The sequence below is a fragment of the Lithobates pipiens genome, unplaced genomic scaffold (genome assembly GCF_037356315.1).
Source record: "Lithobates pipiens isolate NorthernLeopardFrog02 unplaced genomic scaffold, aLitPip1_a1.2 Scaffold_27, whole genome shotgun sequence".
NCBI classification, from domain to species: domain Eukaryota; kingdom Metazoa; phylum Chordata; class Amphibia; order Anura; family Ranidae; genus Lithobates; species Lithobates pipiens.
Window position 1 is genome coordinate 21,797,724 of NW_027507788.1, and position 60,948 is coordinate 21,858,671.

The window sequence follows — 60,948 nt, forward strand, 5'->3', positions numbered from 1 at the left end:
CCATCGGGAGCGCGCCGCCGGTGGCGCGCTCCCGCGCTGGTCGGGACCCCCGTGAGTCCGGTCGCGGGAACCGCGGACTCGATCGCCACGGGCATCCCCGCGATCGTCTCACGGGACGGCTGAATGGAGGAAATGCCGTGTAAACAGCATTTCTCCATTATGCCTAGCAACTAGTGACGCTGATCTCTGCTCCATGTGATTGGAGCAGAAATCTGTGTTCACTAAATGAAAGCCCAACCCCCCCACAGTTAGTAACACACCCCTAGGAACACTTAACCCCTACACTGCCACCCAATGGTTAACCCCTTCACTACCAGTGTCATTTACACAGGAATCACTGCATTTATATAGCAGTGATTACTGTATAAATGACAATGGTCCCAAAAATGTGTCAAAAATGTCCGATGGGTCCCCCACAATGTTGCAGTCACAATAAAAATCGCTGATCGCCGCCATTACTAGTAAAAAAAAAAAATAATAAAAAATTATTAATAAAAATGCTATAAAACTATCCCTATTTTGTAAACGCTATAACTTTTGCGTAAACCAATCAATAATCGCTTATTGCGATTTTTTTTACCGAAAATATGTAGAAGAATACGTATCGGCCTAAACTGAGGGAAAAAAATGTTTTTTTATATATTTTTGGGGGATATTTATTATAACAAAAAGTAAAAAATAATGCGTTTTTTTCAAAATTGTCGCTCTATTTTTGTTTATAGCGCAAAAAATAAAAACTGCAGAGGTGATCAAATACCACCAAAAGAAAGCTCTATTTGTGGGAAAAAAAGGACGTCAATTTTGTTTGGGAGCCACGTCGCACGACCGCGCAATTGTCAGTTAAAGCGACACAGTGCCGAATCGCAAAAAATAGTCTGGTCTTTGACCAGCAAAATGGTCCGGTCTGAAAGGGGTTAATATAGTAAAAAGGTCCATCCAGGCAAACCTGATTTTTCAGTTTTTTGCTGAATGTTAAAACCACTTAAAAGATTTTATAGGATCTCCAATTCCAACATTTGCATATCTATCATAGCCATTAGTAGAAACCTAACTGCCCTGCTGGAGCATAGCCAGGAAACGAGACGAGAGCCAGGAAAAGAGAGGGAGATCTTGAAGGGTGAGTCTACAATATATATAAACAGCGCCTTGAAAAAGTATTCATACTCCTTGAAATTTTCCACATTTTGTCATGTTGCAGCCGAAAAAATTACATTTACTTTACTGGAATGTTATGTGCCAACATAAATGGGACGCATAATTTTGAAGTCGATGGAAAACGATAAATGGTTTTAAAAAATGTTCATAAATAAATATTTAAAAAGTGTGGCGTGCATTTTTACTTAGTCCCCTTTTCTCTGATACCCATAACTAAAATCTAGTGGAACCAATTGCCTTCAGAAGTCACCTAATGAGTAAACAGAGTCCGCCTGTGTATAATTGAATCTCAGTATAAATGTAGCTGTTCTCTGAAGCCCTCAGAGGTGTGTTAGAGATTGTTAGTAAACAAACAGCATCATGAAGGCCAAGGAACACACCAGACAGGTCAGGTATAAAGTTTTGGAGAAGTATAAAGCAGAGTTAGGTTATAAAAAATATATCTCAAGCTTAGAACATCTCACAGGGCACTGTTAAATCCATCATCTGCGTTTGGACACCTGCAAACCTACCAAGACATGGCCGTCCACCTAAACTGACAGGCCAGGCAAGGAGAGCATTAATCAGAGAAGCAGCCAAGAGGCCCATGGTAACTCTGGAGGAGCTGCAGAGATCCACAGCTCAGGGGGGAGAATCTGTCCACAGGACAACTATTATTTGCGCACTCCACAAATCTGACCTTTATGGAAGAGTGGCAAGAAGAAAGCCATTGTTTGACAGAAAGTCATAAGAAGTCCTGTTTGCAGTTTGTGAGAAGCCATGTGGGGGACACAGCAAACATGTGGAAGAAGGTGCTCTGGTCAAATGAGACCAAAATTCAACTTTTTAGCCTAAAAAAAAAAGCACACACTATGTGTGGAGGAAAACTAACACTACACATCACCCTGAACATAGTATCCCCACATCTTTTCTTCAGCAGTGACAGTGAAGCTGGTCAGAGTTGATGGAGCCAAATAAAAGGCAATATTAGAGTCTGCAAAAGACTTGAAATTGGGGAGGAGGTTGACCTTCCAGCAGGACAACGACCCTAAACATACAGTCAGAGCTATGGAATGGTTTAGATCAAAGCATATCCATGTGTTAGAATGGCCCAGTCAAAGTCCAGACCTAAATCCAATTGAGAATCTGTGGCAAGAATTGAAAACTGCTGTTCACAGATGCTTTCCATCCAAACTGACAGAGCTTGAGCTATTTTGCAAAAAAGGAATGAGCAAAAATGTCACTCTCTAGATGTGCAAAGCTGGTATTGACTCCGGTGGGCTGAATATAAATGCACACCACACTTTTCAGATATTTATTTGTAAAAAAAATTTGAAAAACATTTTCCTTCTACTTCACAATTCCGTGCCACTTTATGTTGGTCTATCACATAAAATCACAATAAAATAAATTAACTTTTTTGGTTGTAACATGGCAAAGTGTGGAAAATGTCAAGGAGTATGAATACTTTTTCACATCACCGTATAAGCCAGTGTGTGGCATAGCCCAATGTTTCTCAACTCCGGTCCTCAAGTACCCCCAACAGGTCATGCTTTCAGGATTTCCCTCAGATAAAACAGATGTGGTAATTGCCAAGGAACTGAACCTGATCAAATCACCTGTGCAAAATAATGGCAAGCCTGAAAACATTACCTGTTGAGGACTGGCGCTGAGAAACATTGGCTTAGCCCATCAGATTCCAGCTATATATAGCTATACAATTCCTCACATATTACATTTGGTTGCCTAGATATTTACAGCTCTGTTTCTGCTTCTGTACCTTGTCTTTCATTTGGCTTCACCACCCAATGGAGAGAAAAGCAATAAAATATACAAATCCATCGCACAACTTTGAATTTTGCAAGTGGCTCCACAACACTGGGACACTCATCTGGGAGGCCAGGAACTCTACAGCACTGACAGCAAGATGTCAGCATATCACGGACCACCCGAATACTCTAAACTTCTGTTATACTGGCTTCTGTTCCTGTACAACTTAGGTGAGATGCATGAAAAAATACCTGAGAACAGCCCTTCTCAACCTTTTTACCCTGGAGCCCTTGAAATCGCTTTTTGGATTTAGAGAACCCCAGCTAATGAGTCCATATCTACAGCTCACAGTACATTAGTGTGACGGTCACTGGGGAGAATGCTCCTTATAGTTGTGATCATTGGAAAGAATTCCTCCGTATACAGATAAAGAGATCATTGGTGTCAGTTGTTACTCAAATAAGAGGCAGAAGTTGCTCACTACATAAGGAACTAGGAACCTCTGGAGGACCCTAAGCCCTTGTACACACGGTTGGAGATTCCGACAACCAAATCCGTCGGAGTAACTCCGACGGATTAATTCCGGAAGAGGTCCGGAAGTGGTGTTGCATACACACGGTCGGACAAAGTTGTCGGAAAATCCGATTGTACATAACGTGATGACATTATTTCGTTACGACGGGACTAGGTTCAGGCTAGTAGCCAATAGCTTGTGGCCCCAGACGATGCCACATATGGCGAAACGTACGTAGGGTGGTCTTGACGTGCTTGACGCAAATCATTGACGTGCTTGACATTTGGGCGTTCGCTTTGCCGGCCGGCTTTTCTTAACGCTTATTTGACCTTTATGTTTGTGAGTATGTTTTTTATTATGGAATAAAAGATTTTGGTTTACGGTTTTACGCTATGAGAGTCTTTGCTTGCCTTTTATGAATGGTCCAACCACGTGAAAACGAGGTGATGTCCCTGTGTGATGACCCCTAAGATTTCTGATATCAAATGCCTTTCTGATTCTGGGATTTGGTAAGCGCGCATTTTTACCATTTATCAGCATGGCGTTGGTGAAGGAAATTCTCTCTCTTGCACAAGCATAGGATTTCTTGAGAAGAAACACTTATTGAACTGTTATGCCCACGATTACATCTTGATGAAGAACTGTTTTCTTATATATAATTTTTGAGCACTCTATTCATAATATTTCTGATTGTTCACAAAAATTCTGTGCACTTTACCACTGTATGCTCATTACTACGTCTTTATGAGGAACTGTTGCTTATATATAATTTTTGAGCACTTTATATATATATATATTTTTTGTACACTTGATTATTGTATGAGTTATAGAGTATATTTTTATTATTCACTTAGTTGGGTTTTTGTATTATAATTTTTGACTAGTTATAGTGTATACATATTATTCTGTTATAGGTTTTAGATATATTTTTTTAGATTTTTGTAATTGTGAGCGCGGTTGAAATTCCTGACTTATAGCCAATGGCTTTGGTCTAGGAATTTGATCTGAGCATGCGTGGCACTTTGTCCGGTCGGAGTAGGCTACACATGATCAGAGTATGTCCGATCGGAGCATTTTGTCGGAAAATTTTACCGGCAAGTTGGAAAAGTTGGTCCATCGGATATTCCGACGGAAACAGTCCGATGGAGAGCACACACAGTCGGAATATATGACAAAACGGTCCGATAGGACACATTCTGTCAGAATCTCCGACTGTGTGTACAAGGGCTTAGGGTTCCATGGAATCCTGGTTGAGAAAGGCTGTTTTAGAGCATATTATATGAGAGAATGTGCTTTGGATGCAGCAAAGACAGGAGCATAGAGTAGTACAATAATTTCAGCAAAACATAAATTAAGGGTTTGATTTGTGTTCTGAGTGATTTGTACAAAATGATCTATGTTTGCCTGGCTTAATAGTGTATGGTATTGTGTTAAGGTGGACCAGAATGGTTGCTGCATGGGTCCTATTTATTATGTTTTAAGTTTTATGTTTTGTTGTTTTATGTACAGTTCGAAGTTTGACATATGCTAAACCAAAGGCCCACTGGAGAGTGGAAAATTGCTGGCTTTATGAACATGTTCTCAGTTAATTTCAAACAATATGTTGGAAACTTTTTTCATAAATATCATTAAGGCTGAAAGAATTAGGACAACAATTTTCTGCAGTAGGAAATATTGGTGATATGATTTGGGGGTATGGTTAAAGTGGTTGTTAACCCACTAAAAAATACATTAAAAAAACCTGCAAGCCTAGCTCATTATGAATTACATACCTTAGATCGAAGCCCCCGCAGTGATCCTCGTACACTGCTCCAGTCGGCGACATCGCTCCCGGAGTTACTTCCAGGTATCGCGGGCTGTGATTGGCCGGAGTCGTGATGATGTCACTCCTGCTCCTGTGCACGGGAGCCGCCGGTAACGGCACACTAGCTGAAGCAATGGCACATACATGACATTGTTTCAGTGCGCATGTGCCGATGATGTCGGCACCTGCTGATACAGGGGATATCTCTTAACCGTGCAGGTTTAGGAGATATCTGGGGTAGCTACAGTTAAGCCTTATTATAGGCTTACCTGTAGTCAAAAGTGGTCTGTAATGCCGCGTACATACGACCGGACTTTTCAAGAGCAAAGGTCCAAGTGGAACAAATCTGTCGGACAATTCGATCATGTGTGGGCTTCATCGGACCTTTTCTGTCCAAAAATCTGATGGACTTTAGAAATAGAACATTTCAAATTTTTTCGCCGGACCCAGCTCCTATTGAAAAATCTGTTTGTGTGTATGCTAGTCTGACGGGCAAAAACTGACGCTAGGGCAGCTATTGGCTACTGGCTATGAAATGCCTTATTCTAGTCCGGTCGTACGTCATTACGTTCAAATCTGTCAGACTTTGGTGTGATTGTGTGTGGCCAAGTCCGTTCATTCGGAAAGTCTGTCGGAATTTCGCCAAAAGTCCGTTGGGAAGACCGTCAGACCTAGTTCGTCGAAAAGTCCAGTCGTGTATGTGGTATAAGGGTTTACAACCACATTAAGTAGAATCATAACCTATTCACAGCATACACTGCATACATTTGCTTCCATTCTTGTACCCACACAATACTGTAATTACTGTGCCACAAACACAAGTCTTACAGACACACATTAACCTCAGATAAAAATATCTATTTTAAAAATGTCCTACTACATATGCTTGCTCTGTCTGACTCTGTCCTTAAAGCGGAGGTCCACCCTAAAGTGGACCTTCCGCTCCTTGGAATCCTCCCCCCCTCCGGTGCCACAATTGGCACCTTTCAGGGGGGAGGGGGGTGCAGGTACCTGTACAGTACAGGTATCTGCACCCACTTCCGGCGTAGATTCTGCAGAAGGTACGCCCCTTTCCACAGAATCTACCCCCCCTTTCCGAAAGTCCCCCGCTGCCTGCTGGGAAACACACAGATCCCAGAGACAGCGGGGACCATCCTTATTGCGCAGCGCGACTCGCGCATGCGCAGTAGGGAACCGGGAAATGAAGCCGAAAGGCTCCACTTCCTGATTCCCATACCCAAGATGGCGGCGGCAGCACCCGAGAGACGATCGAGAGATCGGCTTCGGGTGCCGACATCGCGGGCGCGCTGGGCGGGTAAGTGTCACTATTTTAAAAGTCAGCAGCTGCAGTATTTGTAGCTGCTGGCTTTTAAAAAAAAAAACGGCGGACTCCCGGCGGACTCCCGCTTTAAGAAGAACTTTCTTCAATTATTTGGGGGCTATTTAACAACCAGGCACTAAATATTTTTTCAGTTGTTCTGTACATTACATACTTCTGGCCAGAGTGGACCAATCCATGCTATGCAATTTACTGCATACTGTGGTCCAGACTATGTAACTTATGAAAAACTATAAAGACTCCAGAGGTCCGGAGTATGTAACATACCAATGTATAGAGTGCAGCGGTTTTACATTTACATAATATAATATGTACATATACATATACATATTATACATAATATACATAATATAAATGTATGTATTTACACAACCTTCAGATCTCAGATCAGCCCCCCCTTCCCCGCGTACAATACATTCAAATTTAGAACAACCCCCTTTTCTACTTTCCCTTTTCACCCCACCACAACTCCTTCAGACCTCAGATAAGGATGGTACTACAAAGCACACTGAGGAAGTCTACCGCCACAACGGCCTAATAAATCCAAAAACAGAAATTTTATATTTTGCAGTTTACCAATCCGTAAATGTGGTGGATGCATTAGTTTTCTTCAGATTTTTTCCTTTATTTTTACCTACTGATTCGGCCAGTAACATGCTTCTTGTCTTAAAGCGGGAGTCCGCCGGGAGTGCGCGTTTTTTTTAAAGCCAGCAGCTACAAATACTGCAGCTGCTGACTTTTAAAATAGTGACACTTACCTGTCCAGCGCGCCCGCGATGTCGGCACCCGAAGCCGATCTCTCGGGTGCTGCCGCCGCCATCTTGGGTATGGGAATCAGGAAGTGGAGCCTTTCGGCATCATTTCCCGGTTCCCTACTGCGCATGCACGAGTCGCGCTGCGCAATGAGGATGGACCCGCTGCCTCTGGGATCTGTGTGTTTCCCAGTAGGCAGCGGGGGACTTTCAGAAAGGGGCGTAATCTACACCCCTTTCCGCAGAGAGCTATCCAGGAAGTGGGTGCAGATACCTGTACTGTACAGGTACCTGCACCCCCCTCCCCCCTGAAAGGTGCCAATTGTGGCGCCGGAGGGGGGGAGGATTCCAATGAGCGGAAGGTCCACTTTAGGGTGGACCTCCGCTTTAAAGTGTCTCCACAGTTTGGAGGAGCAATGGAGACACCCTGCGATAACAGCATTGTCATTCTATGGAGAGGGTGGTGTTAGATACACAAGCAGATTTAGCCCTTGTACACACGGTCAGACATTTTGACAACCAAATCCGTCGAATTTTGTCCGTCGGATTTTGGCCATCGGATCTTGTCCGAAACTGTTGCATACACACGGTCGGACAAAGTTGTCGAAAAATCCGATCTTTCAGAACGTGATGACGTTATTTCGTTACAATGGGACTACATTCAGGCTAGTAGCCAGTAGCTTTGATGTAGGAATTTGATCTGAGCATGTATGGCACTTTGTCCGATCGGAATTCTCTACACATGATCGGAGTATGTCCGATCGAACCAGTTTGTCGGAAAATATTTCCAGCAAGTTTGAAAATTTGGTCCGACGGATATTCCGACGGAAACAGTCCGATGCATACCACACACAGTCGGATTATCTGACAACACGGTCCGATAGGACACATTCCGACGGATTCTCCGACCGTGTGTACAAGGGCTTAGAGGAACTTGACTTACAAATTAAAGCTAAACTCAAGCTTACACTTACAGGAGTTTTTTTTTTTCTTTTCTTTTTGGGATAACAATTTTACACAAATAAATAAAAGCTGACTGTTGTGATCAACCCTATCAATGGTAAATAGGTTGACTCAACCTTCTAACTCCCACAATTGCTGGACAGATTGGTTAGTTAAATGAATCGGAAAAATAACATACTTACTACCTGGATCAGCAGGAGAAAGAAAAAAAGAAGAGAAAAGGTAGATTAAAAAAGAAAACGAATGCAGCCACCACATCTAATGCCCTGTACACGTGGTCATACTTTCCGACAGAAAATGTCCGATCGGACTGTGTTGTCGGGAAATTCCGATCGTGTGTGGGCTCCATCAGACTTTTTCCGCCGCAATTTCCGACACACAAAGTTTGAGATCTGGATCTAAAATTTTCTGACAACAAAAAACGATTGTTTAAATTCCGATCGTGTGTATACAATTCTGACTCACAAAGTGCCACGCATGCTCAGAATAAATTACGAGATATAAAGCGGGAGTCCGCCGGGAGTTCCGCCGTTTTTTTTTTTAAAAGCCAGCAGCTACAAATGCTGCAGCTGCTGACTTTTAAAATAAGGACACTTACCCACCCAGCGCGCCCGCGATGTCGGCACCCGAAGCCGATCTCTCGATCGTCTCTCGGGTGCTGCCGCCGCCATCTTGGGTATGGGAATCAGGAAGTGAAGCCTTTTGGCTTCATTTCCTGGTTCCCTACTGCGCATGCGCGAGTCGCGCTGCGCAATAAGGATGGTCCCCGCTGTCTCTGGGATCCGTGTGTTTCCCAGCAGACAGCGGGGGACTTTCGGAAAGGGGCGTAGATTCTGCGGAAAGGGGCGTTCCTTTCTGCAGAATCTACGCCGGAAGTGGGTGCAGATACCTGTTCTGTACAGGTACCTGCACCCCCCTCCCCCCTGAAAGGTGGCAATTGTGGCGCCGGAGGGGGGGAGGATTCCAATGAGCGGAAGGTCCACTTTAGGGTGGACCTCCGCTTTAAGAACACAGTGCTTGCATTTTTGATGCATTTCCACTGCATTTTTTGCTGGTTTCTCCCTCATTACAACAGACACCTCCCAAAAATGCAAAACACATAAAAAAACACATTAAAATTAATCAAAAATGTGTGTGAAAAACAGCAACTCGCATAGGTGTGAACCTAGCCTTAGCATCCAGCATTGTTCATATACATTTCTGTAAGAAGATGGCACTCAAACCATGGAAATAAAGATTTCTAGTTTATGAATATTGTAGACAAAAGTACCAAAGAAACTGATTCATGCAAAAACTCAGGGCATCAAGGTCCAGAGGAAGATGAATGTCTATATCGCTCAATAATGACAAATACAGATCCACTGTCTGCATGCACATCTCAACTTCATGATGGCGGTTAAATGTTCAAACCTCCTTTGCACCAGTACAATTTCATTCAAAGTATGTATAGAATTAGGATCAAAGTAGGCCTGTTAGATGCCCTCTATAGACTGCGTTCTGTGGTACCTAACAGTGGTAGTAATCTATGGCAATGATAAATTAAATCATGGAGCACTTCAATGTAAAGCATAGTGTGGCTATGCCTATTGAGCGTCCAATGTGACAGCACTGGCTCTAATGCAAATAATAAATAAAAAATAAATGCAAATTTTTTCTTTCAATAATGAAGGTGTATTTATATTTTTTTTTTCAAAAGGTGAACTATGCCATCTTTGTTTGTGCAGCCACGGTACTGTTGACCCAATGTCTTCAGGTCGGGGTGTAATGCTAAGGAGAGTGGCTCATCTCGGGTACATGTTTTAGACCTGCATTTCTGGATGTATAGCCTTGAATATCATAGGATAGTAAAAAGTTATTTGTATCTTTCATCCCCTGTTCTCATCCACAGCTCCGGGCTCTTCAGTGCTACTGACAGTGCTACTGACAAGTAATACCTCTGCGATGCTTTGGGAAAATACTGATTCTGTATCTCTACACTGCACAGCCATCGGGTCTGTTGTGAATTACACCTGGTACTTAAATGGACAGCCATTACCCCAGGATCCTCGATATTACATCACAATGAGTGATTCTCCTCCATTTTCCAATCTCATCATCAGCCCCATATCCAGGAGTGACAATGGACCCTTCACCTGTACGGCCTCTAACAAGCTGAAAAATGAGACCAGCAATGCTGTGAACTTAAGCTTGGCCTGTGAGTAAAGCCTGAAATAATAGAAATAGTTGTGCCACAAGATTGAAACATCAAATACATAGTATGGTACTGTACATAAGCCAGTTTTTTCTAAAGCCAATTTCAGTCATAGGTTTATGATAGTTCTCTTTAGACTGCAGATAGGACCATGGCAGTCTAGTACCTGGTTGAGGTTACGCTGAAGAGAAGGCTTCCTCTACTTCTCCAGCCCAATACCCCCTGGAAGTGGTAACAAGGAGTCCCAAGGCGAGGAGTGGCATAAGTGCCTGCAGTAAATCCACACACAGCAGTTGGTCAGAAAACAGTAAGGGGTCTGTGGAGATGCTGAGGATCCTCAGACTGGATCTAGCGCAAAAAAGTTGAAATGCAGGTTGGGCATTGGAACCCACAGATGCAGGAAGCTGAAACATAGCGAAGACAAGCAGAGGTCAACAACTGCCAAACAGCAGGGATACCGATTCAGCAGGGTGAGGTCAATACCAGAGAGGTAGCAAAGGTACAAAAACAGCACACAGAGGGTGAAGTCAAGATATAAGCCAAGGTCAGTAGTGGGAGGTCAGATTATAACAGTCAGAAGGCAAGCCAGGACAAACACAGAAGGTAAGACAGGTCACCAGTCACAGGAGCTGACAATTTATTTCCAGTGTGTAGGCAGGTGGCCTATTGTGTTACATTAGTAGTTAGCTTCTTGGCTGGTTAGGGGGAAGGGCTTAATGTTCCTTGCCACCTTCCTGGTCTTTTTCTGGGGTGCAGCCTCTCTCCTGTGTGCTATAAAAGGGAAGAGGTTTAGATCCCAGGGGGTCATCAGTTGGGGCTTAAGAGAGAACAGGACACATGTGAAGGCTTGCTGGGACCTATGGTCCACTTCAGAGTGCCGATCCATTGGGACAACCCAGGAACCTGGACTTCTCCATATGAGTCTTGCCAAGCATGCACTTTTCCTATAGAAACTTCACCTGTGCAGGTAACCTGGGGCAGTCACAGTTAGGGGTAGTTAGGAGAAAGACGTTTATACATGTTATATATATTCTACCACATTTACAGTAAAGTTGTGTCAACTACCATGAGCCCGGTCTAAAGTTATTCAAGGGATGCATGTCGGGTCTTGGCGTATTCCTAAGAACCTGGGTCTGTAACACCACTACAAAAGGATAACCTGCATGGCTAAGAAGAGTTGATAGTTACCATGAGTAACCGCAAGAAAGAACAGCTACAGCAACCAGTCTTGGCTTGGTACCTTTGTAGTTGACAGGTCCTCCAGTAGCAAGGGAGTTTGGCCTTCCCTAGCTGTTCATCTCCTCCAGTCACCAGGAGAAGACTAGAGTTACAGAGATCTAAGGCTTGATCACTAGGTACAGGGAAGCAAAAAGTTAACTCGTTTGGGATCCATGTCCAGAAGGGTTCCATTTGTTACTGGGAGTGAGGTAATGGCGGTACACTGGACTGGTGGACTGGGCAATGGCTCTACATATCCCTCTGAATGCAACACATATATCGGTGCAAGTGTGTAGTGGCATGGGACTAAACATCTTAGCCCTTGTACACACGGTCAGAGAATCAGTCGGAATGTGTCCTATCGGACCGTGTTGTCGGATAATCCAACTGTGTGTGGTATGCATCGGACTGTTTCCGTTGGAATATCCGTCGGACCAAATTTTAAAAATTGCTGGAAATATTTTCCGACAAACTGGTCCGATAGGACATACTCCGATCATGTGTAGAGAATTCCGATCAGACAAAGTGCCACGCATGCTCAGATCAAATTCCTACATCAAAGCTATTGGCTACTAGCCCGAACGTAGTCCCATCGTAACGAAATTACGTCATCACGTTCTGAAAGATCAGATTTTTCGACAACTTTGTCCGACCGTGTGTATGCAACAGTTTCGGACAAGATCCGACGGACAAAATCCAACGGACAAAATCTGACGGATTTGGTTGTCGAAATGTCCGACCGTGTGTACAAGGGCTTAAGGAGCTCTGTATAGAACTTACTGCACACAAATGGCTCATCTCTGAGCTGAGGGACCACTTTAAGGTTTGATTCTTCACATGACTGCAGCCTGGTCCTGGGCATTGGTGAGCACACCTCCGGGTGAGGTGTTACCCCATGCACACGGGTGCAGCTAGACCTCACCCCAACAAGTGTGCTTTGCTTTAGATTGGGTGATTGACACTATGGTCAGGCTCAAGCTGTGTAATCAACACCACATGCTTTACTTTACCTATTTGTTTTTCACAATACAACTAATTTTACTTTCTTTTGCCCTTACAGGGTATCCTAGAGGAGATAATGTTTGCACTGCAGAGTTGGTTGGTCAAAACATTCAGCTTGGTTGTTCCTGGCCAGAAGGATGGCCTGCTGCTAATGTAACCATGAAATTCAATAAAGAAACACAGACTGGACCAGGCCAAGTATTCACTAATGTGTCATCAACTAACATCGTCCAGGGCTCAAATCTTACCTGTTTTGGAAATCAGCTGGGAAAAACATCTGTGTGCACAGTCATTTTTGGTAAGTCAAAAAGGCTTTTCTATTTTCCCTGCGGATTCAGTCTAAGCCCCTGTACACACGGTCGGACATTCTGCCAACCAAATCCGTCGGATTTTGTCCGTCGGATCCTGTCCGAAACTGTTGCATACACACGGTTGGAATAAGTTGTCGAAAAATCCGATCATTCAGAATGTGACGACGTAATTTCGTTACGATGGGACTACGTTCAGGCTAGTAGCCAATAGCTTTGATGTAGGAATTTGATCTGAGCATGCGTGGCACTTGGTCCGATCAAAATTCTCTACACATGATCGGAGTATGTCCGATGGAACCAGTTGGTCGGAAAATATTTCCAACAAGTTGGAAAATTGGGTCCGACGGATATTCCGACGGAATCAGTCCGATGCATACCACACACAGTCGGATTATCCGACAACACGGTCCGATAAGACACATTCCGACGGATTCTCCGACCGTGTGTACAAGGGATAATGTTTAATATATTAATAATTAAAATGTAAAAGTTTGTACAGTGAAACTTTTAAGAATTTTTAATCAGTGACAGAGCTCTACTCTAGTAGTCACATTTTCCTGCATGTGAGCGGGTGGGCAGTTCAAGCAGTCAAGCAGTGTGCCTTCATCCTTCATCCTAGAGATGCAATTCTGATGCAGTAGTATAAAGCTGTAGCAGTGTTCATACCGAGGAACAGAAAACCAAGAATTCAAAACAGCTGTTTGCTAAACAAACGAGTGTAATAAATAGCTACTGGCATATTCCCTTATTTATTTACGGCTGTGTTTCTTTATTTATAGATTTATTTGCTTAACCACTTCCTTTCTGGAGCCATTTTTTATTTCACAGACATGTATAAGCTGCAATTTTGGCTACAAAATATCTAACAACCAACAAACTTCATATACTTTTTGAAGCCAGAGCCCCTGTAGAATGAAAAATGGTAGTTTCATTTTTTTTATTTTACACAATATTTGCTCACATGTTTATCAATTCTATATTTTCAGGAAAAAATACGCACAAACACAATTTAATCCCCAATTTTCTGTACAAAATAAAGATGAGGCAGTGCCAAGTAAAAAGATACTAAATATGTCAAGCTTCAAAACTGTGTGGGCCTGGAAAACGGTACTCATAATTATATTTATAGCTCATCAGTTTTGCGTTAGCCATAAATGGGGGACCCAGAATAGTTTTTTTTACTAGCATGTGTGGTGACATCCAATATGTGTTGCACAATCATTTACACATGTGTACCCAACCTACTTTCACTGGTTTTAATTTATATTTTCCTCTTGGCTGACCAGCTCCAGCCAACTGGAGAAGAAAGTAGCAATATCACTGTATCCAAGGATGATGTGTAAAAAACAACTTCATATTCCAAAGCCTGGTTTCCAATCAGAGTTTTCACAGCTGCTATCCAGGGACTGCTAGAGAACTGAGACATGAAAGCAGATGCATTAAAGGGATTACAATGGCTTTATTGCATCTGATGGAGGGGGCTTCTCTTTACCCTGAAAAGAATAGGATTTTTTGTTCTACGATAACCTTGTGTGTGTGTGTGTGTGTATGTGTATATATATATATATATATATATATATATATATATATATATATATATATATATATATATATATATATATATATATATATATATACAGTATATATATATATATATATATATATATATATATATTAGGGCTGTTACTGATTAAAATTTTCATGTTCAATTAATATTTTAATTGATTAATCGACTAATTTTGATTAATTATAACGCACATACAGATCCAACTACTTTTATCTGATCTCCTTGCATTGCAATTCTGCATTAGTCAGTGGTAAATGTGGTATACATTATATACAATCACCCGACACTAGATAGTTTCCACAACCCATGAATTAACTTCACAGTTCACACAAATACTTTTTTAATTCAAACTGTAGCACTGACGTATTTTTTTTTCCACAGTAGCGTGACAATCCCTCCACCTCTGGTCTAACTAATTACTCTCAGCTTATGGCATGGACCTCTGTGCAAACAGGTGGTCATGCAAGTGGGTATCAAAAGGGTTAACACGGACCATAAACTTCTCTCACGTCTCCTTAGATCTCAGCAAAGATGCCAGGTCATGGGTAGAAAGAAAAGATCTAAGTGCTCACCGCTTAAGTATAAGATTTCATTTTTGTGTTCAAACACAAACTACTCACATAAAGATGATACAAACACAGCATGTAAAGCAGACAATCATGTTAGTTCCGTAGGGCAGCAGCGGGTGACATCATGCGTAGCTCCTCCCCCGTACATGTTACGTTCAATCAGAACTTCGTCGTCACTGGACTCCTCCCCCCTTCCCTTTGTTAGCAGACGGAGGCACTTGGGGAAGGAGGGAGGAGTACGGTGATGTTGATGTCCGTGACGTCACTAGACGGATTCCTGACGGAACTCCCTGAAGACCCGAAAGGCGGCGGAGAGGTGAGTACTGATCAAAAGAATTTTAATCGATCAAAAAAATGAATCCTAGTTACATAGTTAGTAAGGTTGAATAAAAACACCATTCCATCCTGAGTGAGTGTCTACAATTGTCCCTAATACTGTACATTGCACACTCACCTTATATTCATTCATATGAGCAGCATGTATATATATATATATATACACACATATATATATATATATATATATACACACATATATATATATATATATATACACATATATATATATATATATATATATACACATATATATATATATATATATATATATATATATATATATATATACACATATATATATATATATATATATATATATATATATATATATATATACATGCTGCTCATATGTCTATTTCCCAAAGACAACCTCTGGATATGACGCTGAGCACGTGCACTCAACTTCTTTAGTTGACCATGGCGAGGCCGATTCTGAGCGGAACCTATCCTTTTAGACCGCTGTGTGGTCTTGGCCACAGTGCTGCAGCTCACTTTAAGGGTCTTGGCAATCTTCTTATAGCCTAAGCCATCTTTATGTAGAGCAACAATTCTTTTATTCAGATCCTCAGAGACCTCTTTGCCATGAGGTGCCATGTTGAACTTACAGTGACCAGTATGAGAGAATGAGAGCGATAACACCAAATTTAACACAGCATTCACAACTGAGACCTTGTAACACTAATGAGTCACATGACACCGGGGAGGGAAAATGGCTAATCGGGCCCAATTTGGACATTTTCAGCGGTTTAGACATTAATGGCTGTGTGTTGAGTTATTTTGAAGGGACATCAAATTTACACTCAATACTTTACATTGTAGCAAAGTGTAATTTCTTCAGTGTTATCACATAAAAGATATAAAAAATATTTAAAATTTACAAGCATTGCTGGAAGTGGCAGCAGTGGAAGACCCCTATGTAGCACTAACCCCCGAAGGAGCTGCTGGTTTGATTGGGCTTACCGTTACCTTCTTTTCCTCAATTCACATCTAGGGGTATCCCGTGGTAGATGGCCTAGTAACTTGAGAGACTAATGACAGATCCACATAAAGGGATTTTATTTGCAAAAAAACGTAGACAATGAACAGTCTCTTAAATTAGGACCAGAGGGTTAGGAAGGAAGTTCAGATACTCTTAGTTTCAAAGTCAATATTGAAGAACTTGCTTATTTTGACTGAATCCAGAGAATAGCCATTCACAACTGGATGTTCACTCAGGTTGGATAGTCCCTCTCTCACAAGGCCTAGCAGCCAACAAGGTGCTTAACTCAGGAACAAGTCTCAGCGACAGATGTTGTTGTAGCACATACAAGAATACGTCTCTGCCACAGACGTTGTTGTAGAACACGTAGGAAAACTAAACTTGTAGAACACTTGTGTGATACCTGGATCTTTCAGCCAGCTTGGCGATATCTATGAGACCGGATTCTCTTAGGTACTTCAGCTCCTCCAGGCTCTTGCTAAGAAACCAACCCTTACGTGGCCTTCTTCTGAAGAGTCCTCCTCTGGATAGCGTGAAGTCACTGGGTCTCTCCCAAACCAGAGACGGCTCCCAAACACCTCAAAATCCTCCTTTAGTTTCCTTGCCTCGGGCTAGCCAGCCCCAAGACAACAAGTCGGGTAGATCCGCACCCAAGGCCATAGCCTTCCTGGGAGCTGGTCAGGAGGACCAGGACCATGAAGTCAGCACATCCTTCTGGACTGGAACCCCGAACCACGTGACGTCCACATCTTAAGTACCCTCTTCCAGAAAGCACAGCAAGAGCACTGGGCAGGCTCAGAGAGAGAGTAATCTTAAAGCACCCAACCAGACTGTAGTTTCATGCCTGCCAGAAGAGACAGTGCCCCCTGTGGCCAGGATGAACATCCTATAGCCCAGTCAGACTGATGCTGAAGTTCAAATTTAAACAATTGTACCCAAACCAAACTGCAGTTCAGGTGTAACCTTAAATTTGAAAAACACATAGTGCGTGCTCTTCAGGAGCTGGCGCTACACCTATATTGGAGAAGAGATAGAGTGAGGTCTAAAAGGAGGTGAACAACACACTTTCACTGCTACCACAGCCGTTGCTCCATTTTAGTGGAGTGGAGAGTGCCACTGAGGATTATAAAAGATGGGTGACTAGACCCATTGGGGTCTTTATGTAGACACAGAGATTACCGCTCCTACCTCGTAGCTCCACAATAAAGTGCTCACAGGTGCTGGCTCTGCTCAAGATTGACGAGAAAAATAATTCCTGGATGGCTGGGGCACACTGTGTGCGGATTGTGAAACGGGGCAACAAGTGTGATCACATCACCCTGAATTTTTTCCTTGCACTTGGACACTATATGCATTTCTTTGCAGATTTATTTTTCAAATTTTTTGCATATTTGAAGAGACTATTTACATGCACTTATATGCACTGCATTTTTTTTTACTAACATTGATTGCAATATTGTTTTATATGTATATTTGCACATTTATTGATTATTTTTATGCACCTTTGGGTACGATTTTTTTTTTTTATTGTGAAACTGCACCTTTATCCACTGAATTTATCTCAATATTTATATGTTCTTTTAGCATTTTTGCACATTTATTGATTATTGTGTATGCACTTTAGGAATGATATGCTTTCATTGTGATATTGCACTTTGAATATTTGAGTTAGTGCCATATTCTTTATATATTTATGGTATTTGTTACATATATACATCAGTGTATTTTTATTTAGCGTTACTCCATTTTATAAATTTGTAACCTATATATCTTCTTTTCTCTATTAAGACATTCCACAATCAACGGGAGACAATAACAGTTTAGTAACTATAGTGACCGTAGGAGATACTGCTATATTGACAATAAATTTAACATCGTATAGTCTCCCGGCTGTCTTCGCCTGGTACCAACTGAATCCAAATTCCGACCCTGCCTCAATCACTAGCAGGACCACAGTGGAGTCCACCAGTTCTAGCTCCAGTCTGCAGATCTATGATATGGAGGTGGAGGATGCTGGACATTACGAATGCATTGCCGCGAATATTATTGGGAGCCAGAGCTTCCGCTTCACTCTCAATGTGACCGATGAAGGTGGGTTGGAGTAACTTTTCATCAGATGTTAACCAATATCTGCACATTCCTATGTATGTTTACAGCTAGCTAAATGTATAAAAAAAAGTACAGACATTTTTTTATTCTTGCATAATCCAATATATGTTCCAGCAGAGGGAGAATAAGAAAAATGCTTTGTGTGCTATTTCTCCTCTTGTGTACATAAGTAGGTATGTAATCAATGATGCCACGGGAAATTCCCCAGTCTATGGTGACATGCAGAAATACATCACTGGAGTAGACCACATTCACACTGACACTGCCAAGCTTGTGTATATTTATGTAGATGGCATTGCTAAATACATGTACATACACATCGTGATTTTCTAAATAATGCAATTCACGTTGTGGGGTTTATTTACTAAAGTTGCAAAATTAGGCTCACTTCTGCATAGAAACCAATTAGCTTCTAACCGCTGCTTCCTCTATTAAAGAGGAAGTAAATCCTGATGGGTTTACTTCCTCTTTCATTCCCTGCAAAGTTAAAGCATAATGGACTACTATGCATCGCATAGTAGCCCATTATGTGTCACTTACCTGACACAGGAGCCAGCGAAGTCACCGCTGTCCCCTGTAGTCCGGCGCATCCATCTTCTCGGTGGGGTCTCGCAGCTCCGCCGCTGTCATTCGGCGAAGCCGCGATGACGTCACTCCTGCGCATGCGCACGGGAGCCGACGCGCGCGGCATCTCCGTCGTAGACAGCGGTGATTGTATTCGGGCGAATATCTCCTAAACCGGATAGGTTTAGGAGATATTTCTTGGACCTACAGGTAAGCCTTAACCCTTTCCCGCTGAGCGTACGCAAATCTGCATACTCGGCTTCCGGGGGTTATACCGGGATGATGCCCGCACCTGCAGGCATCATCCCGGTACCGTTTGCTTCAGCAGGCGATTGGCTTTCCAGCTAAAAGCCGCTCGGCTGTTATGCCGGAGGAGCGGGAGGGGACGTCCCCCCTCCCGCCGCCTCCCGCCGCTGTTACCGGTGCTCCCGTTCGATCGGGAGCACCGATTCACGTTGCGCTGCCTCCGGCCACTGGGGAGGAACTGTAACGAAGCTGTAATCGGCTTTGTTCCGGTCTCCTCATAGTAAACACGGAAGCGACGTCATGACGTCACTTCCCGTTTACTCGGCTGCCAATGGCGCCGGTTTTAAAAAAAAATACGGTATTCAGAATCACCGTTTTCGGCGATCTGAATACATTGAAGTGTAAAGGAGGGGTGGGGGGTCGTTTTAGACCCCCGATCCCTCCATAAAGAGTACCTGTCACCACCTATTACTGTCACAAGGGATGTTTACATTCCTTGAGACAGCAATAAAAGTGATCAAAAAAAAAACAAAAAACAATTTAGTCATTTTAAAATAAATAAAAAAATAAATAAAAATTTTTTAAAGCGCCCGCCGTCCCCGCGAGCTTGCGAAGCAAAGAAAACGCATACGGAAGTCGCGCCCGCGTATGTAAACGGTGTTCAAATCACACATGTGAGGTATCTCCGCGATCGTCAGAGCGAGAGCAATAATTCTAGCACTAGACCTCCTTTGTAACGCTAACCTGGTAACCGTAAACATTTTTTAAAGTGTCGCCTATTGAGATTTTTAGGTACCGTACTTTGTCGTCAATCCACAAGTGCGTGCGATTATAAAGTGTGACATGTTTGGTATCTATTTACTCAGCGTAACATTATCTTTCACATTATGCAAAAAATTGGGCTAATTTTACTGTTTTTTTTTGTTTTTTTTTATTCATGAAAGTGTCCCTTTTCCCAAAAAGTTGCGTTTAAAACACCGCTGCGCAAATACCGTGTGACATAAAATATTGCAACAATCGCCGTTTTATTCTCTAGAGTCTCTGCTAAAATATATATATAATGTTTGGGGGTTCCAAGTAATTTTCTAGCAAAAAATATGGATTTTAACTTGTAAACACCAAATGCCGAAAATAGGCTAATGCCGCGTACACACGAGCGGACTGTATGGCATACTTAGTTCGTCATACAATCCGACGGACAGTCCGTCGTACTTTCCACTGAACGGACTTGACCACACACGGATGCACAAACAGTCCGTCGAAAGCTTGCGCGATGACGTGTACAGCACGTATGACGGGACTAGAAATAGGAAGTCCAAGACACAGCAAAGCACCCTTCCGCCGTGTAAATCCTTTCTGGGCATGCGCCATTCTTAGTCCGTCGAACTAGCATACTGACGACCGTATTGTCCGCTGAAACCAAAGTACGACGGACAGAATTTCGAAAAAACCGAAATACTTAGTACTCCGGACTGCACGCTGAAAAAGTCCGCTAAAGCCCACACACGAGCGGATTGTCCGCTGAAATGTGTTTAGACGGACTAAGTACGCCATACAGTCCGCCCGTGTGTACGCGGCATTAGTCATGAAAGGGTTAATCTAGGCTTACCTGTAGGTCAAAGTGTGTTGTAAGGGTTTACAACCACTTTAAGCTTTGGCAATAAAACCTGGAAGCTGGTTGGTTTCTATGCAGAAGTGAGCCTGGTTTTGCGCTCTCCAGTTTTAGTAAATAAACCCCAGTATGTTTATATGCATTTAGACGCAGTCCGTTTACTGGCGTTTAGGGCTCGTTCATACCGTGTGCAGTGATCTGAATTTTTCTGTGCTGGATCAAAGTACCGGTAGATCACTACAAGGGCAGATAGAAAACATTTCTATGTGTCTTATTCACACCAAAATGTTGTGTATGTGTGCATGGAATTAAAATGGAACCTGTTTGCATTTTAGCGTAATGCAATGCACATAAATGCATGAAATGCAAACCAACTGAAATTAAAAATATAACAAACAAATTGCTCTTTTTTTCTCAATAAAGTATTTATTACATTTTTTACAAATAGAAAATAGCTTAAAATGTATACCAATTAGAAAAAAGTTACATCAAAATAAAAACATAGTTTGCAGTAACAAGGATCAATGGAAGACATTATCTCAAAATCAGATTGTTGGTAAAGAATGAATGAGTTTAAAAGGAAGTTTTATAAAGAAAAAGGAGTAGAACGGTTAAATGTAATAAACCTTGGGCATAAAGCTGACTGGATTGTTAAAAACAATTTCTAATACAATTATCTTCAAAAAGATAAAAGATCTTAGTGTGTGAATTACGACTGTAACACTCAGAGTAAGTCATGTAAATTAAATTGTCACCAAGGAGCTGTACATACATAGCCTTGAAAAAGTATTCATACCCCTTGCAATGTTCCACATTTTGTCATGTTACAACCAAAAACGTAAATGTATTTTATTAGGATTTTATATAATAAACCAACACAAAGTGGCACATAAATAAGAAGTGTGGGGTACATTTGTATGGCGCCACCCCTGAGTCAATACTTTGTAGAACCACCTTTCACTGCAATTAAAGCTGCAAGTAATTTTGGGGATGTCTCTACCAGCTTTGCACATCTATAGAGTGACATTTTTTCCCATTCTTTTTTGCAAAATAGCTCAAGCTCTGTCAGATTGGATGGAGAGCGTCTGTGAACAGTCATTTTCAAGTCATGCCACAGATTCTCAATTGGATTTAGGTCTGGACTTTGACTGGGCCATTCTAACACAAGAATATGCTTTTATCTTAACCATTCAATTGTAGCTCTGGCTGTATTTTTAGGCTCATTCTCCTGTTGGAAAGTGAACCTCCACCCCAGTCTCAAGTCTTTTGCAGGTTTTAAGATTGCCCTGTATTTGGCTCCACCCATCAAGTCTGTCTAGCTTTCTTGTTTCTGCAAAAAAAAAAAAGCATCCTAATAAGATGCTGCACCACCATGTTTCACAGTGGGGATGGTGTGTTCAGGGTGATTGCAGAATTAGTTTTCTGCCACACATAGCGTTTCGCTTTTAGGACAAAATGTTCAATTTTGGTCTTATCTGACCAGAGCACCTTCTTCCACATGTTTGCTGTGTCCCCCACATGGCTTCCCGCAAACTGCACACAGGAATTCTTATGGCTTTCTTTCAACAATGGCTATCTTCTTGCCACTCTTCCATAAAGGCCGACATTGGGAGCTCATGCTGCATGATGTGTAAAAATCAATGTTTCCCTATAAAAGCCATCTTAATTCGTCTGACACAAGTTGGTCCGACTTTGAAAATGCTCCCTGCCCTACTTTTGTCTGACTTTGATCCTACTTTAGTCCATTGCATATCACTGAAGTCGAATCAAGGTTGGATTGCCATCCTAACTGATGTGACTTTGGCATGTGACTTGTGCTCTGATGATCTTGAAGGGGATTTCCACACCAAATTTAAAAACAAAACAGCATGGGTTCCCCCTTAAAGAGCATACCAGGCCCTTCGGTCTAGTATGGATTTTAAAGGGAACCCCCACACTGAAAAAACGGCATGGGGTCCCTCCAAAATCCCAACCAGACCCTTATCGGAGCACACAGCCCGGCAGATCAGGAAAGAGGGTGGGGACAAATGAGCGCACCCCCCTCCTAAACCGTAGCATGCCCTCAACTTGGGGGGTGGGTGCTTTGGGGGCAGGGGGGCCCTGTACCCCCCCCACACCACAAAGCACCTTATGCCCATGTTGATGAGGACAAGGGCCTCTTCCCAACAACCCTGGCTGTTGATTGCTGGGGTCTGCGGACGGGGAGCTTATTGGAATCTGGAAATCTTAAAATTCATATCTGGAATCTGGAAATCGTAAATCGGAAAATTCATACCAGACACAGTGCCTGGTATTGTTGGGGATCAAAGTCGGATCCCTGTTTATTGATTATCCTCATTATTTATTACTTGGTATTGTAAAGCGAAACTTCACGCTCCTTCCTTCGTTTTTTTCCCCTTCTTACCTTTAGTCCCGGTTCACACATATGCGATGTGGGAACCAGCACGATTCCTGAGCGGGTTCCTGCATCGCATGTGACGCATGTGTCACTGAATTGCAGGTGTCAATAGAAAGTTAGTGACCGTCCCAGAACGGTTTGCAGATCGCAGTGCAAACTGTCAAATGGTACAAGAAATCTTAAAAATCTGGAAATGTGGAAATCGTAAAATTCCTACCAGACACAGTGCCTGGTATTGTTGGGGATCAAAGTCGGATCCCTGTTCATTGAAGTCAGATGCATGTCGGACTTCAAGTCACAGGGCAAAGTCGGATCCAAAGTGGTATGACTGTCGTGTCATACCAGTGTGAACCTAGCCTGAGGGGTTCACAAAATAGCTGTATTTATAGACCCGTTTCACACTGGGGATTTTTTCAGGCGCTTTTGGGCTAAAAATAGAATAAAGCGCCTGAAAAACAACTCCCCTGCAGTCCCAGTGTGAAAGCCAGAATGCTTTCACATGGTCGCAACACAGGCGCATTTAACCCTTTATTCAGCCGCTAGCGGAGGTTAAATGCACCCCGCTAGCGGCTGAATAGTGCCGCTAAAATGAAGTTGAAGCTATGCTAAAACTAGCAGCTTTCACCGCCAACGCCCACCCGCCCCAGCGTGAAAGGGATCATACTGAGATTAAATTACACACAGATAGACTCTATTTACTAAGTAGATAACTTCTGAAGGAAATTGGTTCTACTAGATTTTAGTTAGGGGTATCAGAGTAAAGGGGGTGAATACAAATGCCACACTTTTCAGATATAAAGGAATACTAGTGTTTTAAAAAAAAAACACTTGTGGGTTTAACCAATCTTTTTTTTGTATAATTCACCTTTAAAGGGTGTGTGGCATGAGGTGCCCCTCATTCTCATCTAAAAAAGTTGGGTGGTATGAGAATGTCCTTGAGCCTGGGATGGGTGACATGCATTAAAATGTGGCCAGTGGGTCGTGGATTGCCACTGTGAGCACATGCCTCTGAATATTACACCAACTAAAAGCCCAGGTTGCTCCGCTGTAAGAAAAAAAAAAATACACACAGCAGATGTCACTAGCTACTAACTCACCAACTCTTCTAAATGATTGTGTTCAAAGTTCAGCTTTAATTGGTTTGATATGGAAAAAGCTGTGACAAGCTGCAGAAATGAAGACCAGCTCTTGTAGATCCAAGGTCATTGTACTTTATCAAAAAACAAAAGTTGTGAGGTGCTCTCTTTTAGCTTTTTGCTGGCTCAAAATTTTGGGTTTATTCTCTGTGACAGGGTGAGAATTGTGGTGGTCCTGGAATGCCCTATAGTATTTTCCTTCAAACTGAGTTGAATTGAAAGCGTTTTTTTCCTGTACATGTGTACCCTGGAAAGCTCTGCTGGGCATTGTACTAGGCACATCCGTCTGGCAGAAGTCCCCAGGGTACACTAAAAACATGTCTATGTCCCTACTGCAAGCTGGGGAAAGGAAATTCTTAATGATCTGCTCAGCCTTATTCCTCTACTGACTGAAAATGATTTTAGTGATGTAGCGGCGACACTTTGGACAAGGTGTCCACTAAGTACAAATTTAGTTTTTGCCTCAGAACAGTAAAGGGGTTCTGAGGGTTAATTCTGTAGGTTTAACTTTGGCATCAGTTTGACTGGGCTGTGTTAGCCCTTGTACACACGGTCGGAGATTCCGTCAACCAAATCCGTCGGAGTAACGACGGATTAATTCCGGAAGAGGTCCGGAAGTGATGTTGCATACACACGGTTGGACTAAGTTGTCGGAAAATCCGATTGTACATAACGTGATGACGTTATTTCGTTACGACGGGACTAGTCGCCAATAGCTTTGGTCTAGGAATTTGATCTGAGCATGCGTGGCACTTTGTCCCTGGGAGTAGGCTACACATGATCGGAGTATGTCCGATAGGAGCATTTTGTCGGAAAATTTTACCGGCAAGTTGGAAAACTTGGTCCGTCGGATATTCGGACAGAAACAGTACGATGGAGACCACACACAGTCGGAATATCCGACAAAACAGTCCAATAGGACACATTCCGTCGGAATTTCTGACCATGTGTACAAGGGCTTAGAGTTACGCCTGGTCATGTGTACAGTGAGTGCACATGACAGGCTTAGAACCAGGCCTGGTTGGACGCTTTAGGTATCGGCATTTCCCGGATCCAATCAGTGGGTGTGTCTGGCCCCGCTGAGGAGTCTGGGGAAGGGTACTTAAGATGCTGAAGTCACGTGTTCGAGGTTCGTTTGGAGGCCAGAGCAGTCTGTTCCTGTAGCTGGACCAGGGTAGCCCCAAGAGGGGTCCCGGTCATGGGAGCGTAGGCCACCCCACAACATGGTCAGTTTGGCTAGCCCCATTAGACCTGCATGGTCTGGGGCAGGGATCCATCTGTTCCCGAGTCTCAGAACCGGCTGGTTTGAGGTGCAGTAACTGAGGGAGGATTCAAAGCGTCCGGGTGTGCTCTCAACTTGAAGGGGCACCGCAACTCGTGTAAGTGACCGGGGGAGGACTCTTCGAAGGAGGGCCAACAAGCTGGCATTCCAAGAAGTGCCTGGTTGCTGGGTTGTCAAGGACACTAGTGGATCCACGTTTTCCAGTACTGCCAAGGAGACAGAGAACGTTCCAGGTACTGAGGAAAGGTTCCTGTTCACTTTCAGTTGCAAACTTATTCAAGGTTAGAGACTTTGCAAGTTCTGGATTAAAGTGATGACTGCCATAATCTCTGGCTAGAGATTTGTCCAGCTTTGAAGCGCCCAGCTGCGAGTGGCTACTCTCTGGGCTGCACTAGAGACTTTCTGATTACTAGCAGTTCAAGGTGCCTGAGTTCCTTTACCCTTGCCCTCTGTTCCCATACGAGACTGTGTTTGTTGGATGTTACCCCTGCAAATAAAAACCTTTCTAAAGGACTTTTATGGTGTCAGCATCCAAAGTTGTTGGGTACTAACCCTGGGAACCCCTAGACATGGAAGAAGAAGCCAAGCGGAGGTAATCGGTAAGCCCAAAAGTCAAGGCCGCCCCCTTGAGGGTTATGGCCGCTACATTGATAAATGTATATTAGCACTTTCTCCCATAGGAGCCGCTAGAAATTTGCCCAGGTTCTTCCCCCAGTGGTCTGCCCCACAGCAAGGCACACAATCTCAGCCACATTTTTTCTCAATAACCAGTCTAAAGATGTTTTTATTTTGGAGAACTTGGATAGGGTTGAGGAAATTGTGTGGGATACTCCAAAACAGAACATACAACTTAACCACTTCCCACCCGGCCAATGCACATATACGGCCGGGTGGGAGCCGTCTACTTCTGATAGGACGTTCAGGAACATCCTTCAGAAGGAGCGGGATCGTGCGCGCGCATGCCCGCGCAGCTGCGCGATCCCGATGTGCTCGTGTCACGCGGACACGGCGCATCTCAGATCGGCAGGAGGGCTCTGTGATTGGCCCTCCTGATCACATGACGGCCGCGTCCAATCACGGCCGTCATGTGATGTAAGCAAACAGCCGGTTGCTAGGCAATCGGCTCCTCCTCTCCTCACACAGAAGTCATCGCTGAGGAGAGGAGAGCAAATCGCTGCAGCCGGCTGGTGATCAGTGAGTATGAGCTGTTTTTTTACAGCTTTTTACTCACTGATCATCAGTGTAGTGTAAACACACAACACACCACACAGTATAAACACAGTCCCCACATATGTCCCCAAAACACACATGTCCCCAAAACATACATGTCCCCAAATAATAAAAACACATGTCCCTAATAATAAAAACATGTCCCCCACCTATGTCCCACTAAAATCACTTGTCCCAATGATTATGTGCACACATATGTACGTGATCACCTGCACACATATGTACATGATCATTTGCGTACATATGTCCGGGATCACACAAACCAATTATTATACACTTAACGGAATTTTTTTTACCAAAAACATGTAGCAGAATACATTTTGGCTTAAATTTATGACAAAATTTGATTTTATTGGATTTCTTTTAAATTAGAAAAAAGAAAATATTATTTTTTTTCCAAATTTCCGCTTTTTTTGCGCTTATATCGCAAAAAATTAAAAACGGAGTCGTGAATAAATACCACCAAAATAAAGCTCTATTTGTGCGAACAAAATGATAAAAATAGTATTTGGGTACAGTGTAGTATGACCGCGCAATTGTCATTGAAAGCGCTAGAGCGATGAAAGCTGAAAATTGGGCTGGGAAGGAAGGGGGCGAAAGTGCCCTGTATTGTAGTGGATAAGGATAATTAACTCCTTTCTGAAAAGCTGAAGCAGAATATAGCAAACTGTAGACTTGGCTTTGTAGTGGAAAAATCTAAATGCAAATTCCTTACTTTAGAGCCACAAGAGCAGAGTCCCTTCACAAGGAATGACTGAGCTCTTTGGGACACCAGTCGATGTCTCTTTTAACAAACACACAGCTGACTCTCCAGCACAGGGTTGGCAGCAGCCCAAAAGTCTCTAAGATCTCTCACAGCAGTCTGTATTCCAGGGACAGTTGGTTGCCTCCTTCCAACTTCCAAGCGACACCTTTTCTCTAGTGAGACCAGACTAGATGACTGCCCCTCAGTCAGCTCTCTGTAGCTTCAGCATCCAGGCCCTCAATTTGCTCACCTGAGGTATCACAAACAGAAAGCGCCTGGCAGCGTTGCCCTGGAGGGCAGTAACCCTCCATGCTGGGGACTGAGCCTCTGCAGAAAAACAAAAAAATAGAAGCTCAGGGGCTAGGGTCGCCACCTTTTCTTCAAGTCAAACCCAAACACTTTAGCGGCGCACAGCAATATTTTTTTCTAGTAGAAATTATACACATATTTTGCAATTAAATAACATTTCTAATAAAATGAATCACAAGCGTCCCCCTTTACATCAGAGTCCACAGAGTTCCTCTTTTACATCTGAACTCACGGAGCTCCTTTACACTGTAGTGGGCGGGGGGGGGACTCTGTAAGGGAGAACTCTGGGGACTCTGCAGAATCTGATGTAAGGGAGAACTCTGGAGATTCTGACATAAGGGATGCTCTGGGAACCCTGATCTCAGGGTGAACATTGAGAACTCTAATGAATGAATGAATGAATGAATGAAATACTTGTATAAAGCACAATGCGAACTGAATCGCCTCTAGGCGCTAATGTACGGAGGACTCTGATGTAAGGGGAACACTGTTGCCTTTGGTGTAAAGGGGAACTTTGATGTAAGGGGTGCTCTGAGAACCCTGATTTACCTTAGAGTACTCACTCAGAGGCAGGAGAGAGAAGAGGGAGACTTCAGTCAAAAGCAGGGATGGATGGTGAGCTCACTCACCCCTTGGCAGTCAGCACCTCTCATCCAGATGTAGCTGACACTGCTGGACTTCAAATTTCTGGCCCCCACTTTCCTTTTCTGAGACACAGCACCAGGGATTGAAGTGTGGGCGGACACAGAGGGGTAGGGGCGGGAGGAAGAGGAGTAGTTCAAGCCCTCTCTCCTCTCCCGTCTGTGTGGAGGGGCGGGGTAATTGTTAGTGTTGGGCTTTGGGCAGTGTGAAAGAGAGTGTAACAGACTCTCTCGGCCTAAACATCTGCAGCCAACAACCCTGCTGGGAATCCATAGTATGGTCTGAATAATGTGTCCGGGTTGCGGGTGGTCTGAAACCCGAACGCATGACTCCAAACCCAAACTGTCCGGGTGAATCCCGGACAGGTGGCAACCCTATCAGGGGCTCAGAGTATTTATACAGGCTTCCAGAATCCCTTGGACCCGGTGATTGGCCAGGGCTGCATAAATATTCATACTGCCATCTGTATATCTCCAAGCCTATGATCCAGAGAACTGTACAGTGCTTTGGAAAGCAGAGTGAGCATTCAGAGTGGCAGTAGCTGAGAACACCGAGCAGACCTAATTAATCAGCTGCACTGCTGTGAACAGCTAGATCTGTATGACACAACGAGCCACACTGGTTACAGTGAGGCAAGCTAAATTTACCTAACCAAAAACACACACAGCTCCACTGAACACAGTGAGTCTGCACTAAATCTATCTAATCCTAGCACCTATCTAGGGGGGTGCTACATATACTGAAGTTTAGTTTAGGAATTCTGCATGGCCCGGGAGGTTATCACTTATGTACTATAAACTTTTACTGCCTAATGATTGTGTTCTTGGTTTCTTAGGTCTCGATGTGGTAAATAAATCTTCCAGGAATTTATTTTTATTTCTGGCTGAAATAGTCATCTTTGCAATCTTTTTCGGAGTCATTGTGGTCTATGTTGTAAAGAGATCGAAAGGTATTTTATTCCACTATACAATGTGTTCTATATAGTCATATTCCATTTCTTTGTTCTTCCAGTTCCCATCTTTGTCTCTCCTCTGTTCAGTGATTTAATGAACATATTGCTAAAATTATCCTCATTATTTATTAATTGGTATTGTAAAGTGAAACTTCACGTAACTTCCTTTGTTTTTTTTTTCCCCTTCTTACCTTTAGTCCCGGTTCACACATATGCGATCATGTGGATAATGACAGAACTCTGGACGGCCGCACTCCAATGCTAAAACGATGCCTTATTCAAATAATATTCAGGACACAGCAAATGACATCACAGCGAAAGATGCTAATAACTGACGCGTTTCACACTAAGGCTATTAGAAAGCACTAGCCTTAGTGCGAAACACGTCAGTTATTAGCATCTTTCGCTGTTATGTCATTTGCTGTGTGTCATGGTTATGCAATAGAGTTTGTCTGCTTACTTGTTTCCATGTGTTCATCTCTAGAGACCAGCCGACCCTCACCTGACTGCTTTTGTAATCCATCCTCTGGCACGACTCCACCCTAGCTCCTATCAGAGAACTCTATATTAACCTGTGCACTGCAGGCCAACCCTGCTGATCAACCATTGTGTATTCCTTTATGTGTTTAGCTTCCTGTTACCTGCCGTGTGCTCTTCTGTTGTTCCGTTACCGACTTTGGCGTGTCCTTGACTATCCCTGTTTGCCTGTGATCCTGACCTATTGACGTGTCCCTGACTATTCCTGTCTGCTGGTGGCCCCGACCTTGGCTTTATCCCTCACTATCCCTATCCTCCTGTTGCCTACTGTGGGTGTGAGCTGGGGGACCCTGGGGGTCGCGACCCGGAGCCAGTTGCAGCCAAGTCCATCCTCACCACTAGAGGCTCTGGTGAACACCTGCTGGCTCTTAGACTCCGCGCCCCAGGGAATCTTACGCTCTAACCTCGGTGGGATCTGTCTCCCATCCGCAGTAGTCAGCCGTAGGTTCCACAACCTTGCGGTGCACTTCTGATCCCTACGGTGTGCATCTGTCACCTCACCTCAAGGTGACCTGACACCGTGTCCTGAATATTATTTGAATAAAGCATAGTTTTAGCATTGGAGTGCGGCCGTCCAGAGTTATGTCATTATCCACATTATCTGCATGCTGTGGCTCGCACCCGGATCCCTTCACCTGGAGCAATTATCTCTGAGTTCCCAAGACCCGCCTTTGAGCGGCGGTGTATATCTCTCACACATATGCGATGCGGGAACCAGTGCGATTCCTGAGCGGGTTCCTGCATCGCATGTGACTCACAGGCAGTTCACACTGAACCGCTGCAGGTGTCAATAGAAAGTTAATGACCGCCCCAGAACGGTGTACAGATCGCAGTGTGAACTGTCAAATCGTACAAGAATTGGATCGCATGGGGGTTCTGATTCCAGTGTGGACCAAAAAAAGGGTCCTGCACCATTTTGGTGTGAATGCAATGTGATTTCAGAAATTGAATTTGAATGGTTGAATTTGCATTGCACAGACATCGCAGGTGATCTGCACAGCAATGCAGTATGAATCATATGCGATGTCTGTGTTCACACCAGTGTGAACCCAGCCTTACCCCTAGTTGTCCTTAAAAATCATACTCACATGCCCAGTGAGTCCAGTGCTGTCTAGCGTAGCCTGTTGCTCCACTGTTGCATGTTGAATCCCATGCCACCATCTTCTGTACTGATGTCATCATGGGGCTAGGTATCCTGCACCTGACCCCCTGTTCCCACCAGGGCCGTCTTTAATATTGATTGGACCCTGGACAAAATTTTTCTCGGGGTCCCCCCCATGCAATTTCAATCTCCAGACATACATTAAACTGATTTTAAGTCTAACTGCTAATTATTGTATCAGATCAAGCAGTGATTGTGATTGGTTGCCAGCGGTTACAGCATATCATTACTGTTTACTGACTGGTTGCTAGAGGTTATAGCACACATTACGGCTCACTAATTAGTTGCTAGAGGTTACAGCAAATGATTTCTGCTTGTTAATTGGTTGCTAGAGATTACTGTACAGTAATACTGCTCACTGGTTGGTTGCTAGAGGTTACAGCACATCATCTCCTCACTGCAGGGGGGCATGATATACATATGAATGCCGCCTTTATTTACATATCAACGCCGCTGGCCTCAGCTATTTACTTATGAATGACGGTTATTTACATGTAAACACAGGGTCTGCAGGTAAGTCATCTGTACACAACAAGAGGGTAGAGCTGGGCAGCATTAGTACCAGCACTTCACACTGAGATATCGGGACACAGCACAGGACTAAAAATTCCAGGGACAAGGGAATTTAAACTGGGGTAGTTGGCAAGTATGAGGCAGCTGCTTTGGGCCCCACAACAATGACAGGGCCCAGTGCAGCTACCCCTTTTGCCCTGCCTTAAAGACGGCCCTGGTTCCCACGCCACCCTCTACACAGAGACTGCACTCAAGCCTCTTGGAATGCATGATGTAAGTATCCTAGGAGGCTTCTGGAATGCAGGTGGTGCATCATTCTTGTCTGGACAAGAAAAGTCAAAGGTGTAAGGTTGGGACCCACAAAACAGGTATTTTTGGGGGGAAAGTTAAATGCCTGATTGTTTTACAGGAGGGGGAGAAGAAAAAATATTTAAAGTTCATAAACAGGATAAAGGTCTGCTATAAAGAGTCAAAAACATCATGTGGAAAAAAATACATTTTATAGTCACCTATTTAATGTAAACAAGCATCTCCCCGTTCTGCCTAGTGACACTGTCACCGATCAGCTCTCCATGTAATCGGGAGCGCTGGTCAGCGACGTTTCACACACAGCCCCTCCCCCCCCACAGTAAGCCCTTGTGCACACGGTCGGAGATTCCGACAACCAAATCCGTCGGATTTTGTCCGTCAGATTTTGTCCGACGGATCTTGTCTGAAACTGTTGCATACACACGGTCTGACAAAGTTGTCGGAAAAACCGATCTTTCAGAACCTGATGACGTAATTTCGTTACGATGGGACTACGTTCAGGCTAGTAGCCAATAGCTTTGATGTAGGAATTTGATCTGAGCATGCGTGGCACTTTGTCCGATGGGAATTCTCTACACATGATCGGAGTATGTCCGATCGGAGCATTTTGTCAGAAAATATTTCCGGCAAGTTGGAAAATTTGGTCCGACAGATATTCCGACGGAAACAGTCCGATGCAGACCACAGACAGTCGGAATATCCGACAAAACGCTCCGATCGGACACATTCCGACGGAATCTCCGACCGTGTGTACAAGGGCTTAGAATCACTCCGTAGGATTGATCCGTTAACACTGATCGCTGTATTAATGCCAATGGTCCCAAAAATGTGTCAAAATTGTCCGATGTGTCCGCCATAATGTCGCAGTCACTATAAAAATCTCTGATCGCCGCCATTACTAGTAAAAAAAAAAATTATCAATAAAAATGCCATAAATCTATCCCCTATTTTGTAGATGCTATAACTTTCGCAAACCAATTAATAAACGCTTATTGCGATTTTTTTTTTACCAAAAATATGTAGAAGAATACGTATCGGCATGAACTGAGGGAAAAAAATGTTTTTTTAAATATTTTTTGGGGATATTTATTATAGCAAAAATTTAAAAATAATGGTTCGGAAGGGGGTAAATTCTTCCTGGGCTGAAGCGGTTAAGAGAGCACTGTGGACTCTACGTCATTTTAGTAGAAGTGTTTGTATTGATTTTAGCTAATCTCATCACAATGGCTTCTTTGCTTTTATAGGTAGTCCTGGAGAATATGATGATAACCTTTCAACCATCTGTGAAAAAGTCATACAGACAGAGGTAGGAGTAAGAATTTTCGATTTTTTTTTAATGTAGAACAATTTGGACAGATGTATGAAGCTGCTTTTCCTTCATCAGGAGCTAGGCACACAAGTTTCTATAATTGCCCCATTATTGTATCGAAGCTGGGCAGTCTGCATGTAGGCAGGTACAGTCTGTATTCTCCACTGCTGCGGTCGCTCGACCTCAACGGAAATGCAGATGGGGAAGGAAGTTCAGGGGAACTTGGCTCCCCTATGATTCCCTTGGTAACAGGGGGGCCACTATCCGATTGGATGCTAACGGCCCATGTGACTTTGGCGGCCATTTTGAATAAGAGAGAGTTTATTTAAGCCCTTATACACACGGCCGGAGATTCTGACAACCAAATCCGTCGGCGTAATTCCGACGGATTCATTCCGGAAGAGGTCCGGAAGTGATGTTGCATACACACGGTTGGACTAAGTTGTCGGAAAATCTGATTGTACATAACGTGATGACGTTATTTCGTTACGACGGGACTACGTTCAGGCTAGTAGCCAATAGCTTTGGTCTAGGAATTTGATCTGAGCATGCGTGGCAGTTTGTCCGTCGGAGTAGGCTACACATGATCGGAGTATGTCCGATCGGAGCATTTTGTCGGAAAATTTTACCGGCAAGTTGGAAAAGTTGGTCCGTCGGATATTTTCCGCCGGAAACAGTCCGATGGAGACCACACACAGTCGGAATATCCGACAAAACGGTCCGATAGGACACATTCCGTGGAAATCTCCGACCGTGTGTACCAGGGCTAAGACTCCAGGTCCCAGGATTAGTGCGCATTATGCAAGTGGCTAGCATAGGGAAAGGTTCCGGAGGAGTGGTGACAGTGCAGGGACTAATGCTGCGTACACATGATCAAACAATCGGGTGGAAAAGTCCGGCAAACTCAAGTCCGCCAGACCATCCCCCCGTGTGTAGCCTCCGGCAGACTTTTTTGACCCGAAAGTACGGCGGACTTAGAAAGTAGTTTTGCACTCCAATCTTCCAGCCGGACTTGCATTTCGGCGGACAATCCGGCCGTGTGTATGCCGTACTTTTGAAATGAACGGACTTTTCCCGCCCGGAGAAAAGTCCGCTCATTTCGAGCGGGTCTCCAGGTAGGCTGGGCCCGCGAAGGAGACGTCGCTGGCCCCGCCACCTGGTATGGACTTAAAGGGGAACCCCAACGCCAAAAAAAATCGGGTCCACATCAGACCCTTGTCCGAGCACGCTACCCGGCCGGCCAGGAAAGGGGGGGGACGAGCGAGCGCCCCCCCCCCCTGAGCCGTACCAGGCTGCGTGCCCTCAACATGGGGGGTGCCTTGGGGAAGGGGGGGCCGCGCGGCCCCCCCACCCCAAAGCACCTTGTCCCCATGTTGATCGCTTGTCCTCCCCCCCCCTTTCCTGGCCGGCCGGGTAGCGTGCTCGGACAAGGGTCTGATGTGGACCTGGGGGGGGACCCCCACGCCGATTTTTTTCAGCGTTGGGGTTCCCCTTTAAGTTCATACCAGGTGGCGGGGCCAGCGACGTCTCCTTCGTGGGCCCCGCCTACCTGGAGATGCGCTCTAAATGAGCGGACTTTCCTCCGCGTGTGTGGGCGAGTCCGTTCATTTAAAAAGTAGGGCGGATAGTACGGCGGACTTAGTACGCCATATTAGTCCGCTGAAAAAGTGGCGTGTGTGGGCAAGTAGCCCGTTCGGAAAGTCCGACGGACAGTCTGGCGGGAAGTCCACCAGACTAAGTCCGTCGGATAGTCGGCTACGTGTGTACGCGGCATAAGTCTACCTCTTCCAGGGGCCTCCCCTTTTGGGTGTGGACTGGCCAGGCCACATTCTACTCTTGTGGCAGACGCTTTTTGGCATTTTTCATTCAGCAAACAACTGTTCCATTGTAAGTGGCGTCAGGAATGCTTCCCCACTGGGCCTGTTTGTACTTGTTGAATTTTTCTACAATATACTTTTATTAGACGTTTGGGAGTCTGGGCCCCACCCTAGACTCACCAAGGAAAGGAAGGCAGACGGACTATATCGGTACAGTGTGAAGAAATACACATGAAATATACAAACAAATATGAAAATTTACAAAATGTATTGATACAGAGTACAAAAACAACAATAATTGCTAAAAGAACACACAGATGGCATGGTATTTCAACTAGTTTCACGTGTTTTCCGCTTCAAATTTCATATAAGGGTGTTACAAAATCATACAATGGGGAAAAAGATAAAGGAGGTATTCTAAGTATATAGGGCTGCTTACCCAAACTTCAGTGTATGCAAGGCATATGACAAACCTGGCAGAGCCTTCCACAGCGATTGGGAAGTATATGTATAAAAATCACCAGGAAGCTAGCGTCTAAATAAAATGGTATAAAATATATTATCAGACAATTGCCCAGTATCGTTGAAAAAGTGCCAGTGCAATGAAGGACATACATCACAGTGAAGAACATAATGATAGACAGTAGAATGTGATTGGGAGTCTTGGGGAGTCTAGGGTGGGGTCCAGACTCCCAAAATTCTATTCTAAGTAAATTCGGATGATGGTACATGTTATATAATTTCTATATATTTAACAGTTTTTTGCGAGGCCACTCATTCTCAATATACTGTTATTGGCAAACTTGGACCCTGTGTGTTCACTGCGCGCCACACAATGCTCCACGTAGCCTAGATGCATTCCAGGCATTCTTCCCTGGGTGTATACTGCCTTAAAGGGATTTTTTAAATAACAAACATGTTATACTTACCTCCTCTGTGCAGCTCGTTTTGCACAGAGTGGCCCCAAACCTGCTCTTCTGGGGTCGCTTGGCGGCTGTCTCGGCTTCCTCCCGCAGGTACTTCTCACATTCATGCGAGCTCCCTCACATGGTGAGAAGCATCTGCGGGTGCGCTCCCGTGATATAGCCGCTCGCTGTACCACATGCCCCCCCCCCCCTCCCCCCCGGCGTGCCGTGTCATTTGGATGTGATTGACAGCAGTGCAAGCCAATGGCTGCGCTGCTTTCAATCCATCCACTCCAGCCAATCAGCGGCCATGCTGAGCGGCGAAGAGGACGTCGAGGGCGAGTGCGGGATTTTTGGAGGGGTCAGGTAAGTAAAACGGGGGAACCGGGGGCGCCGGCAGTGTGAGATGTTTTTTCACCTTAGTGCATAGAATGCATTAAAGTGAAAAAACATTTACCTTTACAACCCCTTTAAATGTTAGTACTGCTCAGTGCAACATCCGGCCCTGTCCGGCTGCAACAACTGTCAGCCTCTCATAGAATTTTACAGGTTGCCAGCAGTGGAGGTGGACAGTACACCTGTGTCTTCTGCCTGCAACTAAATAGCCTCAGTGCATGAGATTCTGGCAAACATCCAGTATGCATGTGGCCTAAAATGTTCTTAGTAAAGTAGCTCAGTTATAGAATTGAGTACACAGGATTTAGAATCAGAAAGTCGAAATCAATATTGCTTGGTATTGCTCCTACCAGGAGCATGACTGAGTGTGTTAAGCTGGGTTTACACATACCTAAAGTCAGCCAGTTCAGCAGGGACAAGACGACTTTTGGTACAGTACTTGCGTATTCCTCCCTTTTCAACAGAAGCCAGTCAATAGACCAGCTTCTGTCAAATTGTCTTGCTGGAAAACCAGCCTTTGATAAGCGATTTCAGCCAATGACTGCAGCACTGTTCTGTGTATTCTGAAGAATGGGAGGATGGGAGGGGGAATCCCCGCTGTCAGAATACAATAGAACAGTAGAAGAGATCCCTGCATCCACTTCACTTGTGTGGATGCAGGGATCTGTGAGGCAGCACGCATACCCAAGCGGTAGTAAAAACACCCACATCAACTATATTCAGAATATTCTGAAAGGCAAATTAATTATGAATCGAATGACCACTTCCTATATATATATAAAAATGTTAGCTTACTGCATATTTTCGTAATCATCCAAAGATTATTTCAGCATATTCACTGGCGCCTTCTTCACTGTGGTCTTCCATGTCTGAATCGCTCTGAATTTCTGCCCACAGAACGTCTTTGTCTCTATAATCCCACGCACGCGCACTAGTAAAGATATTCAAGCCTCTTCTTCTATGGAAACAAATAGAAACTAATAACAGGGTGCTTCAGAAAGGAGTGACCATACCTCCTGGAGCACGCTGCGCAGGATTTCTGATGAAGCATCGCGGGATGTTGGGGGTGACGTCTAATACAGGAAATGACACAGCCCCGCCCTCAGTTATATAAGACCTGTCAGAAGAAGAGAAGCGTCACACAGCGGGAGCCTCCCATTGCACAGAGCGACCCGAGAACGAAGAAGAGACGCCATGGAGGAAGATGCCGGACGAGAACACCAGAGCAAGAAGAAGCGGATCGGAGGAAGAAGTGGATCGGAGGAAGAAGTGGATCGGAGGAAGAAGAAGATGGAGGAAGAAACCGAAGGATGAAGAAAGGAAGAAGGAAGAAGACCAGAAGAAAGAAGATGAAAGAAGACTTTAATAAAGGAATTGTCAAAAATGGTCTCTTGTCATTTTTTAAATTTTTGTCCCTTTTTTGGTGAAATGGTACCCCCTTACCATTTCACACGGGGGTCCGGGATCTTGGGGTCCCCTTGTTAAAGGGGGCTTCTAGATTACAGACCCCCACAACCACCGGCCAGGGTTGTGGGGATGAGGCCCCTGTCCTCATCAACATGGGGACAAGGAGCTTTGGGGGGGACCCCAAAGCATGCTCCCAATGCTGAGGGCATGTGGCCTGGTACAGTTCAGGAGGGGGTGCTCTCTCTTGCCTACTCTTTTTCTGTGGCCTGCCAAGTTGTGTGCTCGGATAAGGGTCCGACGGAGACTCTTTACCACGTGATCTGTCAGACGCGAGTAGAACCGACGTTGAGGTTCCCCAAAAAATCCATACCAAACCCTTATCCGAACACACAGCCCAACAGGTCTGGAAAGGGGGTGGGGACAAGCGAGCACCCCCCTCCTGAACCATACCAGGCTGCATGCCCTCAACATGGGGGGGGGAGCTTTGAGGCAGGGGGGGGCCTGCACCCCCCACCCCAAAGCACCTTGTCCCCATGTTGATGAAGACAAGGGCCTCTTCCTGACAACCCTGGCCGTTGGTTGGCAGGCCCCCCACCACTGCCCCAAAGCACCCACCCACTCATGTTGAGAGCACGTGGCCTGGTACGGTTCAGAAGGGGGGGCACTCGCTCGTCCCCACCCCCTTTCCTGACCTGTCGGACTGTGTGCTCTGATAGGGGTCTGGTATGGATTTTGGGAGGGGAGGCTCTGTTTCCGATTTGGGAGGGAATTGCTGCGGCAAGGCTCTGTTCCAGACTCATCCTCCTAAGACTATACCTCCCAACTTTCTGAGATGGGAATGAGGGACACCTATCAGCAAAAGTATACAGGCATAGGACACGCCCCTGGTCACACCCCCTTAAAGGAGAATTGTATAAAAAAACAACAACACTACTATTTCTTTATATTGGCTTTTGGAACTTGCAAATGCAGCAATTTAAGATCAGATAAAAGGTTTAGTGCTGGAAAACACTTTTTGATAGACAAAAAATGCGTTTTATATACAACTGTATAGATCAGACCAAAATGAGGGACAAATGAGGAGAAATGAAGGACAGAGCGACATTGCTTCAAATCAGGGACAGTCCCTCGAAATCCAGGACAGTATGAATAAATGGTTGTGGAATGAATCATTTGAGTTTCCATTATTTCTTATGGGAAAAATTAATGAGTGCTTTGGATTACAAGCATGTTTCTGGAACACATTATACTCGCAATCTAAGGTTTTACTTTATATAAAACCATAGACAACAAATTCATGTTACCAAGTGAGCCCATGTTCTTTCAGCTGTTGGTGCAACATACGCACATGTAATGTACAGTAATGATGGTCATCTTCAGCTAACATCCGATGTGCACACCACTTAGTTTAACCAGTTCCCAACCAGAGCACGACGATGTACGCCGGCAGAATGGCACGGGCAGGCAAACTGGTGTACAGATACGTCCATTTGTAATTGGCACCCTGCCATCGCGCGAGCGTGTCGGTCGGGACCCCCGTGAGTCCGGTCACGGGTCAAGTGGACTCGATCACAGCGGGGATACCCGCGATCGTCTCACTGGGAGATGCCGATGTAAACAACATCTCCCCGTTCTGCCTAGCAACAATAGTTTCAAAGTTAGTAAGGTTGAATAAAGACACCAGTCTATCCAGTTCAACCTGAGTAAGTGTCTACAATTGTCCCTATCCAGTCCCTACCCTCAAGGAGCCCACTATCCTAGGTCCCAATTCATATACTAGGGCCAATTTTGGACAGAAGCCAATTAACCTACCTGCATGTCTTTGGATTGTGGGAGGAAACCGGAGTACCTGGAGGAAACCCACGCAGGCACAGGGAGAACATGCAAACTCCAGGCAGGTAGTGTCGTGGTAGGGATTTGAACCAGCGACCCTTCTTACTGCTAGGTGAGAGTGCTACCCGGTACACCACTGTGCTACCCAGTAGTGACACTGATCTCTGCTCCCTGTGATTGGAGCAGAGACCAGTGTTCACTAACACACAGCCCAGCCCCCCACAGTTAGTAACACGCCCCTAGGACACACTTAACCCCTACACTGGCACCTCCCTGGTTAACCCCTTTACTGCCAGTGTCATTTACACAGTAATCACTGCATTTATATAGCACTGATTGCTGCATAAATGACAATGGTCCCAAAAATGTGTCAAAAATGTCCAATGTGTCCGCCATAATGTCACAGTCACAATAAAAATTGTTGATCGCCGCCATTACTAGTAAAAAAAAATATTAATAAAAATGCCATAAAACTATCCCCTTTTTTGTAAATGCTATAAATTTTGCACAAACCAATCAATAATCGCTTATTGCGATTTTTTTACCAAAAATATATAGAAGAATACGTATCGGCCTAAACTTAGGAAAAAAAATGTTTTTTTAATATATTTTTGGGGGATATTTATTATAGCAAAAAGTAAAAAAATAATGCATTTTTTTCAAAATTGACGCTCTATTGTTGTTTATAGCGCAAAAATTAAATACCGCAGGGGTGATCAAATACCACCAAAAGAAAGCTCTATTTGTGGGGAAAAAAAGGACACCAATTTTGTTTGGGAGCCACGTCGCACGACCGCGCAATTGTCAGTTAAAGCGACGCAGTGCCGAATCACGAAAAGTGGTCTGGTCTTAAGCCAACAAAATGGTCCGGTCTGAAAGTGGTTAATGCTATCCCACTAGAGCACACACACGGAAAAAAATCCCGAAACCTGTGAGGGGGGTCCCCGAGATTTTGACTGCCTAGGGTCCTCCACAAAATTGCTCAGAGGTAAGGTCAGCGTTTCAGAGCTGTACTCTACTTGTTGTACTTTACTGCAGAACGACTAGAGCCTAGCGTGTTCTATTTGTATGCAAATCCGGACATTTGCATATTACAATCAGCCGCCTTCCTGTTACACAAATGAAGGTGAACATGTGACTTTCACTTCTTACTTCTCATTGTCCTCTGTTTCATCTCTAAATGGATGTTCTTATCAATGAGAACTCCAATAATATGCAGCTTTGTGACCTCTTAAACTCTTCAAAACACTGCCCTAATGGAAAATTCCAGGCAGGATTTAAATGTGTAATGCGGAATATTATCTCATACAACTTCAAAGTGAAATCAATAGCTACGTACACAAAATTCAAGGTTATATGAACTTTGTTAAAAGGATGGCTCCTACAAAAAATATTGTATTTCAATAACTGTACGCAATAAATACATGTAATGATCGTAAAATAAATCAATAAATTCCTCTATTTGACATGCCCTTTTTTTTTTACATATTCTTACTAGCTGCCTGGCAAAAGTAAGAGTTATATGGGATAGGACAAACTATTATACTGCCGGGGGTGCTTACAACATAAATGTATTATTCAATTGGTTTTAAGCCCCCACCCCGGGCAAAAACTATTTTGTTCAGCCTTCTCCTTCCCACCCTAATCTAACTCATCAATGTAGTGCCCCCCCTTCCCCTTTACTTGGTGAAGGCAGATATACCATCCTAGGTCTCACAGCTTCTGGTTTAGGTTCAGGGGACTGCTGATCCAGTGCTGCAATGGCACCCTGAAACCACCATTTCATTGACACCCCCTGTGAAGACGTCATCCTCTTCTATCTCCTGAGAGAACCCCACCAGTGGCCATCCAATGGGAAGTGTCCATGTGACACACCTGAAGGACTCCTAATGGGATTGTTTAGAGGGGGTAGGAGGGGGGTTGGCCAGGGTTTAAAAGTATCCCAGAGTGAAAATTATTTATTTCTTTTTTATTAAAGCCCAAATAAACTTTCAGTTTAAATTATCGTATTTATCGACGTATAACACGCACTTTTTCCCCTTAAAATCAGGGGAAAATCGCAGGTGCGTGTTATACGCCGATCCTCCACGATTTCTGAGTGATTTTCTGGGCTCCGGGCGGCTTTCAGCAGCCTTCGGCCCTTCTCGCGGCTTTCGGCCACCTTTGGCCACTCTTCAACAGGGAAAGTTGGCACATGTGCCATTGCTGGCACATGTCCTCAATTTGGTGGTGCAGCATTTCTTAAACAGGTACCCAAGGTTGGAAGATCTGCTAAAGTAGGCCAGAAGAGTCTAAGTTAACTGAAATTCAGCGGGAATTCCACCTGCCATAAACCGCCTGATTTGTAACATGCCTACCAAGTGAAACTCAACTTTGGCAATGCTGAAGCAGCTGCACATGCAGAAGAGGGCCGTCAACGAGTACTTGTGTGAGTATTGCACAACAACAGGCTCAGGGGTTTTAAGGAGTCTTGGAAAGGTCTCCCTTTTGTCCTGAACGGCTTTGGAATTTGTAGTTGATGTGTGCTATAACCTGTAGTGTATTTAGGTTTTGTGTTGCCCTAGGCCTGACTAAACTCATGCACCCCCTAAATTAAAAGTGTTGCCTATAGTTCTTCTTTAAACACAAATTTCTGATAATTTTATGGAGAGGACTAAGAAGATAGAACCAGAAAACATACAGCACAGTGAGGAAGGGTTGTGGTCCAAGATGAGACGACAGTCAAAATTAGAAGCGGCGCACCCCCCCCCCCCCCCCCCCCTCAAAGTTCAAGAATTCCAGCCATCCGTATACCAGAGAAGGGTTTTCAGGGATCGCCTAAAGATGGAGGAGGTGACAAAGGAGCTAGAGAGCAGGAGGTCTTGGGATGACCAAAGAGAGCGGCTTGGTTGGTATTTTGGGACTGGGTTAGTGATGTAGCTGGGGGCAGAGTTATGGACGGCTTTGTAAATTATTGTTAGTACTTTGAATTTTATTTGTTGGGTGAGTGGAAGCCAGTGGAGGGATTGGCAGATACTGATAATACTGATGACATACCTATCACTTACTGGTCAAACAATAGGAGGTAACATTTCTGATGCAGATCTTATGCCAGTATACCAATCTCCTGGATGCTGGTCTTAGTTGGTGGTTGGGGTTTTTGCGAGGGGGATAGTTATGAGGGGGGGGGGGTTGACCAATGTATGACCAATTTTAGTACAGTCATTTGAACTATGTTAGTTCAGATTAGACTTGTTCATGTGTATTGACCCTGTGTGGCCTTTTCTGGGCGGAGCTGGTCTTATACCAGCTCCACCCAATGATTGTTTTGTCTTTTGTTGCTTGCTTTTTGTGTCAAAAATCAATAAAAATTATTCCCCCCCCCCCCCCCAAAAAAAAACAGGCTCAGGGCGGCTATGCTTTTTTCCCTATGCCAATGGCTGCTGATAAAGGATGCATGAACGGTACTGTCACCATTAAAAGGAGACAACAAGGATGGTGAGCTGTGACAATGCGTGCATCAGTGACACAATCCCTCTTGTGTTCCTACTGGTGCAGACTGCATGGTATTATGGTCAGGGCACTTGAGGAAGAGCAGCGGGAGGAAGAGGAGGATTTCCTTTCCCCTCAAGGCCGGCTTTATTCAGACACCATTCTCCAGTTTTGGAGGCATTGAAGCAGAGGAAGACATACATCAAACCTTATGCCGCGTACACACGACCGGACTTTTTGACAGCAAAGGTCTGACGGAACGAGTCCGTCGGACAATTCGATCGTGTGTGGGCTCCATCAGACCTTTGCTTGCCAAAAATCCGGCAGACTTTAGAAATAGAACATGTTTTAAATTTTTTCACTCCCCCAGACCGAGAAATCCGTTTGTGTGTATGCTAGTCCGACGGACAAAAAACGACGCTAGGGCAGCTATTGGCTACTGGCTATGAACTTCCTTCTTCTAGTCCGGTCATACGCCATCATGTTCAAATCCATCGGACTTTGGTGTGATTGTGTGTGGCCAAGTCCGTTCATTCGGAAAGTCCGTCGGAACTCCGCCGAAAGTCCGTCGGAAAGACCGTCGGACCTAGTCCCTCGAAAAGTCCGGTCGTGTGTACGCGGCATTAAAGTCGTTGTTAAGCCACTTAATACCATCCTGTTTGTTTAATAATCCTATGTGCCCTTCTTTACCAGTTTTCAGAGCACATGTAACCCGTCGGCTCTCTCCTCTCCCTGTCTGACAGCTGCAGTGGGCAGGACCGAGGATTGCGGGAGAGGGGAGAAGGAGAGGAGGAGAGAGGCAGCGGGTCACGTGAGCACCAATCAGCGCTCTGAAAACTGGTAAAGAACAGCTTATTTTTTTATAAAACACAGACACAGGGCACATAGTATTATTAAACAGGCAGGGTGGTAAAAGTTTAAATGGAACTTCAGCAGCAAGAGGGGAGGGTGCCGGGCACTGACACAGGAGCAGCAGGCAGGGAGGGAGGGGAGGACAGAGGAGGACAAGAGAGCTGCAGATGACGGAGGCACGTAAACTGACCACGGTGTCAGGGGTCAGCAGACATGATAAACCGTGGTCGGTTTACAGGGGAGGGCAGAACCAGGCAGGATCAGTCAGGTTTTTTAAGTGTTACAGCAGTTCAAATTACACAGCACAAGCACTGTGCTGTATAACATGCTTTGAGGGAACAGGATTAATATTTTTTTAGGTTAACAAATGAGCGTGCCGCGCGGGAACCACAGAGACACACAGGCAGCTCATGTACGGGAGGCCGTCCATGGATGCCCTCCCGGCAATTAAAGAGGAAGTAAACCCTGATGGGTTTACTTCCTCTTTCATTCCCTGCAAAGGCAAAGCATAATGGGCTACTATGCATCACATCCATTATGTGTCACTTACCTGACACAGGAGCCAGTAAAGTCACTGCTGTCCCCTGTAGTCCGGCGCATCCATCTTCTCGGTGGGGTCTCGCAGCTCCGCCGCTGTCATTCGGTGAAGCCGCAATGACGTCACTCCCGCACATGCGCACGGGAGCCGAGACTCGCGGCATTGTGCGGCATCTTTGTCATCGACGATGCCACGCTCAGTGCGCCTGCGCGCCGCTGTCTACGGCGCATGCGCCGTAGATAGCGGTGCCCGTCTTCGGGCAAATATCTCCTAAACCGTATAGGTTTGGGAGATATTTCTTGAACCTACAGGTAAGCCTTAATCTAGGCTTACCTGTAGGTCAAAGTGGTTTGTAAGGGTTTACAACCACTTTAAGGCCTGCGCTGTCTTTTGGCTATAGTGCGGGTGGCAAGTAGTTAAATCGTTTTAAAGGAAAACATAAAAAACTGTGTCCTCAATGCTAAGAAATACAGGCAGATACTTATCCATCATGCCATACCATCAGGAAGGTATTTGATTTACCCCAAAAAATGTTCTGCAGCAGGACAACAACCCTAAGCATGCAGCCAATGTCATTAAGAGTTATCTTCAGTGTAAAAAAGAGCAAGGATTCCTGGAAGTGATTTTTTGGCCCCCACAGTGCCCTGATCTCATCATTACATGACATCCACAAAAAGATTTGTGGTTAGTACTCCAAGATGTTTGGAAGAACCTAGGAGCCGAGTTCCTTCAAAAACAATGTGCAAATGTATCTAGAAGAATTGATGCCGTTGTAAAGGTAAAGGGTTTCTCTTCTGTTCATTTAGTGTGAATTAACTTCATTGATAAAAATAAGTGAATAACACATTTATTTCTGAAAACATTCTTACAGCATTTTTCATACCTGCCTAAAACTAATACCCTGTACAAACGGTTGGAATTTCCGATGGAAAACGTGCGATCGGATCTTGTTGTTGGAAAATCCATCTGACTTTTTCCGTCGGAATTTCCGACACACAAAGTTTGTGAGAGCAGAATCTAAAATTTTCCGACAACAAAACCCAGATTGTTTAAATTCTGATCGTGTGCAGACAATTCCGTGTGCCGTGTGTACAGGGCATTTTGCACAGGACTGTATATATATGGGCATCAAACTTCACAATCCTGTGATTGATTTCTACAATGTAAGGGCCAAATTTCTGCTTGAGATGTTTCATTGAATTGGATATATCAACGGCAAAACAGTTACATGTTAATATTTTTGTGTATTTTTCATTTTTTTTTTTGATAGAGAGAAACCTCATTTATAAATTCAGAATCAAACTATGAGGTGGGTACAATATATGAACAATATGCATAATATATATTTTTAATAATACTATATTTTCATAAATATGAACAATTAAATAATAATAATAATAATAATAATAATAATAAATAATTAAATAAAAAAATGTAAAAATGTGTACAGTATCTCACATAAGTGAATATTTTTTTGTAAAATATTTTTTGTAAATATTTTATTCTATCTTGTCATGTGACAACACTGAAGAAAACCTATACTACAAGAACTTTAGAGGCTGCTATTGGTGGCCTTCCTCTAAGTATGCTAGGTGCCTTGCTATCTCTATTCTCAATACTTTGATACATTGCCCATAAGTGAAAACAGAGCAAAGTCGGAACTCCCACTACGCACACATATTCAGGGGCTGGTATCTTCTAACATACTGTAATCTCTGAATCAGTACAACATGCAGATAACTACCAATTTTAAAAGGCTCGCAATGACGGCCTATGTATTGTCTCAGTACTGTACAGGTTTTTCTTTAACCACTTCCCGACCAGCGCACGACGATGTACGTCGACAGAATGGCACGGGCAGGCATATTGGCATACATGTACGTCCAATCTTCAATGCCACCGTGCCATCGGGAGCGCGCCGCCGGCTGGTCAGGACCCCCGTGAGTCCGGTCGCGGGAGCCGCGGACTCGATCGCCACGGGCATCCCCGCGATCGTCTCACGGGATGGCTGAATGGAGGAAATGCCGTGTAAACAGCATTTCTCCATTCTGCTTAGCAACTAGTGACGCTTATCTCTGCTCCATGTGATTGGAGCAGACATCAGTGTTCACTAAATGAAAGCCCAACCCCCCCACAGTTAGTAACACACTCCTAGGAACACTTAACCCCTACACTGCCACCCACTGGTTAACCCTTTCACTGCCAGTGTCATTTACACAGGAATCACTGCATTTATATAGCAGTGATTACTGTATAAATGACAATGGTCCCAAAAATGTGTCAAAAATGTCTGATGGGTCCCCCACAATGTCGCAGTCACAATAAAAATCGCTGATAGCCGCCATTACGAGTAAAAAAAAAATAATAAAAAATTATTAATAAAAATGCTATAAAACTATCCCTATTTTGTAAACGCTATAACTTTTGCGCAAACCAATCAATAATCGCTTATTGCGATTTTTTTACCAAAAATATGTAGAAGAATACGTATCGGCCTAAACTGAGGGAAAAAATGTTTTTATATATATTTTTGGGGGATATTTATTATAACAAAAAGTAAAAAATAATGCGTTTTTTTCAAAATCGTCGCTCTATTTTTGTTTATAGCGCAAAAAATAAAAACCACAGGGGTGATCAAATACCACCAAAAGAAAGCTCTATTTGTGGGAAAAAAAAGGACATAAATTTTGCTTGGGAGCCATGTCGCACGACCGCGCAATTGTCAGTTAAAGCAACGCAGTGCCGAATCACAAAAAGTGGTCTGGTCTTTGACCAGCAAAATGGTCCAGTCTGAAAGTGGTTAAAGCAGAACTACAGCCCAAAAATAATTTAAAAAAAGAAAAAATATAAAACAAATTTGAAGCTAGAATAATCAAGTCTAGAAGTGGTGGAGGACCCTCCCAGGAGACCAACTAACATTCCACCCCTATCCCTCATACCCTCATTTTCTGTTTATACCTACTCTCTACCTCTACCTTCTCTTGACACAACTTTCTTTGTTTACAAAAGTTTTATTTGACAGTTAGGCTGGGTTCACACCGCTGCGGGTGAGAGATCCGGATGTGATTTGCACCGCACTGCAGTGCAAATCACATCCGATCTGTCTGTGCGATGCGAGTTCAGCCATACAGATAGTATGGCTGAATTCGCATCGCACCCGCCGCAAACTCGCACAGGACCCTTTTTTTGGTCCGCAGCAGAATCGGATCGCATGGATGTTCACACCATGCGATCCGATTCCTGTCCGAGTTTGCAGATCGCACTGCGATATGCGGACTGGTCTGGGGGTGTCATTAACATTTCATTGACACTCCCAGCAGTCCGCATAGGGCAGTGTAAACTGCCGGCGGGAGCATGCGATGCGGGAAAACGCCGCGGATTCGCGGCATTCCCGCATCGCTATGGTGTGAACCTGGCCTTAGAATATACAAATATAATGCAAAATATAGAGTTTAAATATGAACATAGAAAAAAAAACAGTACAGTTTGGGATTTAAATGGAAAGCGAATGGTACAGTTCTTAAATGAAGTAGGTATGGTGATACAGGTGAGAGATTTGCGGATCGATGATAGATATCTAGAGAGGATGTTCAGAATACCTGTGTTAACCCACAATAGGCAATATAAAAGTGGATTAATAATACGTAATTAGGGTAAGGACCAGTATTTCCATTTATTGTTAAAGATATATATGCTATCATGTAGAGTGTGATAGATCCTTTCTAAGATTTTAAGCATCTCCATCCGATTCAAAACCTGCAGCCATGATAGAGAATTAGTTCTCCAATTGAGTGCTATCATCCATTGGATCGAGCTAATTAATGAATGAAGCAGTCTAGTGCAGGGTATTGGAGTGTTTGGAGCATTGGCCTATAAAATACATATTTGTGGTGTAAGGGAGAATTTGTGTTTGGAGGATAATTCCAATCTGGCAGTAGCTGCTTGCCAGATGGGTTTGAGATGGCTACAGCTCCAAAAGATGTGTGTATATGTGCTTTGTTCTGTGCATCCTCTAAAGCAGTCAGGGGATGCTTCAGGGTAAAAGGAGTGAATTTTGGTAGGAGTCATATACCATCTTGAAAATAGCTTGAGAGGGGTTTCTCTAAACGCAATCGCCCTATTGCTTTTTCGGAGATTGCAAATCATATCGTTCCATAACTCAGGAGTAAAAGTACAGTTAAATTCCTCTTCCCAGTGTAACATTGGTGCAGATTTTTCCGGTATAGAGAAGGAGTTTAAAAGGCTATAGAGTTGTGAGATGAGACCTCTATCTCGTGAAGAGTGTATGCAAATATGGTCAAAGAGTGTCTCCGAAGAATGGGTTTGTAAGGTATAGTGAAGGGAAAAAAATAGTTTTATTTGATTATAATGTATAAGTTCAGAATGGGGTAGGTTATATTTTAATTGAAGTGTGTCAAATGGTGGGAAAGTTGATTTATAGATAAAAGAACCCAATGTGGTAAGGTTGTTATTGGTCCATATTGCAAATTGATTATGAATGTCACTTGATTGTGAAAATCTAGTGCCCCCTAAATACGAGGCTAGTGGAGGAGTGCTAGAGGCTAGATTAAAGGGGACTTTGATCTTCGCCCAAATTTGAAACAATTGAGCAACAATCATGTTGGCTTTGTTTAAATTGCGATAATTGCATTGATCGGACCATAAAATGCCTTGTATATATATAGAGGAAAGATTGAAAATGATTCAAATGTTTTCCAAGGGATATTAGAGGCAGGAGCATGCCATTGGGAGATTTGTGAGAGCTTGGCAGCAAGGAAGTAGTGCCATATGTTTGGAAGGCCTAGTCCATCAAAGCTTTGTGGTCTGTACATGAGGGAATTTCTACATCTAGGTTTTTTGTTTGCCCTTATAAATTTGTTTAATTCTCTTTAGAGGGATTGTATTCTAGTTTTGGGAACGTTAATGGGGAGGGCTCTGAAGTGACACAACTTTCTATACCTACATTTCCATCTCCTGTCTGATCCTTCCAGACTAGGAAAAGGGAAACAATCCTTGATACAACCCAGGTCCCCTAAGCAACTACAACTACAAGTCCTACTTATTCTCTTTGAGTTCAACTTTAAGAGCGGAGATTAATATAACCAACCATTGGTTGGCAAATGCAACATCTTAAAACCAAAAAATCTTAATCTTGCTTCTAACATTTCCAGAAGTTGTGGGTGACAACACCACGGCCCAACGGTATTTGCTGAGCTATCTGGTTGCTCACAAATTCTTTGGGAATGTATACCTTCTCAGGGCAGAAGTTCATTATTGCAGGTGTAGCGGCCATAACCCTTTGCAGGGCAGCCTTGACTTTTTGGGCTTACAGGTTACCTTGGCTTGTTCTTCCACGTCTAGGGGTTCCCAGGGTTGATACCCAACAACTTTGGACGCTGACATCAATAAAGTCCTTTTTAAAGGTTTTATTTTGCAGGGGTAACATCCAACAAACAGTCTCGTATAGGAACAGAGGGCACGGGTGAAGAACTCAGGCACCTTGAACAGCAGACATAACAAAGTCTCTAGTACCACCCAGAGAGTAGCCACTCGCAGCTGGGCGCTTCAAGGCTGAACAAATCTCTAGCCAGAAATTATGAAAGTCAGCACTTTGATTCAGAACTTGTAAAATCTCTGACCTTGAACAAGTTGTAACTGAAAGTGAACAGGAACTTTTTCCTCAGTACTTGGAACGTTCTCTGTCTCCTTGATAGTACTGGAAAAGCGTGGGTCAGTCAATGACCTTCCCAACTCAGTAACCAGGCACTTCTCAGGATGCTAGCTTGTTGACCCTCCTCTGAAGAGTCCTCCCCGGTCACTTTCATGAGCTGTGGTGCCTCTCCAAGCCGAGAGCACACCCGGACACCTTGAATCCTCCCTCAGTTACTGCACCTCGGACCAGCCGGTTCCGAGACTCGGGAACAGACGGATCCCTGCCCCAGACCAGGCGGGTCTATTGGGGTTAACCAACAGAAGCATGTTGCGGAGCTTCGAGCGCTCCGTGACCGGGACCCCTCGCGGGGCTACCCCAGTCAAGGAAACAGAAACAGACCATTAGGGCCTCACGAACGAACCACTCATAACACGTGACCTCAACATCTTAAAGTGGGGTACCCCCTAAAAAAAAAAAATTAAAAGTCAGCAGCTACAAATACTGCAGCTGCTGGCTTTTAATAATCGGACACTTACCTGCCCCAGGGTCCAGCGATGCGGGGGAACGAAGCCCCCCCTCGCTCCCCGCTCCGCTCGCGGCGCCGTCATGCATTCTGTGGGCACCCGGCTGTGGCTTCACAGCCGGGCACCCACTGCGCATGCGCGAGCGGCGCAGGGCGCCGTGATACGCCGTACAGTCACCTGGGACACATGACAGGTCCCAGGTGAATGTGCGGCGCGAGGGGAAGTGATGTCACCAGCCCGGGCAATGAGGAAGGCAGATTACGAGGGACCCCCTAGCAACCGGTATTTAGAGGTGAGTAAAAATTTTTTTTTTTGCCAATTATTTTTTTTTATTTTTTTTACGAATTTTAAGCAGTTTTAATTTTTTGGTGGCAACACCACTTTAAGTACCCTCCCCCAGACTCCCCAGCGGGACCCGGCACACCCACTGATTGGCTCAGAGGAAGCTGATACCCAAAACGTCCAACCAGGCCTGGTTCTGGCCTGTCATGTGCACCTCACTGTACACATGACCAGGCAGAACTCTAAGCCCTTGTACACACGGTCAGAGATTCCGACGGAAGGTGTCCTATCGGACCGCTTTGTGGGAAAATCCGACTGTGTGTGGTCTCCATCGGACTGTTTCCGTCGGAGTATCCGACAGACCAACTTTTCCAACTTGTCCGTAAAATTTTACGACAAACCGCTCCGATCGGACATACTCCGATCATGTGTAGCCTACTTCGACGGACAAAGTGCCACGCATGCTCAGATCAAATTCCTAGACCAAAGCTATTGGCTACTATCCTGAACGTAGTCCCGTCATAACGAAATAACGTCATCACGTTATGTACAATCGGATTTTCCGACAACTTTGTCCGACCGTGTGTATGCAACAGTTTCGGACAAAATCCAACGGATTTGGTTGTCAGAATGTCCGACCGTGTGTACAAGGGCTTACACAGCCCAGCCAAACTGATGTCATAGTTAACCTGCATAATTAACCCTTAGAACCCCATTACCGTTCTGAGGCAAAAACCAAATTTACAATCGAATGACACTTTGTCCAAAATGTCATCTACTACACGGGATTTTGAACAACTGGCTATCCCAGTGTATATCAGCGAGGCACAGTGACGTTATCCAAACCTCCTGGAGTCGAGACCCAAGGTAAGTTTTTTTTTTTTTCCTTAAAAATGCATTTTTGGACAATTTATATACTCTTTTCTTACAGAGGTGGTGTAGGGCTGTCATTGTCAAGGACTGTCCTCTTTAAAGCAAGGCCTAATTTGCATTTACCTTTAAATACTGATATCGAATTGCTTTTGTTTTGTTTTGTTTTTTTATTCCAGCAGCTGAAACATAAGGACAAAGCTACATACAGTACACTGACTCCAAGTCCAAGGTAATAAACCTGCTAATAACAGATGCAATCCTTCTGCTAAGTTAGTCACAGGCACAAGAAAGAGGCCATAAAGTGAAGAACATCATCATAGAAAAAGGCATATACTGTATGTGTATAATAGTTATGCACCTATTCTTTTCTTTGCTACAGAAAGGACTAAAAATAGAATAAAAAAATAAATAAAGGTTTTGTTTTTTTAGACAGGTAAATATGCATTTAAAGTGATTGTAAATGCTTCCTTTTTTTTTTTAACATATGGGTTTATACTGACCTGCTCTGTGCAATAGAATTGCACAGAGCATTTCCGACTCTCTTCTTCTTGGGTCCCCCATTGGCACTTCTGGGTCCTCCTCTCTGTTGAGTGCCCCCATAGAAAGCCACTTTCTATGGGGGCACTCGTGCATGCTTGCTCTCGAGCGCTGCTGTCTGCATCTTTATATACTCAGCCCCGCCTCCTGCTCCCTCGTCACTGACTTTGATTGAAAGTAGTGTCAGCCAATGGCTCCTGCTGCCTCAGCAAAGTCTGAGAGAGGCGAGGTGAGAGAAGAGCTGCAGATGAGCACACACTGGATCGAATGAAGGCTTAGGTAAGTAAGGGGGAGGAAGGGGTGAGCAGGGATACTGATGCTTAAATCTTTTTGACCTTAATACAAGGAATGCATTAAGGGAAAAAAATGTTATTCTTTATAGCCACTTTAAATATTTTTATTCTCCTTTTCAGCCAATAGGTGAAGCTCTTGCCTTCTTTTGATCTTTTCCAGTCTGTCTTTGCCGCTTGTTGTAAAAAGTCTGTTGCTTACAAAATTCAGTAGGTGAAATTTACACAAAAAAAAAGTGAAGTAATTTTTGCACTTTAGGCATATTTGGCCCCATAGACTTCAAAGGAAGTGTTCTGAAAACGCACGACACAAGTGTTTTTATGTGCATGACTGATAGATGTGCAGATTGTTGAGGCTTCAGCTGCTTATAAAATTAAACAATTGACCTCCTCCTTCCCCTCCCAAATTGGCCAGACGACACAGTCATTTTTTTGGAGTCGAATGGCCATAGCAGCCTTTTATTATTATTTCAAACAATTGAAATACAAAAAACGTCATAAACACTCGTAATACATAAATACATTCAATACATAACCCATTAACAAAAAACCTCAACCTAATCCTACCTGGTCTAAAGATCTTTGAAGGCCTATTTACTTTTGACTAACCCGTTGTTTCTGTCACCCCATGAAAGGCCCCCAACCAAAACTTACACCGGCTCAGGGACAATTACCAATGACTTACTACCAGATACAACCAACTTAAAACACCCGATGTTACCATTGTATTATTAGGAAGGGAAGGGACAGCCATACCTCCAGATGGGCCCAACACCCCTAATTCTCCAGTATTTTCTCCAGCACCGCCTTCAAAGACCCAATGGACCTCCCGCTGCTGCTATGACTAGTAATAAAAGAACCCATAATTGAACAGTCAGGTAAAACTTACCCACCTAAACTTCCCGCTATGGAAACCAACCACATTAGTACAAAATTGGCTAAAAACATCCCCAGACAAAACCAACTAGGGAAGGTGAGCAGGAAAAACCTTTCTGAGACTATGAGAAGCTCCAACTGATCTCTGACAGAAAACCACCTCCCCTCCAAACCCTACTGGACACCCCCCCCCCCCCCATCACTTCGAGACCCAATCATGTAAAAGAATAACCCCTTTTCATATCATACCACTATTTACTCTGCCTCACTGCCCACCCCAGTCATACTGGCCCTCCTCCCAGTTTCACTTTGCTCCAAGCCATATACTTTAATGCACTTGAAAAACTGCTGTTCTATGGAAATGTTTCCCTGCCCTTGCCCAGCTCAGAAAAGGAATGCCTAAAGCTTGTTACATGTGCAAAAACACTTTCATAAAGCTAGTAAAACATATTAAAAAGGGGGAGTATAGGAAAACAAAAACACATGAAAAATTTTAAAATTGCCATAAATACACTCTGTTCCTGCCCTGCTCGAGTGGAAATGTAGGCTCAAAATAGTGACGTACCTCATCCCTTACCCTCCCGTCGTACACCTTTTTCCAAAGTTTCAATAAGATATAACATGTCTGAAAGGAGTCAACTATAAGCCCTTGTACACACAGTCGGAGAATCCGTCGGAATGTGTCCTATCGGACCGTGTTGTCGGATAATCCGACTGTGTGTGGTCTGCATCGGACTGTTTCCGTCGGAATATCCGTCGGACCCAATTTTCCAACATGTTGGAAATATTTTCCGACCAACTGGTCCGATAGGACATACTCCGATCATGTGTAGAGAATTTCAATCGGACAAAGTGCCACGCATGCTCAGATCAAATTCCTACATCAAAGCTATTGGCTACTAGCCTGAACGTAGTCCCATCGTAACGAAATTACGTCATCACGTTCTGAAAGATCGGATTTTTCGACAACTTTGTCCGACCGTGTGTATGCAACAGTTTCGGACAAGATCTAACGGACAGAATCCGACGGACAAAATCCGACAGATTTGGTTGTCGAAATGTCCGACCGTGTGTACAAGGGCTTACTATGATCTCTCTTCAGAAAACTCAAATAATTAAGATTATTTTTAAAGTTCCTGCTTATTAAAACCTCCAGAAGGACATGCCTGTATAGGAATACTTACCTTTTCTGCTGCCCACCTCAATAGAACAATTGTCATGTAAACTTCAAAGGGGTACAGACAATTCTGGATATGTCGATCTCCTGGGTCCCTTATCGCTCTCATTGGTTCCTTCTGACTTCTATTTGACCACTGTGTCCTGTAAAGAAGAGGAGGTCAGACTTTCAAAAACATCACTTACCCTATTATCTTCGCATGGAGCTTCTTTGTGAATGGCATGTTACTTTCCACTGGCACACCAATGATGTTGGCCATCTTAAAGCTAGTCTGCATTTTAGTAGTAAATATAGTCCTGTGAAGCTAAGGGAGAAGCAAAGCACTTTTTGTATATAGTCCTTCACATTTAAGAACTTCACTAGACTCATGTGCCTTTATTCTAGATTGGTCTAAGCCAGTGATGGTGAACCTTGGCACCCCAGATGTTTTGGAACTACATTTCCCATGATGCTCAGCTACATTGCAGAGTACAGAAGCATCATGGGAAATGTAGTTCCAAAACATCTGGGGTGCCAAGGTTCACCATCACTGCTCTAAGCCCTTGTACACACGGTCAGACATTCCGACAACAAAATCCATCGGATTTTGTCCGACGGATTTTGTCCGAAACTGGTGTTGCATACACACGGTCGGACAAAGTTGTCGGAAAATCCGAGCGTTCGTATCATGATGACGTTATTTAGTTACGAGGGGACTACGTTCAGGCCAGTAGCCAATAGCTTTGGTCTGGGAATTTGATCTGAGCATGCGTGGCACTTTGTCCGATCGTAATTCTCTACAAACGATCGGACAAAGTCTGATCGGATCATGTTGTCGGAAAATTTTTAGATCCAGCTCTCAAACTTTGTTGGTCGGACATTCCGACGGAGAAAGTCAGATGAAGCCCACACATGGTCAGATTATCCGACAACACGGTACGATCAGACATTCTCCGTCGGAATGTCCTACCGTGTGTACAAGGGCTAACGAGCAGGGACCTCTGATCCCTCCTGTATTGTATTGTAATTGTACTGTCTTCCCTGATGTTGTAAAGCGCTGTGCAAACTGCTGGGGCTATATAAATCCCGTATTATAATAATAATAATGTTTTTCTCTTAATGTTGCAATTTTTGGGGTGCAGGAATGTTGGGTATTACAGATTTAAAGATTTTTCTTTTTCAGATGTAAAATACATGAAATTGCTTGAAGTAAATAATCTTCCCAGCATGTGAAAATGTTTCTTTTTTGCTTGGGCTTTTTCACTTTTTATAGTACTAAATGTATAATTATTATATTACCGTATTTGTTTCTCCTAGCCCCTAACTAGAAAAGGTGCAGAGAGTAATGATGTTACAGGACCGTGAGTTCGAACAATGAGATGAATGTGTTCCCTTTCTTCTCTTTCTTCAGTCATCAACTGTGGGTGTACATTAAAGCGGAGGTCCACCCTAAAGTGGACCTCCACTCATCGGAACCCTCCCCCCCTCCGGCGCCACAATTGGCACCTTTCAGGGGGGAGGGGGGTGCAGATACCTGTACAGTACAGGTATTCTGCACCCACTTCCGGGATAGCTCTCTGCGGAAAGGGGCGTAGATTACGCTCCCCTTTCCGCAAGTGCCCGCCCCTTTCCGCAAGTGCCCCGCTGCCTGCTGGGAAACACACAGATCCCAGAGGCAGCGGGGACCGTCCTTATTGCGCAGCGCGATTCACAGTAGGGAACCGGGAAATGAAGCCGAAAGGCTCCATTTCCTGATTCCCATACCCAAGATGGCGGCGGCAGCACCTTACAGACGATCTAGAGATCGGCTTCGGGTGCCGACATCGCGGGCGCGCTGGACAGGTAAGTGTCACTATTTTAAAAGTCAGCAGCTGCAGTATTTGTAGCTGCTGGCTTTAAAAAAAAAAAAAAAAAACGCGGAGTCCCGGTGGACTCCCACTTTAAATCCACAACATACACATACACAAAATAAAGTAGCATTTTCTTTCATATCTTTCATTGGTTCCAGCTTCTAGTATTCTATTAGGCAGGTGCTCTGCTAAGCTGTGGCACCCAAAACATGGGCTTAAGGTCTCATTCTTGTTGCCCTAAGCCTTCATTCAGCCTAAAATCATAACCTCTATTTGCTAGAGGGCTAGGCATTCATTCCATGAAACTGCAATACTAAGTATCAGGGCCTGGATCTAAACCTGCAATCTCTGTTGTTAACGTTACTTCTTGCTGAGCCACCTGGAATGCTGGACAGCCCCTTGAACAACTCTTTGCATGATCCTGCCTTGGACCTTGTTTGTCTTGAACCTTGAACCCTTTGCTCCTCCCATGAACGTCCTATTAAAGCCATGCCTTTGCACTTCCTGTTTGCCAGATTATTGTGCTCCATCCAGCCAATATCTCACTCCTCAGTCCTGCTGCTGCCCATATCTTCGTTACCACTCAATGCCGACCCTTGGATTGTTCCCCCAATTATGCTTGTGCTTGATCGCAACCTGCAACCATTTGTTACCGACCTTTTGCTTGTTTGCTGACTATGCTTCTCTGTATCCTTACCTGGTATATCTACTATTACACCCTGGCTTGCTCATATTTGGGTGGGGCATTCCTGAGGACTACGACCTGGTACTAATGCCCAGCAAAACCCATCTCCGCACCTCAGGTGAGTCTGTGTCATCTGCCAGAGTGACTTCCAGCCAATATCTCACTCCTCAGTCCTGCTGCTGCCCATATCTTCGTTACCACTCAATGCCGACCCTTGGATTGTTCCCCAATTATGCTTGTGCTTGATCGCAACCTGCAACAATTTGTTACCGACCTTTTGCCTAGGCCAGTGATGGTGAACCTTGGCACCCCAGATGTTTTGAAACTACATTTCCCATGATGCTCAACTACACGTCAGAGAGCAAGTGCATCATGGGAAATGTAGTTCCAAAACCTCTGGGGTGCCAAGGTTCGCCATCACTGGCCTAGGCCATCTTTATGTAGCACAATTCTTTTTTCAGATCCTCAGAGTTCTTTGCCATGAGATTCCATGTTGAACAACCAGTGAGAGCGATTGACACCAAATTTAACACCTGCTCCCAATTCACACCATTTTCCCTCCCTGGTGTCATGTGACTCGTTAGTGTTACAAGGTCTCAGGATATGACACTGAGCATGTGCACTCAACTTCTTTCTTCTTCTTCTTTCGTTGACCATGGCGAGGCTTGTTCTGAGTGGAATCTGACCTGTTAAACCGCTGTATGGTCTTGGCCACCATGGCATAGCTCAGTTTCAGAGACTTGGCAATCTTCTTATAGCCTAGGCCAGGGAAATGCAGTCAGCTGTTGCAAAACTACAAGTCCCATCATGCCTCTGGGTATCATGCTTGTGGCTGTCGGAGTCTTGCTATGCCTCATGGGACTTGTAGTTCTGCAACAGCTTGAGGTCCGCTAATTGCATATCCCTGGCTTGTTTTCTGACTATGCTTCTCTGTATCCTTACCTGGTATATCTGCTATTACACCCTGGCTTGCTCATATTTGGGTGGAGCATTCCTGAGGACTGTGACCTGGTACTAATGCCCAGCAAAACCCATCTCTGCACCTCAGGTGAGTCTGTGTCATCTGCCAGAGTGACTTGCTTCTGTATTTATCCAGCTGGTCAGTGGGTGCCTCGGTACTGCTATAGCTACTGGTCTCCAAGCCTGACCCCTGACCGTGACACCAAGAGAGGAAATGTTTATCATTTTGAAAGGTAGCCTCCATGTGTATTGTTAGCCTCTTGTGTCAGATAGTAATGAAGTAGTAAAGATTGAACGGTGCACCCATGTTTTGATCTTGTCTAAAATTGATAATTGAGTGCACAGCATGCCGTGACTTATCTGTGTTCTTTTCCAAGTCTTTTTGGACCCTACCAAAGCCCCCTGTCACTTCTTTTATTTAAGCATAGGAACTAACAATCCATTTTTATTAGGAATCAGTTGCATAAAAGTTGAATAGGCCCTTGAACGTTTATAATGATAAATGAAGAATCCTATTAAGATTTTGTTGCAGATGCCTGTTGCTTTACATTAGCCATTTGATGTTCTCTGTTGAACAATTTAGGATTTACATTTTATGAACTAAGAAAAACGTTATTTTTTTCCATTTATATCACCAAAGTGCTCAAACACCGCTGTGTTCTTAGCTGAAGCTGAAGACAGAGGCTGTCATTGGATCACCAGATACTTTGAAGAGCAAAAGGGGAAATGCAACACTCACCCAGTTTCTATGGTCCTGTCTTGATGGTTGAGCAGAGGGGGAATGCTGGCCCACATTCCTTGTTTGAGCTGCTGTCCAGGGCTTTTCCTGAATTGATCTTTAATACTTGTAAAACTGTGTCCAGGCTATGTACAGTCACAGGCTTGTACAAATATATAAATGATATTAATCAGTAAATATACTTTGAAGCAAGCCTGCTTTGTGTATAAATTGCAGATTAGAAGGCTAGCAGGTTGTAGAGTCACTGTTGGCAAGGGGGAACAAAAGGATCCATTAAGGCTCCATTCACTCCTGAGCAATCTGCAGCCGCTCGTTTTTTTTTTTTATAGCTTTTTTTTGTTTTTTTGTTGCGCGTATATGGAGCAGCACCATTCATTTGAATGGGACTCCCTCTACTCCCAAAAAAACTAATGTACCAAATATTTTTATTCTCCTTTTCAGCCAATAGGTGAAGCTCTTGCCTTCTTTTGATCTTTTCCAGTCTGTCTTTGCCGCTTGTTGTAAAAAGTCTGTTGCTTACAAAATTCAGTAGGTGAAATTTACACAAAAAAAAAGTGAAGTAATTTTTGCACTTTAGGCATATTTGGCCCCATAGACTTCAAAGGAAGTGTTCTGAAAACGCACGACACAAGTGTTTTTATGTGCATGACTGATAGATGTGCAGATTGTTGAGGCTTCAGCTGCTTATAAAATTAAACAATTGACCTCCTCCTTCCCCTCCCAAATTGGCCAGACGACACAGTCATTTTTTTGGAGTCGAATGGCCATAGCAGCCTTTTATTATTATTTCAAACAATTGAAATACAAAAAACGTCATAAACACTCGTAATACATAAATACATTCAATACATAACCCATTAACAAAAAACCTCAACCTAATCCTACCTGGTCTAAAGATCTTTGAAGGCCTATTTACTTTTGACTAACCGGTTGTATCTGTCACCCCATGAAAGGCCCCCAACCAAAACTTACACCGGCTCAGGGACAATTACCAATTACTTACTACCAGATACAACCAACTTAAAACCCCGATGTTACCATTGTATTATTAGGAAGGGAAGGGACAGCCATACCTCCAGATGGGCCCAACACCCCTAATTCTCCAGTATTTTCTCCAGCACCGCCTTCAAAGACCCAATGGACCTCCCGCTGCTTCTATGACTAGTAATAAAAGAACCCATAATTGAACAGTCAGGTAAAACGTACCCACCTAAACTTCCCGCTATGGAAACCAACCACATTAGTACAAAATTGGCTAAAAACATCCCCAGACCAAACCAACTAGGGAAGGTGGGCAGGAAAACCCTTTCTGAGACTATTAAAGCTCCAACTGATCTCTGACAGAAAACCACCTCCCCTCCAAACCCTACTGGACACCCCTCCATCACTTCGAGACCCAATCATGTAAAAGAATAACCCCTTTTCATATCATACCACTATTTACTCTGCCGCACTCCCCACCCCAGTCATATTGGCCCTCCTCCCAGTTTCACTTTGCTCCAAGCCATATACTTTAATGCACTTGAAAAACTGCTGTTCTATGGGAATGTTTCCCTGCCCTTGCCCAGCTCAGAAAAGGAATGCCTAAAGCTTGTTACATGTGCAAAAACACTTTCATAAAGCTAGTAAAACATATTAAAAAGGGGGAGTATAGGAAAACAAAAACACATGAAAAATTTCAAAATTGCCATAAATACACTCTGTTCCTGCCCTGCTCGAGTGGAAATGTAGGCTCAAAATAGTGACGTACCTCATCCCTTACCCTCCTGTCGTACACCTTTTTCCAAAGTTTCAATA

General features: G+C 44.0%; 1 protein-coding gene across 1 annotated transcript; it reads left to right on the forward strand.

Moving 5' to 3' along the window:
• Nucleotides 1-2,942: 2,942 nt before the first annotated feature.
• Nucleotides 2,943-59,475, forward strand: LOC143933645 (opioid-binding protein/cell adhesion molecule-like). The gene is given in 10 exon segments (XM_077456597.1): nucleotides 2,943-3,000; nucleotides 3,003-3,134; nucleotides 10,165-10,470; nucleotides 12,746-12,985; nucleotides 18,241-18,543; nucleotides 29,561-29,674; nucleotides 33,443-33,504; nucleotides 45,997-46,035; nucleotides 52,235-52,287; nucleotides 59,053-59,475. Coding segments are annotated over 10 exon segments (1,332 nt in total). The 3' UTR covers nucleotides 59,078-59,475.
• The last annotated feature ends 1,473 nt before the right edge of the window (nucleotides 59,476-60,948 follow it).